The sequence below is a fragment of the Lucilia sericata genome, unplaced genomic scaffold (assembly GCF_015586225.1).
Source record: "Lucilia sericata isolate MDLA Ls3-8-SP2 unplaced genomic scaffold, ASM1558622v1 Contig000745F_arrow, whole genome shotgun sequence".
Lineage (NCBI taxonomy): Eukaryota > Metazoa > Arthropoda > Insecta > Diptera > Calliphoridae > Lucilia > Lucilia sericata.
The window spans coordinates 8,802-80,890 of NW_023994742.1; the positions used below are offsets into that span (position 1 = coordinate 8,802).

Sequence of the window (72,089 nt, forward strand, 5' to 3'; positions counted from 1 at the left end):
ATTTCCGCCAAAAACCCCATTTTGTATATTCTGCATTTGTATGTGTATTTGTACAAGTAACATTAAATATTCGGTTAAATTTACATTTAACTATCGATATTATTCATTTAACTGTGCTGCAATGGAATGTGTAATAATAAGGTTATATGCAAATAGTAAATGTATGTAAAACATTTACTCACCTATTCTGTACATTTTCTCCAATTGCTTCCACCCAATAATATTTGTAGTGTCATGCTAACGTTCTGTAAACATTCCGCCAAGTACACGTACGACATTCATCCATTCACTTGTATATCTGCATTCACATGAGCGGCAATATCATTACAACATCCTTTATTCATGAGTTGTACTTTTTTTGTGTTTTTCTTGTTGGAATTCTCAAATTGGTCAAAACTTTATAGCCTGCATATACAAAAGTTTAAAATATAACCTAGCCAACAGCTAAATACAACTGAATAACCAAATAAAACTGTTTTTTTTTTTATACAATTAGTAGTTGCTGTTTATTTTTGCAAAATTGAAAGTAAAATTTTGTAGTTTTTATTGTTTTTTCTTTTTAGTTTGAAAATTTATTTGTGAATGATTACAAATGTTTAGTGCAGGGGTTCCCACTAGACTATAGAATAGACTATACTGTAGAATATACTATAGACTAGACTATAAAATAGACTACATATAGGAATTCTCTACAATTGGTTGATAGAGCTACTCTAATATATTTTTAGTTCTATATAAACAAGCAAAAGTTCCTGCAAAATTTTAGGTATCCTTGGTTACCAAATAAATACAAATGTATTGTTTACTAACGTTTTAAATATAGAATGACCATTTAATTGTTCATGTATAATATCCCAGCAAAACCTTACATTAAAATGCAATGTCTTTAGACATTGACATTTTGATCCATTATTTAAATATGGAGCTGTCATTGTTGGCAAGTATTTACCACGCTCGTATACAAATAGGCTCTTAAATAAGTCATTACTTATAGATAGTTAAGTAAATTGTTTGGCTTTAATAAAAATTAGACGGCAAGGATACGAACTTTGTAAAATCCTAGAAATAAAAATTTATACATATATCTGATTATATTTAAGTAACTACTAGACTATAAATACAAGTCATTAGTAAATTTTTGCTGGGATTTATATAGTTTTTATGTATCATGTACACATGAATACACATGTTCATATTTATCATACAAATAAACAATGTAACTAATTTATGTAAATTTATTAAATTTAAAACTAATAAAAACTTTATTAATTTTTATTCAGAATTGAAAATGCACTCATTTGAATAAAAACACAAAAAAATATATTTTTTGCCAATGTTTTCATGATATTTAGTTGAGGTCTTCAGAAAATTGGTTTCGACGGCCTTCGTAAAAAACATTTGCTAGATAGATAGATAGATAGATAGATAGATAGATAGATAGATAGACAGATAGATAGATAGATAGATAGATAGATAGATAGATAGATAGATAGATAGATAGATAGATAGATAGATAGATAGATAGATAGATAGATAGATAGATAGATAGATAGATAGATAGATAGATAGATAGATAGATAGATAGATAGATAGATAGATAGATAGATAGATAGATAGATAGATAGATAGATAGATAGATAGATAGATAGATAGATAGATAGATAGATAGATAGATAGATAGATAGATAGATAGATAGATAGATAGATAGATAGATAGATAGATAGATAGATAGATAGATAGATAGATAGATAGATAGATAGATAGATAGATAGATAGATAGATAGATAGATAGATAGATAGATAGATAGATAGATAGATAGATTAGATAGATAGATAGATAGATAGATAGATAGATAGATAGATAGATAGATAGATAGATAGATAGATAGATAGATAGATAGATAGATAGATAGATAGATAGATAGATAGATAGATAGATAGATAGATAGATAGATAGATAGATAGATAGATAGATAGATAGATAGATAGATAGATAGATAGATAGATAGATAGATAGATAGATAGATAGATAGATAGATAGATAGATAGATAGATAGATAGATAGATAGATAGATAGATAGATAGATAGATAGATAGATAGATAGATAGATAGATAGATAGATAGATAGATAGATAGATAGATAGATAGATAGATAGATAGATAGATAGATAGATAGATAGATAGATAGATAGATAGATAGATAGATAGATAGATAGATAGATAGATAGATAGATAGATAGATAGATAGATAGATAGATAGATAGATAGATAGATAGATAGATAGATAGATAGATAGATAGATAGATAGATAGATAGATAGATAGATAGATAGATAGATAGATAGATAGATAGATAGATAGATAGATAGATAGATAGATAGATAGATAGATAGATAGATAGATAGATAGATAGATAGATAGATAGATAGATAGATAGATAGATAGATAGATAGATAGATAGATAATAGAGCCCTGCATGAGTGACTTAAATAATAAATTAAAACATTTGATTTTTTTCAAACACTGTGTTTGACTCACTCATTGTTTTATGAATGAAATGAATAGTATATTTGAAAATAAGGAATGTTAGTCAATACTCAATTCAAACGAAACAAGTAATGAGAGTGTTTGTGTGATTCAATTCAAGTAGTATACAGTGAGTGAATCGAGTGAAAGCAAAACAATTTTTAAGTTCGACAAATTAACAGATTTTTTGAATATTACTTCGAATTTTCGAACTTAATTTCGAATAGTCGAAGATAATATAGTAGCGTCATCAACTGTACTTAACACTGCCAAATTTCAGCCAATTTGGTCCACGGAAACTGGTTTTATCAGCTTTAAATTTTTTTCGAACATGAGTTCGAATTTTCGAAAATTTTTTTTTAGTTTTTTGGACTCAAAGAATAATTTAAAAGCATAAAAAATTTTTCGAACATAACTTCGAATTTTCGAACTTAATTTCGAATATTCGAACATAATATTATCTTGTCATCAATTGTACTCAAGACTACCAAATTTCAGCGAATTCGGGCCACAGGAACTAGTTTTAACAGCATTCAAAATTTTCACCATTTATTCAAGAAAAAGTTTGAATCGATTCATTCGATTCAAACAATCTATTTTGTATTGTTTTAACATAAACAAATTGTTTACTCGCTCGATTTGAATGTAGTTGCACATTCACTTGATAGTACTCACAACGTTTGAGTATAACAAAACTTTGTAAATACTATTCTAAACAAACAATGAGTTGAGTGCAAAGCAATGAGTCACTCATTGTGTGTAGCAAATAGAGTTACTCATGCAGGGCTCTAATAGATAAATAAATATTTCTCCATTAATTTTTCTATAACATAATATAAAATATATGTATTAAAATGAAATTAATTAAGAGTATTTAATTCATGTATTTACAATAATTCAAATTCTCTTATAACCCATGTATTTACTATAATTAAATTCTTCTTAATACACAAGTTCTAAGTAAATACATTATCATTTCACACGTTTTACACGATTATAAACTAGAAAAAATTTTGAATTTTTTTTTTCAGTATTATTAACATTGCTAATTAATTTAATTTGTTTCTTTTTCTCTCTTTTTAGGTAAATATACACACATTATTTTTCCACTTCAACTATTTGTGTAAGTTGTTAAATTTTATTATTCTTTTTCTGTGCGAATATTATTTTTTGTAATAAAATATTTAATAATAAATTCATAGTACTTTGTACGTCAAAAAAAGTGTTTATAGAGAGAGAGTAGTAGTATATTAGCTACACTTTTCGCATCATTGCAACTTGCAAACCATTGCAAACTTTTTTATCTATATGCATCTATATCCATGAACAAAACTTTTATTTACGTTAATAGTGTCATAACTGCTAACTTATTTCTGCCAAACTCTGGCTTTGAATAACATAACTTTTGAGTTATGTTGTTATTAAAGTAAATAAGTAATATCTATCTGCATTATACCAAATATATATATTTTGCATTTACTTTTTTTAATAATATTTGCTGGAAATTGTATCATTCGTTTGTATTTTTGTAATTTATGACAATTTGTATACAGTTTTTAATGTTTTTTTTTCTCTCTCCCTCTTTCCCTTTTACATCCTTTACTATGCAACAAATCCAATTACAAGGATACTTTTTTGTTGTTTATACATAGTTGTTATTTTTCTGTTATTTATCTTTATGAACTTTAACATAATGAACTTTTTAGATTTTATAATTTTGATACTGACTTGTCTAGGTACAACATTTATTATTTGGTCCATAGAGTTGTTTTGTACATAATTTCTGTATGTACTTTTATTATGTACTATTACTACTACTTGTACTTGTACTTTTCATTTGTTTTTATGTTGAGCTGAAATCGCATTTAAATTAAATAAAATTTCAAGTCTAGACCGGATCTTTTTGAAAGAACGGAAATGGAAAAATGTGATAATAACTAACTTACTCTGCTAAAGGTACATTCACACATTGAAAAGGCTTTGTTTTAAGTGCAATGATGTGAAATAATATTTATTATTTGAGGAACAAAATATTAAACAAAATATTTCAATTAATTTATTGGCCATAAAATGTTGATTTGATTTACAGTGGATAACACAATGTGTGAATAATTTATTAATTGAAAATTACTTTTACGAAGTTGTGGCGTAAATTTAAATAAGTATATATGGACAATCCTGAAAGAATTTCCTCTACCGATTCTATCGGAATTTAGTACCACGATTTACTAATTTATTAGATATAACTTGGGTAGTATTTTTTCATCAATATTAATGTATAAATATGTTTTAAAGGTTTTTGATTCAAAAGACGTATGTATTTCGGAAAAAATGACTTATATGGGATCTAGATCTTACAATAACAAAATTTGATAAATTAGTTAATGTTGTTATGAAGCTTACTCTATCAAACTTTATCAAAATAATTTTATTAACATCAGTTTTATAAGTATCACACTGTTTTCGGAAACGTCTCATACATGGGGACTTGAAATACATGGGGACTGAAATCTATATGATTTAATGGAATGTTCAATTCATCATTCATATTAATTTTGGTTTTAAAATCTTTATTTCAAACTAGTTACTAAAACTATTTAAACTGATTTTTGAAAAAGAATTTATATAAGTCCAAATTTTACCCTATTTTTTTGAACCGATTGTCTTTAATTCACAGAGAGATTATTGTATGTAGACATTAAACATTTCATTCAACTATGAAAGCCAACAAATATTTCCTTTTAGAGTCATAAAAACTTGAATTAAAAACTATTGACAACCCTGCAGTTTAGACTAATCCGCACACGCGTGTAAATTTCATTCCGCAAAGAACCAGAACTCGGCCAAAACTTATCCGATGTCCAAGGTAATGACCACGTAATCCACAAATGCATTATATCGGACGAATGCCAAAACTACTGCTTTGCTAAAATGATGGGTCCCATGTAATGCAAATTATGGATCATGTTGTTTTAAAAAACAAAAATGGTACGTGGACAGTACGTAGGACTACTAAACGGATCATGTACTCCCATAATGTGGTGTAGTTTTGGGATTACCTTTATGGATTATATAATCCAATAATTTTTGCAGGGAATTATTAACTAAAAACAGAAAAAATTTTAAAATTCGTTAAAAAATTTTATTTATTTTATGAATAAGTGCAACAGAATTACTTTGGATTTTAAAATAAGATCCTTAAGACCCGTGAGGAACAATACATACAAATATTATTATTATGAAATCTGTTATATATATATCGGTAAAAGAATTTCTATTCGGAACGCGTGTATGCAATAAATCCGTAAGTAGGTATATTATGGTATATTATGGATTAGAAAGATACGGATGGACGGTTGGTATTCTGCATTTGCAATATTTCCCATAAATGTCCATCAAAGTTGCTATATAAGATATCGAACATAAAAAAGTATTTTCTAAAATGCCATTTTGGAAATTTAGGATATTTCAGGATCAGGATTTATCCATATCTCCGATATTCCTGGAACGACTTTGAAGGTTTTAAATAGTTAGTTAGTTAGTTAGTTAGTTTGAAAGGGGCGTGTATGTTAGATAGTTTGAAAGGGAAATACACCGAGTCCTCCATCGCACTTGTTGTGCTATCCTTTACCAATGTCTCCGGTGGGAATCGAATCCACGACCTCTGGTCTACCAGCATAGAGCATTAGCCACTAACCCATCGGAAGCACACATCGCATGGATCCTGAATATAACTGGGGTCTTCATAAAATTGTTTTGAACATTCATATGATTTTTATAGGGCTGCTAAATTACATTGCAGTTATTACAAAGAGATTACGTATTCCCTTCTCACGTGGGTGATGATTTTGATGGGTGTGGTACCATTATCTTTATCTATTCTCTTCTTTTCATAAAACTTTTTTTAAACAAATTCTCATACTGATTACATATTTTTTTGATGTATAACACAAATTAAATATAAATAATTAATAAACTGAAAATTCAATTAAGTGGAACTAATACGATCATCTCAAATAAACAAAACAAAGAACTTGATGTATTTCCCTGTCCCATAATGTGGTGGGCAGTAAAAGGCAACATCATTTGCACATTTCTTTATCAATTAATCCTTTATAATGAGCTTTACAAAATGTAATTAAAATTCTATAGAATATAAATTAATTAAAATAATGTAAACAAAAGAAATTAAACAAATAAAATAACATAATTTTATATGCAAACAAAATTATGTATAATTGGTTTAGAATCCAAATGTATTAAGTAGCTTTTTTAAATATTTTAGTTTTCAAATTTATAAGGTTTCAAAAATGTTATGATCCTAATGTTTTTCTTAGTTTTCCTATCAACTACATTTCACCAACTAAATTGTTTATTGGGTTTTAAATGAATGCGTGTTTAGAATCATCACAATCGAATATAATATTTATTTATTATATTACAACAATAATTTTATAACTTGTGCCAAGTGTGACTGATTTTGTTCGTACAATTTTATTGATTAATAAATTTTTATTACAATTTATTGTAAAACATTTTTACAGCTTCATAAGTATTTAAGTTATAAAATGTTCACTTATTCACTGATGTGTATAATATATATTTTTTTACAATAAACTTAAAAGTTTTTGTAGAAAAAATTTTTAAAAAATACAAATTTAAATTTGCCTAGAAAAATATGTGGCAAATAGTTTATTTAATTAAATAAGTTTCATCATTAGATATAAAATGTAGTTTTTTGTTGTTGTAATATTTAATTAAGTGTTAATGTATTTGCTTAGAATGAAATGATGTTAAGTAGCTTATTACGAAACAGAATAGAAACGTTCATTTCTTTTTTAACAAAATTTTAAGATTTATTTAATTATTTCTTATTTTTATCTTATGGACAAAAGTTTTTGCTTTATTTTTGTATATGAAGTTATTATTTAATTTATTATTATACAAACAATTAATTTTATACAACAGCAATAAATGTTTTATAGGATTTTTTTCTATTTCTAAATAAAATTACTTTATTATGTACATATGTATGTATATCATTATAGTTTGCACTTAATTAGTAAATATAATTAGTAATTTATAATCGTATTAAACCCCTTAATTGCGCAAAAACATATTATATTTGTATACATTCACATTATGACAATAGAACAAATTGTTAACAAATTTACTGTATAATTTATGACACATATTTGTCAAACATTTTCAAATAAAAGTGAAATTGACACAATAATAGTTTTAGTACATACATACAAATATACAAACACATTTAAATACCCGTCAGTTCTATATATGACAAATGAAAGCCTTTTGTGACAGTACTTTTAGCATGAGATCGATAACAGACCCGAATCAAATTCATCTATAGTAAAGTCCATTAACAACTTTTCGACCTCATGGATTTAAGAGGATAAATATTTAGGTTAGGTTGAAAGGAGGTTGTATACTAAATCAGATTCTACAAAAATACACCTACATAGGTCGTCTGTTGAGCACTCCCCTTCATGGAAGATATTTGTGATCTATGAAATAAATGATCACCTTTTGTTCAGAAACTCGGTTTCCAGGACATATTTTATGCTCGTATTTCCACAATAAGTGTTCCTAATCGATGTAACATCTGAAATAACATCGCTGTCCAGATATTTGATTCTAATTTCGACGAATACTTGGCAATGACAGAGAAAATGTTCCAGCATTTCACTGTCCTCTTCACATGCTCTAAATTCGTTTGAATCCATTCGTAAAATCTTGTATAATTGTGGCCGTAAACCTGTGTGTCCACTAAGTATACATACTATCATACTAACTACGGTCTTATTCACGGAATTCCACTTGAAGTTGTTATGATAAGGAAAACGATAGTATATCTTGGTTTCTGAGATTTCAATGTAAATCCCCAGACCCGTTTGTCTCCCAGTTTAGAGCCATACTTCTAACAACATATTCCCGCTCTAAATGTTCACTTGTGCACGACCAATGCCTCACAGTTCCCAACAATTTCTGTTTTCGGTATGCGATTGGTCACGTCTGATGTTTGTATAAAAGCGTCCAATATGTCCATTATATAATAATGATGTTTCCAGTAACCGGCCAATTCACCCAGAGACAGCCGCTCGATTGTGGATGCAGTCTCGTAAATTTTCTGCATGTATGTGTGTCTCGCTTGACATTCAGCAATGTCTAATTACACTTAGGATGTCATTCAGATTCTTAGTTGATCCCAGTCAAGAACAGTATTTATAAATAAGTTGGATCTTCGCACTTTAGAAATATTGGGTACAACATCCTTTACATAACAGACAGGTCTAAATCTTTCAAAGGTTAAGGTCTTTTGGAGGCTATTAATCGTTATTATCCAAAGTAATGACAATAACATACCGCCCTTTGGTGTACCGCGTAATACCCTTTTTCTTATATCGTACATCTCGCAGCTAAACCACATATTCCATAGCATATGGTTTACCCAGCCAGAGTCTAGATCCTATTATAATCTGTTTGTTGTGAAACTTATTTATGAGCGCTGCTATATCGCTGATATCAAAATAAATGGGTCTTCAGACTCCCTGTCGAATGTAGTGTCTTCCATGCAGAGATCCTTGCGATCTAAGAAGCGTCGGAATTGATACGGAATCATATCGATCAGGGGTCGGTTGTGACTATTTATGTTGATAGTCAAGATGCTCTCAGAGTATTAGTTTGTCACACGGTGCATTCGCACCTGGTTGCAGATTGTAGGAATGCCCTTAGGGACATTATGAGACTGTTTGTCGTTAAAATGTGTTGGGTGCCAGGGCACTGCCAATGACCTAGGATACAGAATCTCAGGCTAAAATGGCAAGGAATAGATTCCACAGCAAACTGTGGGAAATTTCTGGACTTAACCCTCGCTGTCCACTAGGTTTTTTTCAAGGGAATTAGTCACTTCTTTGACTGGGCCTTATAGGGGGACATGGATTTTCTATCTCCTAGGTTGTGTCCCCTAGGGAATAGATCCGTTTTCCATTTATCTATCCTCTTTACCTATCTTCTTGCTTTCTGTCTTGTTGTAGTTTTCTTTGCTTCTCTGTTGGACCTTATGGTCTCCGTGTGGATATATACCGTTATTTTTATGGTGTATAAACCTTCTTAACCTAAACCTAAACCTATTTATGAGCGTTATACAGATTTTGTGAAAAAAAAAACCTATATGGGATCTTAGGTCTAATATGGAAACTATCATCTATCAAGAAACTATGCAAAATCTTAGGTCAAGTCGTTAAGTCAATTCTCACTACTCGTTCCACAAACTACAGGGTACATTTACTTATCCATATTCAAACAATACCAACTCAATTTTAATAGGAAATCTTAATTTCTAGTTCTCTGAGAACAATAATGAAATATTGTTGGGAGAAAATTGTTAAAGAAATGATTTATGGATAATATTGTATGTATATTAGAGTGCTCCAAGCTTGTATGAAGGAAAAAAAATTTTAACCGACAGGCCGTCCCCCCCTCTGGAATTGTTCTATGGGTTGTAAAACTATGTCATGCAAAAAATTAGGCTGATAGGATAACGTTAACAGGTGCCGCAACGGCTCAGAAGTTTCCAAGTGCATTTACAAGGGGAAAAAATCGATTTTTTTCAGTTTTTGCTCAAATTTTGCAACTTAATAATAAACTTTGCACTTTATTGTAAAGGAATCGTAATGTGCACAGAATAAGCATTTCAGAAAGATATAAAACACAAAAATTGGTTGAAAATTTTTAAAGTTATTGCAAATTCCCCAGGCCATTAACGTGTCTCACAGCACATGAATTCGAAATGTGACAAAAAAATTAAAATTTTTTAGGACATATTGTAAAAAACCATTTTGTTACTTAAAATATACTAAAAATTACTTGAATACTAGCTTTTGTCCTTATACGATAACGCAAACTTGTTCTCAGCTATGGTCAAAAAAGTTTGATTTTTTCAACGGCCGTTTCAAATCTCCAATTTCAGTTTTTTTGAAACTTTGTTAAACAAATTTTAAAATTTTTAGAAGATCTCATGGGAATTAATGGACAATAGATAAGGGAATAAAACGGTAAAAAATTAGATCAATAATTCTTACAGTTTAGCTGTACCTGCGATTTGAACTCGGCGGATTTCGGGAAAATCGCATTTTTTTGTAATATATTAGAGAATACGTATTAATTTTTTACTGTTGTACATTTTAAACAAAGTATTTTCAGAGTATTATAGACCAGATAATATAAAATATATATTCCAAGTTTTATTCAAATCGGACATTCTTAACCCATAAAATGTGGAGTTCAAAGGTTAAATTTTGCTATATTTGGGAATTCTCAGTGCACCATATTAAAATATTATTTATTTGTTGGCCATATTTACCAAAAATTACTGGAATTTATCGTATAAAGTCCGATATTTAAAATAGAGTGAAAAAAAGGTAAATTAACACTTTAAGGCACTTGGGAACAATTTAACACCAAAGTTCAAAAATTTGAAAAAGCACTATCCATTTGAATAAAGCTCTATATAATTAGAGAAATAGCAGAAATATAACAAAAACGTATATATTAAGTATAAAAAATTATACTTTAACCCTTTTCGACTATGGAGTAAACTATAGGTGTACATTTTTAAAAGAAAAATTTTGTTTTTAAAACTGATAATTTATGTAGTCCATTTTTTCGGACCATTTTCGACATAATATGTCTAAAAATACAAACTTTATAGGTTCAAAAAGGGTTAATTCATAAGTTTTTATACCTAATATATATTTTTTTGTTTTATTTATGTTATTCCTCTAATTATATAGAGCATTATTCAAATGGATAGTGTTTTTACGATTTTTTGATCTTCGGGGTTAAATTTTTCCCATGTGTTTTAAAGGGTTAATTTTACTTTTTTTCGCTGCTATTTTAAACATAAGACTTTATACTAAAAATTCAAGTCATCTTTATTAAATATGACCGACAAATACATAATATTTCGATATGGTACACTGAGAATTCCCAAATATAGCAAAATTTGACCTTTGAACTCCACATTTTATGGGTTAAGAATGTCCGAATTGAATAAAACTTGGAATATATATTTTATATTATCTGGTCTATAATACTCTGAAAATACTTTGTTTAAAATGTACAACAGTAAAAAATTAATACGTATTCTCTAATATATTACAAAAAAATGCGATTTTCCCGAAATCCGCCGAGTTCAAATCGCAGGTACAGCTAAACTGTAAGAATTATTGATCTAATTTTTTTACCGTTTTATTCCCTTATCTATTGTCCATAAATCCCCATGAGATCTTCTAAAAATTTTAAAATTTGTTTAACAAAGTTTCAAAAAAACTGAAATTGGAGATTTGAAACGGCCGTTGAAAAATTCAAACTTTTTTAACCATAGCTGAGAACAAGTTTGCGTTATCGTATAAAGACAAAAGCTAACATTCTAGTTATTATAGATATATTTTAAGTAACAAAATGTTTTTTTACAATATGTCCTAAAAAATGTTAATTTTTTTTTGTCACATTTCGAATTCATGTGCTGTGAGACACGTTAATGGTCTGGGGAATTTGCAATAACTCTGAAAGTTTTCAACCAATATTTATGTTTTATATCTTTCCGAAAAGCTTATTATGTGTACATTGCGATTCCATCACAATACATTGTAAAGTTTATTATTAAGTGGCAAAATTTTAGCAAAAACTGAAAAAAATCGATTTTTTCCCCTTGTAAATGCACTTGGAAACTTTAGTGCCGTTGCGGCACCTGTTAACGTTATCCTATCAGCCTAATTTTTTGTATGACATAGTTTTACAACCCATAGAACAATTCTAGAGGGGGGGACGGGCAAAATTCGCAACTTCGTTTTTTTGGAGCACTCTAATGTATATATATATATATATATATATATATATGCATATCTATATACATATATACATATACATATGTATGTATATACATATGTATACAAAAAGGGTTTTCAATACATTACAAAATGTATGGAAAATGTAAAAATACATATGTTCTAACTTAACCCAATATGAAACAAGTAGGAAAGCATAGTTGGGCATGGCCGACCATATGATACCCTACACCACTGAGTATGTTAAAAATGTGGATTATTTTTAATAACAAAGTATGTAAGTTCTTTACCTTAATTCCGAAATATTTTAACAATTTTTTGAAAAAAGTGTTTTTCTAAAAGAGGGGTTATATGGGGGCAAGGGTAAATATGGGCCTATCCTTATAAATTTTGGTACATGACTTTACGTTTGCATTAGAGTTATGCATGCTGGATTTCATCGTGATACTAGTGTTTATTTGTGAATTAGTGACCTTCAAGTAATTTTCTGAAGGGGACTTTGTATGGGGGCTAGGGTCAAATAAAGTCCGATAATTACGAAAATCGGTAGTATTATTAAGAGGTATATAGAACTAAGTTTTGCCGATTTTTGTAGAGATATTACAATATTTAACATAATTATAAACCCAAAAGCCCTTTTCGGGGGGTAGTGTTGTATCATCATGCATCAGCACAAACGTATAATACCCTCTCCACTATGGTGGTGTAGGGCATAAAAAAGTTAGCGATATATCGGTTGTAACACATCCAAATATTGGGCGTAGACTCTCATTATTGGCAATTTAGCTAGACTTGGTGAATTTCTATTCAGAGTTTAAAAAAGAAGGCAGTTTTTGTATTAAAATTTCTTCGAAATTGTTGACACATTCTTCCCCGGATTTCGTGGAAAATTAACCCGTTATAGTAACCCTAATATGTATACATTTTCTTGTACGAGTGTAAGTAGTCGTAATTGTGTGAAAACTATTTTTTCAGTAAACAATTTTGTTTGTATGATAAATGTGTACTAATATTTTAAGTAAATAAAAATATTAATGGTTGATTAGTGAACGATGAAGAGAAATATACGAGTTTTTAAGAACCAACAAAGTTCTTTAAAAAAAGTTTATCAACTGTAAAATGTTACGTCTACTTTTTAGTTGATGTATTAAATTACTCAGAATATAAGTTTTATAATGGAACCAAGGGTAGTGACATATTTTAAAATTTTATAATTGTACTCATTTATTAATAAAAACTATTATTTGTGCATGGGAAAGATTTCGTTAACCCTTTCACCCTCAGAATTGAAAGTAATATGTATGTAATTTCCAAGGTTGGCTACCGTTACTGCTAAAATAGCGTTTCCGTTATCTGTAGATAAGAATATGGACTAGCTTTTTGATATGTCTATGAACTAGCATATTAACTAGATTTGTTGGTAACTAGTCATTTGACTAGTCGTGTGTTTAGTCTGTGGACTAAACTGCGGAGAAGACTCTGAAATATCCACTATGAAATAGCATATGTACTCGTGTATTGACTATTTTATGGACTAGGCTATGAAATAGTCTATTAAAGTATATGGACTAATGTATTAACTAATCTATAAACTAGCCTTTTGACTTATTTTGAATTAGTGTTTTGACTAGTATTTGGATTAGTCTATAAACTAGACTTTGAACTAGCCTATTGAAAAGGCTATGGATTAGTCTAAGTATCGACTAGACTTTAAACTAGCCTATTGACTAGACTATGGGCTTGCATATTGACTAATCTAATCTCTGACCATTGCTGCCCCGTTGCTTAACTTTCGAGATACAAAAACATCACTTCCTTGTTAAGTCGGCAACGGCACCTAGAGACGTATGTGGTAGACTGAAGTACGAATCCATCAAATAAGCTGAGACTTTGTTCTTACTGACAGTGATACACTGTAGTAAATCTGGTATGAACAAAATTTACTCTGAACATACCTGGACAAGGAAGGAAAATTCAATGGCATCACTTATATAAGATACCTTTCATCCATCATCATTCAACCCTGCAGACTTCTCATTTATCCGACACACTCATAAGTGAACAACATACGACAGACAGACTCACTCTATGTATACGGGCGGATGAGTTCCGTATACCACCCCAACATTCATCCTGTATCATATACAATTAACACCAACTCATTTCCAACGGTTAGTCCCACAGTCACTCCTCTGTGGGGTATCTGTTGTCATTTGGCAACAGCACCAAACTTATCCCGAAATATAGATTTCACCGTGCATCAGTCTTTTAACCGCAACTTACTATTCCCCCGAATTTGGGTTTAAACCACAGCCACTACGTGGATCCCGAAGGAACCTTAAACAACTGACCAGCCAGGGCAAGTCCTGCGGGCAACTGGCCACATGTAGTACCAGATTATGCGGTTATCTGATTAGACCCCATGTCAAATCATTCCTAGGACTAGCCAAGGGATGAAGTGACATCACCAGTTTATAGTTCCGGCAGAGTAGAGGTACTCATACTACCTCTTTACCCCGGGATTGCAATACACCAAGATGAGGGTATATTATCAAGGAAACATGCCCCGGGGGGAACTACATACATATATATATGTGGGTACTGCGGTATAACACGATATCAAATGTGCAATAGTACTGAACACTTCATTCCAGAATAACTAAGATCACGTTAGACGTTTCTGAAAGATTGATCCGTGCAGAATCCGAATATGATTTTCAAATGTTCTCCATTACATCTGGGAGAATCCGTGCAGAATCCGAATATGATATTCAAATATTCTCCATTACATCTGGGATTTGAGATATTGTGTCCTGAAATTTGAAAAAATACGTATTTTTTACCCTTTTTGAGACGTTATAACAGCGTAAGACAACTTAACATCTGACATATCTTCTTTATTCTTCAAGATATCTTCATCTAAATCATGGTACTTATAACCTATACTACTATAGTGCGGAGATTATTATGTTTTGAAAATATTGTTTATAAATATTCTATCTAAGGATGTTCCAATCGACTCCAAATCACTTTCTGATTCGATTTAACGATGTCAGTCCGTTAGTCAACTTCAACATATTGTTGAGTTTAAATTTGATGTTTGTTCCTTAAAACCTATTGAGGTCCAGGTGCCTCTTAAGAAAGGCACTTAGGGTCAATCAACCCAGAAAATTTTTCTACAATTAAAAAAAAAAAATAATAATTTTATTCGAATTATTAAATTTACATAAAATTTTTAATGAATATGTATTCATTTTGTAAATATATTCATTTCATTTCATTTAATATTTTAATTAAAAATGATTTCATTACAAAAATACATTAAATTTCAATTATTGTTGTTAATTAAAAATTCCTTATATAATTATTGAAAACCAAAAGCTTTTAAAAAAATATTTTTTAAATTTATATTTTAATGAAAAATTACGTTGGTATGTCAGTGGTTACAATAATAGACGAATGAAATTTTCATTTAATAAAAATAATAGTTATTATTATTTTATTTACATAAATTTGCAAATAATTAAGTAAATTAATGCACTACACCATTACGAGAAATCATAATTTATATTCTATTTAAATCAATTTTTAATTTCTTCACATTAATTTGATATTCTCAATATTCATTTCATATTCTCAATAAAATTTAGTATTTTCAAAATTACAACTTCAAATTGTACAGAAGTTTTGTATAATACTATGTGTTTATTTACGGAATAATCAAATTATGAATGCATAATTTACATGATGTACATACATAGTTACATACATAAATGCATATTTAGAAAACATAATTAGAATTCATCTAATATTAGTATCAATTACATAAAAACAAATACATATGTATTTAATATTCATTCGTGGTAGTTTATGGGCAAATTATTTTATATTAAGTAAAAACGGAATTCTGTGGCTACAAGTGGAAGTAGCATAACTTGTTTTTTTTTTACATTTAAAAAGTTTGAGTTTCAGTATAAAACTATTGCAAACTTTTTTAAAAATGTCATTCGTTTTTATCCATTTTCTTTAATAAAATAGACATTATAATAGAATGAAGTATAAATATTTGAAAAATCCAATTAAACTTGATTAACGCATAACTTGAGCTATAGACATTTATTTTTTAATCGCAGAATTTTAGCTTTTTATACATACATATAATTTTCCATTGAAAATATTTGTAACATTTTGAGAGAAATGTTTAACATTACAATAAAAAAAGTTGAATTTTGTAATAATTTTTCTAGAAAGTAATTTGTAAAAATATAAATTTATCTTTTATAATACATATTCTATGTAAAAGTTAATATAATGTCAGTTGAAAATATTTTTAATAAATTTAAACCACATTTATTTGTTTACTCATTATTAGAAAAACATAACATTTAATTAAAATTAAATATACATACAGTGCCGAACTAAATTATTGGCACAGTAAACTCTATAAACTTCATTATTGACTTCATTTTTATATTGAACAGATATGTATGTAATAAAGAAATCTATTTACTGTGTAGTTCTCCCTAAAAATTCACTTTCTTACATTTTAGAATTTTCCGTACATTTTTAATTATTACATCAAATCCGAAGAAATACACCTAGGCCACTATCGGGCCTATTGTGCGCTCCTTTTCATGGAAGAAAAATTTTTATTGGTATAAAAATAAAAGGTTGTGTTAACAGAATCTTCCAATGTTCAGAAACTCAGTTTCCTGGACGTAATTCCTAACAATTTTCCAATCAGCGTTCGCGAGGAGTGTTATATTGGGATCTAACTTATACAAATGTCTGACTGTGCCAATAAAAGTGCTCCAGAGTTTCTCTGTCCTCACCACATGATCTACATTCGTCTGAACCGCACCTCCAAATTTGTATAGCTGCGCCCGTAATCCTGTGGATCCACTCAATACAGGTCATACTAACCTCAAACTTGCTAATTTTGATGAGGTCACCCCATAGGATCTTTGTGGTTCTACCCACCGTTTCATTGTTCAGCCTTCGTTGCGTCAAATGGTAGATAGATAGATAGATAGATAGATAGATAGATAGATAGATAGATAGATAGATAGATAGATAGATAGATAGATAGATAGATAGATAGATAGATAGATAGATAGATAGATAGATAGATAGATAGATAGATAGATAGATAGATAGATAGATAGATAGATAGATAGATAGATAGATAGATAGATAGATAGATAGATAGATAGATAGATAGATAGATAGATAGATAGATAGATAGATAGATAGATAGATAGATAGATAGATAGATAGATAGATAGATAGATAGATAGATAGATAGATAGATAGATAGATAGATAGATAGATAGATAGATAGATAGATAGATAGATAGATAGATAGATAGATAGATAGATAGATAGATAGATAGATAGATAGATAGATAGATAGATAGATAGATAGATAGATAGATAGATAGATAGATAGATAGATAGATAGATAGATAGATAGATAGATAGATAGATAGATAGATAGATAGATAGATAGATAGATAGATAGATAGATAGATAGATAGATAGATAGATAGATAGATAGATAGATAGATAGATAGATAGATAGATAGATAGATAGATAGATAGATAGATAGATAGATAGATAGATAGATAGATAGATAGATAGATAGATAGATAGATAGATAGATAGATAGATAGATAGATAGATAGATAGATAGATAGATAGATAGATAGATAGATAGATAGATAGATAGATAGATAGATAGATAGATAGATAGATAGATAGATAGATAGATAGATAGATAGATAGATAGATAGATAGATAGATAGATAGATAGATAGATAGATAGATAGATAGATAGATAGATAGATAGATAGATAGATAGATAGATAGATAGATAGATAGATAGATAGATAGATAGATAGATAGATAGATAGATAGATAGATAGATAGATAGATAGATAGATAGATAGATAGATAGATAGATAGATAGATAGATAGATAGATAGATAGATAGATAGATAGATAGATAGATAGATAGATAGATAGATAGATAGAATAAATAGTGAGCGACCCATTTATCAAAGTATTATATTTAAAATAGCAAGGTCTCTGTATAACTTCAATATTAACAAGCCTATTTATGGAAAAAACAACCAGGCTTTAATGATCATTAGCAGCAATATTGCAATTAATTGCCTTCGTTATGAATTGGGTTTGCAAATAAATAATTATATATAAAATATTTATATGAATTAATTAATATAAACATTTGCATCGTTCTGTATGTGCACCACATGCCAGTATTCAGGAAATGTGTTCTAATTTTATATAAATATATGTACATATAGTAATTTATGTAAGTAGCATTCATTAATTTATTAAATACTCGAACAAATTACATCCTTAACAATTTAAATCTATTTCTAAACTAACATTCAATTGAAATACCAGTGAAAGGAGAAAATTTATATGAAACTGCAATGAATCACATGCATAACTACATACCTATATATGTATATAGGTATGTGCATATGTACAAATATACGCATATTCATAAACTTTAATAAGGATCTTCATTATATAATGAAGTAAAGCTTTAAGATTTTCGGTGCAAGTATGTACCTAAGTATAAATCTACAAAAAGAAAAGTCAAATTGTCAAATGATCTTAAGTCAAAAAGTAACTTTTTTTCTTGATACAATTCAAGTTTTTTAAAAAGAAAATTCACAACCTAATTAATTAGCTCCTTATCCAAATGTTACATTGTTCACCAAAATAATTCATTTTCAATTTTATTTTCATCTGCTTCTTCTCAATCTTCTCAAATCTTATCTATGTACCTATAACATTTTAAATAAATGCCTTTAACTTTTTAGAAGACTGTTTTAAAATTTTGTAATTTTGTAACGCCCCAAATTCAATTCCAAAAATCCATTAACCACAAAAGTCGTTTTCCATATCCAAACCATACAGATAAAAAATCGCAGCTTTTGTGCAATACATAACAAATGATTAAATTTATATTAACGTATTATTCAACAACACAACAACAATGACAACACTAATATCATAAATTGGCAAAGAAAGCAGTTAAATAAATTCGAGACACGTGATAATCGAAAAAATACGTTGATGTTTACTAACATCAAGGTTAGCAACGCTTTAAAACAGCACTATATATACTGCTCTCTCCCTTTCACTCCCTTAGCAACCCACCCACATGACCTCACCCATAACTCCCACAATTAAGAACATCAATTTTATTTACATTACCTAGGTTAATGTATACGATGTTTTTTTAAATATTTTTTATTAATTTTTTGTGTAATAATACATAATTATATATAGAAGTTTTAAAACATTTTTTCTACATTATTTATACATAAGATTTAATTTTGCACAAAAGAAATAAAACACTTTGTTTTGTTTACAACTTAATAATCGAAAAGAAAAAAACAAAATAAGAATACAATAAGAAAAGAAAGGAAAAACATTAAGTGGAATAATTGGCATCTACTCCTTAAGAGAAAAAATCAGAAGGAATTGTAACAATGACTACGATGCCTGGACGATATTTATCTCGCGTTTTTTATTTAAATTAACAACTTTTAATTTAATATTAAGTAAACAATAAAGGGAAGGTGGTCTTTTTTCTTTGTAACAAAGTTTAACAGTGACTGTTGTTGCATTTTAATGTTAAAATAATTTTGAAATACTGAGGATGAAGTGTTTCAAACAAACAAACGAACGAAATAATTAAAAACAAATTAAAACAATAAATCTAATCTTCCAAATTTCTGAAAGCCTGTTGTAAATCTTCGTGTAATTGTTCAAAGTCAGCCTTGATCTTGGCTTCACCGTCCTTAACGGGATCCTAAAAACAAACAAAAAAGAAATGAAGTCAGACAAATACTCGCAAAAAAACACAAGACACAGTAAAGTGAAACTTACCTTGAATTTCATGGAAGACAATTGGTACATAATGTTGCCCATAGCTTCACGGATGACATTCCAGGTGATTTTGTTTTCAGATTGAGCGGTGGATTCGACGGAGTGACGAGCCAAGTCGTAGAAGGCAATGATGTTCTTCAACATACCCACACTCTTGTAGAAGGGGCAGAATCTGTCGTATGATGAGTAGGAGTTCTGTTGCAAGAAATCGTCCTTAAGCAATTTGGCGACTTCCAAGGTGATCTTGTCAGTTTCGGCCAAAGAAGCCTTACCGACCAATTGTACAATTTCGGACAAATCTTCTTCTTCTTGCAAGATTTCCTTGACCTTGGTACGCAATGGCACGAATTCGGGGAAGTTCTTGTCATAGAAATCATCCAAAGCACGCATGTATTTGGAGTAGGAAATCAACCAATTGATGGAGGGGAAATGTTTGCGTTGGGCCAATTTCTTGTCCAAACCCCAGAACACTTGTACGATACCCAAAGTGGCAGAAGTAACGGGATCAGAGAAATCACCACCAGGAGGAGATACAGCACCGACAATGGAAACGGAACCTTCACGTTCGGGGTTACCCAAACACTTGACACGACCAGCACGTTCGTAGAAGGAGGCCAAACGGGCACCCAAGTAGGCTGGGTAACCGGAATCGGCAGGCATTTCAGCCAAACGACCAGAAATTTCACGAAGAGCTTCGGCCCAACGGGAGGTAGAATCAGCCATCATAGATACGTTGTAACCCATATCACGGAAGTATTCAGACAAGGTAATACCGGTATAAATGGAAGCTTCACGAGCAGCGACAGGCATGTTAGAGGTATTGGCAACCAAGGCGGTACGTTTCATGATGGATTCAGTGACACCATCGATTTCAACAGACAATTCGGGGAAATCTCTCAATACTTCAGACATTTCGTTACCACGTTCACCGCAACCGACGTAGATAATGACATCAGAGTTGGAGTATTTGGACAAGGCCTAAAAACACATAAAATAGAAACACATTGTAGATACAAAAACGAGTTGGTGAAAGTGTTTAGAAACTCACTTGTGAGATGACAGTTTTGCCACAACCGAAAGCACCAGGCACAGCAGTGGTACCACCTTGTACACAGGGGAATAAAGAATCCAATACACGTTGACCAGTCAACAAGGGGTGATTGGCGGGTAATTTTTCAGTTACAGGACGGGGTTGACGTACGGGCCACACTTGCAACATAGTGTGTTTGGTGATTTCACCATCGAATTCAGTTTCCAAGACAACGTCTTCGACATTGTAGTTGCCAGCGGGGGCAATGTAACGGACGGTACCCTTGGCACGGGGACCAACAATCATTTTGTGCTTAACCAAGGTGTTTTCATGGACCAAACCGTACAAGTCACCTCCGGTGATGTGGGAGCCGACTTTAACGTTCAAGGGGTTGAATTCCCAAGAGGTGGTGCGAGACAGACAGGGTACATTGACACCCTTAGGAATGTAAATGGAGTTGGTTAATTCGTTGATGTCTTTCAAGGGACGTTGGATACCGTCAAAGATGCTGCCCATAATACCGGGACCCAATTCGACGGATAAGGGCTTGCCAGTACGCAAGACGGGATCGCCAACGGTTACGCCAGAGGTTTCTTCGTATACTTGAATGGTGGCCATATCACCTTCCAAACGGATAATTTCACCCACCAATTCATAGTAGCCTACACGTACCAACTCGTACATAGCCGAGCCAGCCATGCACTCGGCAGTGACGACTAATTTTTTTCATCGAAACAATGTCATTGTCATAAATGTAAAAGTGTAGGGAGGAACAATGGAAAATGCAAGGAATTGCGCCATAAATATGGGATTCAACATGAACAGTCTTAAATCATACTCACCAGGACCTGATACAGCAAATACGCGACCATATTTGGATTCTTCCTCAACGTCGTCGAATCTCTTCAAGTTGGACATTTTGTTTCTTTTACTTCTAACTCTTTAGTTATTAATGGAATGCTTAAACTGAAAATTTCGAAAATTTATTAATTTAATTTCTATTATTTGCTTAATAAAAGCAACAAAAACGCCAAAAGATATGGAAAAATACAAAATTATCTTTAATTTCGTTTCCAATTTTTTCACCGACTTGTGTTGTGTCAGCTGACTTCGTTTTAGTTGGGTCACTTGATATATCACACACACACATACTTTTCGTTTCTTTTTTTTTTTAATTCCAACTTTCCAGTTTACTTAATTATTTTTTTTACAAATCATTTTGCACATTTCCATTTTAATTTTTGAATTTTCCATATCTTTTTACGTTTGTTTTTTCGGTTTTAATTTCCCCCCACTGCAGTATTTACTTAAAAATTAATTAATTTGTAACAATCCGTTTATCTAGTGTAATTGTTTTAATTATTTTTTTCCTTCCAAATGGGAAAAAATTTTGAAATTTGTAAATTATTACCAACAGGTTTCTTCTCTGCCACACCGAACTACGACGATCAACGAAATAATGACATTACTACGTACTTACTTGACTGCAATAACTTGAAAAAAGCTTTTACTTCACGTGACATTTGGAAATTCTCCCGAACTTCCAATATTCGCTGGAAGTGTGTTGTGGTTACTTTTGTTTTTACAATAGCGCTGCCATTTAATATGTTGCCAGATCTTGCTATATACGAATTAATGATCTGGTATATTTTTTTTTTATATTTGTTCAAGTGTTAATTGAATAAAATAGAAAGTCCGTGAATATTTTTTGTATTTTGGAAACAGAACGAAAAAATATTATACACAAGGCCGTAATAAATTTTCGAAAATAATATTTATGGGTCAAAAAGCTAATTTTATTTAAAAATAATTGTTGCTGTACTTGATTTTTTTTTTTCATTTTTAACTTTTTTTTAATCACTATAAATTTTAATAATAAAAAGTTTTATAATTTTTAATAATAAATAAGTTCGGCTTAGCCGAACTAGTTTCTTTATTTACACATCAAATATTTATAGAAATTTCCATTTTATAAATTTTGAAAATTTAAATAGTAAACAAATAATGAACCGATCCATAAAAAGAGTCGCAGAACATTTTCTTGTAGAATTCAATATTAATTCATTAGTTATTTACTATTAAGTAATTTTCAGAAATGGGTTTTATATTGGAAATTTAGTCAATTATGGACCGATCGAGGTTTTAGTGGTAACACAATTTCTATTGATATTATATTTACATATATGTGCAAAGTTTTGATGTAATACCGATATTTTAGAGGGAGTTAATTGTTAATATATACATTTTCTTGATGTATGTAAATTTGTATGGGAGTTATATGAAATTTTTAAACGATTCTAATCATTTTCATCTGTATTAATCCATTGAAGAAAAGACTTGTGTGAATAATTTTTTTGAAATAGCTGCTATAGTTAAAAAACTAATAAAGAATGAGAAGGGTAGCAAATTTGTCTTACCTAAACCTTAACAAATATGGCAACATTTCAATCTTTTAATTAAAGCTTCCATGAGCTTCCATAACAAACAAATAAAATAAAACAAACAAACAATTTAATATGAAATCATAGAAAGCTTTCAACTAGAGTTGTGTGCGTGTCATAATTTTCTACTGTCACGTGTGAATCACTCATGATCGTGATTGTATTAAATACGAAATAGGCGTGAATAGAAAAGATCCTTATTTAAAACTGCACACAAAAACAAAACGAAGAAATTCTTAATGTAATAAAAATAAATTAATTTTTCAAAACCCTTTTGGGCATGTCTTTAAGACATCCTCAACGATAGATACACGACAATGTAAAGTCCTGAATTATATAACGACATTGAAGACATTGTCGTTTGCCTTGCCTGCATGTAAAATTAAAATTAACGTTTAAGAATCTGTCGTTCATATATTCAACAACCTATTTAGATATATGACAACATTCAAGACATAGTCGCTCATCTTGTCATCATATGTGTTTGCTAGAAGACATTTTTGAAGACAATATCTTACATTTTGTCTTTAAACTTATCAATAGAGGACAATATTTAAGATGTTGTCGCTAATCTTGTCGTTAACGAAAAATTCGTACACATTGTCGTTTAGCCAACTTCAGCGATTGGGGAAAAATTCAAAAATGTCTCACGAATCGTCAACGACAATACCGTCTACGATCATTTTGTTACCTTTTTAACCTTTGACCCAGCACTCCAAATATTGACCTCAGAACAAAAAAATTGAGAAATTATAATTTAGAATAAACTGCATTTTATTTTCAGTGGAAATATCAGCAACTTCTATTTTGGGGCCACCCTAATGTTCATACGTATATACATACATACATATATTTTTATCAAAATTTTAAAACATTTGTTAAAGTTTCCCACATATTTAATTGGGAAAAATTAGTTAGTATGTAGAAGTTTTGTTTTCTTGTTGATGTTCTCCCAAATGTCAGTTGCAAAAAAACTTGGTATATTAATGAAAATATTAATACTTGATTTTTATTTATAGTTAGAAAATAATAACTTTTTCTAAATTTGTTGTTTGTGCGATCAAAGTTTTCATTTGCAACAATAATAAAACAAATAAACATACATACATATGTACATACCAATACATTAGAATATTTTCGTATTCAAGAAAAATTTAATTTGCCACCATTTCAGGATTATTTTATGATTATTATTTGAATTATTTAGTTATGAAATTGAAATTTTGAATTATTTAGTTATTACTACTACCCGTCAAAAATTTAGACTACTCCGTACACCCTTGTAATGAGTACTCCTCAAAGGACTAGGACTGGTCAAAAACTAATCCAAATATGTATATGGGTAAAACATACTCCATTTAACGTTATGACGTCCTAGGTGAGGACTACGTAAACCAACCATGCATTACATTGGAGTAATCCCAAAACTACTCTCTTGGGATTACATGATCCGCAACATGGTCCCATGTAATGCAGGCTATGGACCATGTTGTTTTCAAAAAAGGAAACATGATCCAAGCCTGCATTACATAGGACTTCAAACGGATCATTTACTCCCATAATATATACAGAGGACTAGTTTTTGGATTACTTAAATGGATCATTTACTCCAATAATTTTTGCAGTGTAATCAATTTTTTTTAATTTATGTTGGAAAATACTAAGTTTTCATATTATATACCAACCTCATTGTATACCTTTGTACATCTGATGGAATTTTTTGCAACAATTTTATTATTTCATGTTTTTCTTAAGCCAGTTGTAAATTTCAAGTTTCAATGTTTTTTTAGGTTAGGTCAAGAAAAATAAAAATGTAGTATGTTTTATATGAGAATGTTGAAAAACTTTGTATTAACAGGAAACAAATGCTGCAAGTAGAGCAACATTTTTATCCGGAAGTTGAGTTTAATGTAAAAAAAAACTTCAATTGCTTTTTCCATCCTTTTTATGATTTTGTACAATCTGTTGATATGTTTCCGGGTTTATATACTTACATGGTCACAAATATGGACAAACACAGAAAAGATGAAAAAACGTTTTATATTTGGGGACTAACATACATACATATGTACGTACATACGAATATTAAACCAAAATTAGTTTAAAGAACATATAACAATTACAAAATTTTGAATAGAATTTATAATTATTAGATCCAGTTCTAATTGGTTTAAGTTTGCTATTTTCGTCTGATTTTATATTCATAATTTCTATCCGCTTTAATATTCTTAACCGAATACTAATATTTTATTATTATTTTTTTTTAATTGCAGTGCATGAAAGCCTATGTAGAATTTGAGATCTCGGAAGGTGCCTATGAGATTTCATGTCCTGATGCCCAATGCCCGGAACAAGGCGCTATGACATTGCCCGAAATAGCAAGTCTAACAACAAACAATTTAATGAAAAAACATCACAGATATCGATTAAATAGAGGTAAGAGAGATTTTTTTAAAAAGTAAAAAATAACGCCTAAACAAAGATATCCATGCATCTGAAATTTTACAGAAATTGTATGTTAAGACTGTATGTTAAATAATAATTAAACTTTCTTTATAAATTTCGCAATCTTAAAACTTTTATCGGTAGAATTCCCTCCCACAGCTTCAACAGTAAAAATGGCCATTCATTGTAAAATAACATTTGATTTGTTTTTCTTTTTTTTTATACTCTCTAATAGAAATCGAGTTGGATAAAACACGTACCTGGTGTCCTCGTGCTGGTTGCGAAACTGTTTGTCTTATTGGTTCATCAACTTCTCAATCTGATGCTGCTCCCTCAACATCGGCATCCTCGACCACGTCGGCGACTGCGACATCAGCCATAAATCCAACAACAACAATAACAACAACTCCCAACGGTACAAATGCCGTGACAACACTGTGTGCCGTACAATGTCCATCCTGTAAGGATGAATTTTGTTCGGCATGTAAAAAGACGGTGAGTAGCAGTTGTAGTTGTTAAGACAGAAAAAATAAAAAGGATGTTAGGGAAAAGAAAATAAAATTAAGTAGAGATTACATTAAACTTTTAAATAAACATTATGGTGGATACCAATTTCCATTGTACTGTTTGTTGTGCTGTTGTATGGAAGAAGAAAATAAGACAAAAAAAAAAGAACTTAAATAAATATAATGTGTATCTTTCTTTAGTGGCATCCAAATATTACTTGCGAAGAGCATAGCCGTCGTTTGGCAGCAGATGGTCAAGATGATATTGGTATACCCTTCGATAACGACCTCATCAAATGTTGCCCCATGTGTGCGGTACCCATTGAAAAGGATGAGGGCTGTGCACAAATGATGTGTAAACGTTGCAAGCACGTTTTTTGCTGGTATTGTCTGGCCAGTTTGGATGTGAGTATTACTATTTGTATAGTATAAAAATAAGTTCACATGCTCCTGTCCACCTCCCAAATAAATAACACTATTGTTTGTAATAAATTGTTTTCTTCTTTTTTTTTATCTCACAGGATGACTTTTTGCTGCGTCATTATGATAAGGGACCATGTAAAAATAAACTTGGACATTCCCGTGCTTCGGTGGTATGGCATCGAGCTCAAGTGATAGGCATTTTTGCTGGTTTTGGTATTTTATTATTGGTGGCTTCGCCTTTACTTCTGCTAGCAGCTCCCTGTATTATATGCTGTAAATGCCGCAGTTGCAGTGGTTCAAAAATTGATGAAGTCGATGGTGAACTGGATGAAGCCACTGCATTGCAAAGGTAATTTCTTGTGGTTTTTAAATTAATTTAAATTAATATTAGATTATTGACCACAAATTAGATTAAACAATTGATAAGTATAGAATTATTAAGCATGTTCTTTACAATAGAATAGAACATGTTGTGGGAATAGTACTCAAACGGAATGACATTTTTACGTGCTATTGAATGCAACAAATCGGGGGAGAATATAATCATAACTTATCTTCCTAAACATAGTGTTAATTTCGAAAAAAGTGGAAATTATTATGTAGTTTCATTTAGTCTAATTCATAATTTATGAAAAAGTTTTGAATCCATTTGTGGATAGCGGTAATCTTCCGATTTTTGGGCTTTGGGTTTCCTTGCTTTGGCTTGGAGCTGGAATAATTAATGTTGGTCGGTAAATCTCCCAAACTATTGAGTATGGTCGCCAAGCGCATCTGATTTTGAATTAAACAAATTAAAGATTTCAACATAGAAAATATCGATTCGAATCGAAATGGGTAATAAGCACTGTTGCCAATTTAGCTATTTTCTCGTCAAATCTAGCGATTTTTAATCCCATTTTGCGGGGAAAATATGATTTAGCTATTAGCGGGAAATCTAGCGATTTTTCTTTAGATTTCAAGGCATTTTTTATTTTGATAATATCGCTTAAAAGTTGCTACGAATGACGATATTTACATATATGTATGTATATAAAAATATTCATTCAATGTAAATTATTTGAGTTTTAGCTGTGTGTATTATACTTATTTTGAATGTTCTGAAGAACATAATTAGGTGCAAATATTTGTGCGTACAGGTAAAGTTATACGAAAAACTTTAAAAGGGGTATATTTTGTTGTACTCAATTAAAAAACGAATATTTAATTATTCTAGTCTTTTAGTAAGTGAGTGAGTGATAATAAAATTTACCATAACTCTAAAAAATAGTGAACATTGGAAATAAGTGACGAAAGGATCGATCCATGAAGTCCTAAAAATTTACATCATTTCTAAGGCGTATAGGGCCGCATATCGATATTGCAGATAAACTTCCCACAAAAGGAGTGTATAATAATAATCTTGGGTGCCCCGGTAGGCTAGTTGGTAGTGTGCTAGCCTGTCAGTCTGGGGGTTGTGGGTTCGATTCCCAGCAGAGATCCTGGTCTGCTACACTACAACGGTCGTATGGTTATCGTCACCCTGCTCGGTAAATTAGGTTAGAATATAATTTGTAATTGTATTGTAATGGAAAAATATATAATACTCTTATACCGAAAATAAAGGATCGATCCATAAAGGCCAGCATTTCGAAATACAATTTATCTTTACAACATTTCTAAAGCAATCGCATATCGAAATTAACCTCAACTTGACATTTTTCCTAACCCAAAGTGAAAATATTTAACATAAAAAAAGATTCTCTTATGTGTTTGTTATAAGATGTGTTTGTATCACTATCCCATTCCTACGTACGTATATAGATTTTAGCGATAAATCGCTGACTTTTTAGAATAATATAAAAAATCTGAAAAATTTAGCTAGTTTTTTTAGCTATTTCTTATCAGAATCATATAATAAATATTATTTTGACGATTTATAGCTAAATTTTTCAAAATGTCTTGAATTTAGCTATTTTCTAGCTATTTTTCAGTCGACTTTAGCGATATTTTTGGGAAAAAAGTTGGCAACAGTGGTAATAAGGGTGAATACAGAGAAGGAAATACATATAAGATTCATTATATCCAAATTCATTACTGTTACTTGTATTATATTCAGATTTATCTTAATTTTTATTATTATTTGTGTAATAATGTATATTTTTGTTTTCATTTACAGCCTCAACTAATTACGACTGCAGTTAAAATATAAAATTTTTTCTAATACATTATAAGTATTTAAATATTTGTGTACGTAACTAAAGAAAAAACACGTATTTTCGTTACATTAAATTTGCAAATAAATATTGTATGTAAATATATATTTAGATAAAATATGTAACTTATAAAATAAGAACAATAATATTGAATTTTATGTAAAAAAAAAAAGAATAACTAAAACAACTGAACAAATTAATTAGAAATTTACTATATGTACATACATTGTGTGCGTTTAAATCTTCTAATATTATAATATTTAATGATTTATTGTAAACATATAACTTTAATGAACTTTAAAAAAAAAAACTATATACAATTTATATTTCTGCTAATAAATCTATCAGTCTGTATATTATTATTATTAATATAAATTAGTTAGTTATCATACAGTTATTTAGTTAGTCTGTTAGTTATTAAAAAAAACCTTAAGCAAATATGTAATATTGTTTTATTAACTGTTTTCTATTAATAAATAAATTAAACAAGTAATTAATTAAATAAATAAATAATTTATCATAATAAGTGCACGTATAATGTTAACTAAAACAAAAAAAAATGTGATATTTACAGTGATTCGTTTTAAATAATTGTTGAATTATTTAAATCGATAGCTTTACACAAATAAATAAACAAAATGTTTTATTGCTTTTGACTTAAATCTACAATACATTACAAAAAAAGAACAAAAACACATAAATTTTAATTATTAAAAATGTTTTATTTTTTATTACATAGTAAACATTAAATGTAATTTAATTAAATTGTTTTATTTTTCTGTTTTAACTTAAGCATTATTTACCATTAAAAAAAAACAGTAAAATTAAAGTTAATATATTAAAAAAACAATATAAATAAAAAATGCTTTTGAATTTATATAATTCATAATATTTAACGCAAACAAAATTAAAAAAAAAAACAACAACAACAAATATGTATTAAACAATGCACTTAAAAGTGTTTATTTTTTATTAAATTTTATTTTTATTCTTTTTTGTTTTCTTTAAACTACATTTATAAACAATTTAATATACATATTAAATTAAGTAAATTATAAAAAATAAAATAACTAAATTATACTATACAATTATTATTATTATTATTAGTTTAAAATAAAAGTAGCTAGAACTATACATATTTTTCTTCTATGTAAATAACAAAATGTCTGTAAAATGCTGTTTTATTTTCTGTTTAAATCTATAAAAATAATAATAATATTAAATTGTTGATATTTGTTTGGTATTTACCATGAAATCAAGTCATATGTTGAAAAAACAAAATGAAAATAGTATTTATTAAAAATTATTTTATTGGTTTTTACACAATTACATTATTTATACATAATATACAGTAATGGACAAAACAATAGTAGCTTTTAAACAGTTTTTCAGAAAATACTTTAAACTTATTTTGAAAACCAGAAAACTCTGATAAAAATGTGAGAATTTGTTCTAAATTAACTAGTACAGCATCCTTTGAATGGATGTATAAAGCATCCATTACTTCTGGCAATCATTTAGTAGAATTTTAAATCTTTAAAATTTTCAGAATTGGTTTAAATTAATCTAAAACGGAAACCACTTAGAAGAGCAAAATAAGAGATGTCGCCCTTTCTGTTCCCTGGAACATTGTTGTGATTTCAACTTACATACTTCTAAGTAGAACATTGGCACTAGTTATATATTCATTCCCATTCTGCATTCCAAATCGTTTCGAAATTTTTGCCGAACGGAGAATTTCGTTTTAATGATCCGCTACTAATAAAACAACTTACAAAACCGTAGCTATGATCATAATGCAGAATACATACAGTCGAAAACCTTGAACCGAAATGGAAAACTTCTTTTCGATTAGTACTGCTCAATTTTAATGAAGAACGTTCTATTTCCTAAACCACTTCTAAGAATATATTTTCTTAGAAATAGGAAATGCATTTAAACATTCATATTAATATAGGGGAATTGAACAACTAATGTATCGCGACTATTATAAAATATTGAGTTCTGCTGCTAGATTCTTGTACTAACGACTGAATGTTTTCAAGATATCGTGAATATTTTTAATGTTTATTCTGAATTTCGATTACGTTTCCGCTTTCAGTTATGCAACGATCGAAAAATAGTATTCCAACAAAGAAGAAGAAGAAGCAGTTCCATTTCGTTTCAATGCTTTATGATTGTGCGCATTTTGCATTGCAAGCGTAATGGAAGTTGTTATTTTAGTGACGGACGAAATGCAGAATATCAAAGTTGCCAAACGGAGAAAATTGAATGAATGATTCGAATTGAAATGCTGAATACGGGTGAATACCTTTCAAAGTTAGTTGTCTAATTATATGTAATTGGGTCACTGATAATTCATCGCCATCTTAACAATATCAAACAAAATCGCTAAAAAAAATAGAACTAGTTCTAGAAGTATTCTAAAGAAGGTGAGGAGAGGATGAAAAATTCTAACAAAATTCATTGGGAATTGGTTACAGATACGTTCCCAAACACCAGTGGCGACTCCATAACACTGCCATAGAATCAGTTCCGAATGTGACAATTTCAAACTAAAACAAGTAGGAAAGTATAGTCGTATATAGTCGTATAGTGTATGGCCGACCATATAATACCCTACACCATGAGTATATTTTAAAAATTTTAATTTTTCATAAAGAAACTTTTGTGTTGAATTTTACCTTAATTCGAAAGTATTTAAGCAATTTATTGATAAAAAACTAATTTTCTAAATGAGGCTTTATATAGGAGTATAGGTCAAACATGGGCCGATCCTCATTAAATTTGAGAAAAGGATATATTTTTAAATAACAGTTAGTTATGTTGAGTTTCAGTGCGATACAAATGGTTACAAGTCAATTTTAGACGTTTAAGACATTTTTTGAACGGGGGTTTGTATGGGGGCTAGGGTCAAATAAGGGCCGATCATTACGAAAATCTGCATCGTCATTTATACTTATTTAAAACTTATTTGTGTCAATTTTTATAGAGATAATAGTATATTTGACGTAATTATGGCATAAAAAGCCCAAATCGGGAGGTGCAGTTGTATGGGGGCTAGGTGACCGATTGGATCGATTTCAACCATTTTCAATAGGCTTCGTCAAAAAACATGCTTGGTCCAAATTTCATCAAATTATGTTGAAAATTACGGCCTGTTCCTTGCGCACCAAGTTTTCATAGACAGCCAGCCGGAAAAATGATTCTGAATCGATCGGTATACTTTAAGGTGGGTATAGGTCCAATATTTTGGTGTGTTACAAACATCAGCACAAACGTATAATACCCTCCCCACTATAGTGATGTAGGGTATAAACATCAAAATATAACTAGACAGACTTTAATCATGCGTTCTAGATGTCGTTGTGCAACATTTTTTCTGTTAGTCTGCCTCATAATTTTTTAACACATGAAGTTTTCGAGATATCATGTACTTGAAATCCTATAATCCACTTATTTGGCTATTTTTGAGACGTTGAAACAGCGCGAAGACATCATTATTTGTACAATTTGTTGTGTCGTCTGAAAGACAAATTTTGTCAAAAACCCCGTTTTGAGACGTGTGATGTTATTCAGAAATAGTGATTTTGTTGTCCTTAAGGATTTTCAAGTTCGAAATTCAGAAATTATAAGACAAGGGTCTAAAATAAAATTAATCCTCATGATTTAGAGATTATTAGAACACATCGAATTCCCAAATAATAAAACTTGTTCGAACTTAACTTCGAATTTGCGAACTAATAACATTCCAACCAATTTGTAAATGTTCAAACATTTGTAAGTATTTCTCAAATACTCTAATTTGTAATTATGTATCTTCAAAAAACTCTTTTACTCAATTCAAAAAAGAAAATTTGTTAAATATGTACAATGTATGTATTTCGAAAGTAACCCTCTAGTATCTCGCATGAATACTTTATCGAAACATTTATATGAAAAACACAAAAAAATATTTAAAAGAAAAAAATTGTTCTAAAAAAAATCTTGTACGAGAAAATAAATTCGTCTTTTAAAATTTCAAAATCTTTTTAGTTATTAATAGTTTCTATTGTTTTGTTCATAATTGTTATGAAAGAAATACAAAAATACATCTATTAACTTAAACACTCTTAAAACATGCATATAAATAGCAGGAACACAATTTCTAACTATCAATAAACATAAAAAAATAAGACAGTATATATAAAATTAAATATATATATATGGAAATGCTTATAAAATACATAAAATAGCTAATAATTATGAAATTAAAAAAAAATTGTAAAAGCAAATGTAATATGCATAATAAAAACTGAATGAATGAATAAATAAATTAAAAAAAATGTACATGTAGTTAAACATCAAATATAAGAAACTGTATTTAACAAAAAAAAAACAAATTATTAACCCTTAATGTATAAAATTCAATAAATTCTAAAAATGTTTAAAAAAAAATTGGTTTTATTTTGAAATTAAATGTGAAGTAGAAAAGAAAAGGTAGGAATAATTTCAAAGATTTTATGTTTAATTCACAAAATTTAGAGATTTTTATTAGATCCGTGAATCATTCTGATAAACGGTTAGACAAGACAAAAATGAAAACAATTTAGTATTAACGAGTGCTTTAGTTATTTTTATTTTTACAAAGCTAAATTTAATATAAAACTAGTCTACTGTAATAGTTCAATTTCATAATTTATTGTTTCATTTGCAATGTAATTCGCTAAAATATCTCTTAAATTCTTAGCCTCATAGGAAGATCTGCTGCGCGTACTTGCTACCATAGATCGTAATGGTTTATCGCCATTATGTTTCAATTCGTTGCGCCATTCGCCCGGTATAACGGTACCATCATCCTCTTTTCGATCTACAAAGTTCGCTGGACAATACAGTTGATCCTCGTCATTAGTCATTATATAATTATGCAGTACAATGCATGCCAATATAATGGTTTTACAATTTTCTTGTAAAAATTCAATTGTAGTTGAAAGTACACGCCAACGGGCGGTTAATACTCCAAAGGTATTTTCAATAGCCGAACAAGCAGTTGTAATTTTATAGTTGAAAATATGTTTTTCCGCTTCTAAGTAGGTTTCTTCATAGGGACGCATTATATTTTTTCTTAGCGATAATGATGTATTGGCAATAAAGTAATGGGGGAAGGAGGCAGATGTGGGAAATAATGGTTTACTTGCCGGTAAAGGCAAATTTTCAGATAATAGTGCACTGCCAAAGGGTGATAATTTTAATAGTTCTGTAAATATAAAATATAAATAATTAAATTTATATATGTGGTGGACTATTGGCTGATTTATGAATTAATATAGTCACTATCCTTTAGACTATTCCAGTAACCAACATATGGACTAGTATATAAACTGTACTGAGGATTAGTCAATTGCCTAACTGGTGCATTATACAGATAATAATAAATTATTCAACTGACTAGGCCATAGATAAGTACCAGGACTAGTCCATTGACTTGACTATGGACTAGTCTAGTTACTAGTCTATGAGCTAGTATATGTAAAGTAGTAAATTTTCTTTGTCTGGACTAGATCAACGATAAAATACCGTAATTAACTTATTATCACTATTTGAGTAAATAAACGTAAGTCCATCTATCCGTCCATGTAAATCTTAATTATACTAAAATACGTCTATTGATATCTAGTCACATTATGTACACTAGAAATGGGATCTTATTTGCTCCTTACCTTCTTCACTCTGATTATTGAAACTTTCAACACTAACAGCGGTAAATTTATATTTTGCATCACATGCTCCCATTATCAGCATGTCTATATTATTTTTATCTTTATTCATTATACGATGTCGATGGGACACATGCTTGCCATCGATAGCACCCACACAGTTAGGAACATTCCATTTGCTTTTAAATTCATCAGCAATGTCAGCGTACTGAGAAGTTGTAGGTTCACAGAGATAAATCGGCGATAGTAAGTTCCACAAAACAGTGCATGTACTTAAAACAACTTCTCGTATAGTTGATTTACCTAATTTATGTTTATAAGCAAGCGATTGTAAGGGAGTTCCATAAGCTAAATAACTGGAAAGAATTAGGAGTAATTATTACATTGTAGATGATTAGTAATTAGTACTTACTTTAAGGTAATTGCCAGTCTTTCTTGTGCAAACACTCTTTGGGCTTTCTTAATCAAAGAACTTTTCGCTATTGATAGCAACCAATCGAACATGGTTTTGGTCATTCTAGTATGCACAAAAAATTGTTCTTGACTCATTAACTTGATATTTCCAAAAACTTTACGATGATAGTTATCTATAACACGATAACGGTTTGTTGGACGTATGGCCCATCTTCTGACGCGTGGTTTTTTCTCCGTATTATCATTATCCTTGCTTTTCTTGGTTCTTCTTCTTGCTCTAACAGGTCTTGCGTTGTTAAGAGTTCTTTTTAGATTTGGTTTATTGGCTTGTACCTGAGTAAGTTGTTCCTGTTGATTTTGTACTTGTGTTATGTCTGTTGGAGTTGATGAAATGGTGCTAGTTTTTTGTTTATGTTTAGTCTGTTCTATTTCAGCTCGGATTCGTCTTGTTAGGTTGCTTCTAATCCTGGGTACAACTTTCCCATTTTTTACCTCTTGATAAGTTAAATATAAATTTAAAAGACTTAACATCATAAATTTTGTATTCGAGGCCATTTTTTGTAAAATTATTATTGCAAAATCACAAAGTATACAGAGGTGTCACTTTTGACATTTAAAAAAGTCTAAAATCAGCTTTTGTTTAATTTTGAAATTGTTTGGTGAGAAGAGGTATATAAAATACAGCTAAAAAAATCATTGAAATCGTTTTGTGCGAAAGAGATGGAAATAGTTTTTTGCTCGTGACGCCTCTGTATACCCTGTGGCAAAATGCTCTGCAAAATGTAAAAATGAATGTTTTTTCTTGTTTTTGTTTATGTTTTGTGTTTCTTTTTACATTTTTTTGCTTTTTCTTCAGTGATGGTAATTATGCATTTTGTATATCATTTTTGGCGATTTTTTTTAATCATTTAAACGGTCAATACTTTTAACTCTAGCGATTTTATACATGAAATAAAAAAAATTTTTTTAGTATCGTCCGTTATAAAATTTGGGGAAATCAATATCAATAGCAAAAATTTTAATTTAAAATTTATTAATATTGTATTTTCTGTACAGACACTTTCTCCTCTAGAGTGTATCCACTACCAGCTTCTCTAAAAATGTCCCATATCCTATAACATGGGTATTTATACTCAATCAACTAGAATGGTGACCTTTATTTAAAGGGGTTGTCACTGGAGACACTCTTGGGTTCATTTCGTTGATCCGTTTGTGATAAATGATAGAATAATCCAATTCATTTTCCATACCTGTTGTAGTTGTTAACATTACAAATTATAGTTAACACCCTGTGCCATAACGATAGCTTTGGATGTATCGAAACGAACAACAAACAGCTGTTTTGTTCCATCATTATTTTGTCATCTCTAATTGTAATTAAAAATAAACATTTCATTTTCCACTCAGACCGCCGGTAAACATTGTTTTACTTATTGTATATTTCTTACAAAGTAATTGGATATACTTAATCTTAGAACATGGATGATCAGGCCTGTCCACGTTGTAAAACAACAAAGTATCGCAATCCATCCTTAAAGTTGATGGTAAATGTATGCGGGCATACATTATGTGAATCATGTGTAGATCTTCTGTTCTTAAAAGGTTCCGGCTCATGTCCAGAATGTATGGTACCGCTAAGGCGTAATAATTTTCGCATACAACTCTTTGAGGATCCCATGGTGGAAAAAGAGGTGGACATACGAAAACGCATTCTAAGAGACTACAATAAAAAGGAGGAAGACTTTAATTCGCTACAAGAATACAATGATTATTTAGAGGAAATTGAGTCCATCATATACAATCTATGCAACAACATTGATATAATTGGCACAAACAAACGCATAGAACAATACAAAAAAGAAAATCGTGAGATAATACAACGTAATAAGACACGAATGGGACGTGAAGAATATGAATTGGAAGAAATGCTGGAATTAGAGAAAGCTCAAGAAGAAGCCAGACGACAAGAACTGCTAGACCTGGAAGCAGAACAGAAGAAAAAGAAGGCACGTGAGAAGGAGGCTTTAATCGATGAACTAATGTGTAGTGGAAAGAATGCATCAGCTATTGTTAGTGAATTTGCAGAGAAAGTAGAAAAATTACGTGAAGAAGAAAAACAGTTGCCACCACCAAAGCCAGCTTCACAATTTTCATCTGGTATTAAATTTGGCCGTTCTGCTGATCATCAATTTCTGCCGGTTCCCAAAGTTGAAGAAGGCCCCTTATATGTACATGAAACTCCACTACTCTATATGGAAGGTCCGCCTTGTCCAGCTGTATATGAAATTGAAAATAAAGGCTATATGTCGCATGTAAGAGCAGAAAATTCCGTTGAACGAGCAGGTGGCTATAGAGCGACATATGCTTGTCAGCGAGCATTGCTTGAAGCAATGCAGGGATTGTTTCATGGTTCCATTACATACTAGAGTTTAAGTTTTCTAAAAACCTGGCATATTTCGGTTTTAAAATATGAAATTTTGTTTTTTTCCTCTTCTGAATAAAAGATGTTTTTTCTTTAAATTGAAATTACCAATTTAAAATATTATTAGATATTTATATAATTAATAGAATGCATACACTTTTATTAAGAAAATACCAATGAATAGTTTATAAAATACATGAATTAACAATAACTCATTCTAATCCTAACAACAATCTTAGCACTCAATAGCTGTTAAATCTAAATCATCATCCCAATCAATTTGTGTATTTGTTGTTGCTGACTGCTGTGTGCTACTTGCTGTATCTTTGGGTATTTCAATTAAATTCCACAATTCATCATCATCGTCGTTATTCATAAACATGGTGGTTTCATTCATGGACTGACTACTTTTAATGGTTTTACGTTGTACGTTGCCCGGTTTCTTTTCTACTGTACGATTTCCCTGCACAATTTGACTCTGTTCGAAATATTGATTGGGATGTGTAATGGCAACTTCTTCTGACGATTCATGGGTGATTTGGAAAAATTTACCACAGGCCAATTGATAGTGTCCTTTGGCTACAAAGCTCATTACTTCTTGAACATGACCCGATGACAAACCTGCAGCTGCCATTTTGTTCTTTAAGGTGGTTTGATCATAAATTTTATAGGGACAGCCGTGTACACTGCCCGGCACTGCATTTTCCTGTATAATTTTCAGGCACGAATAGGGGGTATAGTTGACCATAGAACCCTTTTTACCATAGTTATGCTCAATATTATATTGATAACTTTTCGAAAACTTTTCCGGATCCATTTTTCTGCAGAATTCTTCACGCCAAAAGCGTATAGAATCTTCCAATGTAACCCCAATACCTTTAAGAAATAAACCATACTGCATGCGGCCATCATGTTTGATATGATGGGTAGCGCGTATATGTTCATGACAGGCACGCATGCATAAGGGAAATGATTTTTTAGCCAGTTGATCCAATGATTCAATGGGTACACTGGCATTTTTACTAACGGTATAATCTTTGCCCGTATACGAGGTGTGCAATGATTTAAGCAAATGAAACAAGCGCTCATCTGTCTCTACATCTCTAATCGAACGTTGGGCAGCTTGCAGACCATGTTCGATTTCCTCCATTTGTTTGACGGCCACAATCGATATAAAATCATTTGTGTTAACATAAGCTTGACCATCTTTCAAATAGCAACGACGTGATCTAACCAAATCGAGCACTTGGGTAAAGGGAACCTTATAAAAATCCAACATTTCTATCTTGGCCACACTCTGTCCCATAGTACTTTCGAAAAGACCATCTTTGACAGCATTCTTTTGTTCTTGTGACAAGGGGGCATAGTTTAATTTGTGCAGCTCTAGGAAATGTTTAATTTCCGCCGGCGTCATGGTGGAAAATTTATATTTGAAAAGTTCCATTTCACGTGCCAAAAACCAACTGCGAAATTTGTGAAGAAATTACTTAAGTCACCCACAAGATTTAACACACAAACTTACCGTTTCAACTCCATGGTACGACAATAAACTAATCTCAATATAAAATGTGATATGTAATCTCGTCGTCTGGCCTGCAGTTCGAACTCATGTTTACTGGCATTATTGGTGGCTGTTGCACCGCCATTAGTGCACAAACGCAAATAACCTTTTAAACCTTCTCGTGAGAGTTCTGCATGAACATACTCCTTCCAATCGTCGGACAATAAACGTAAACTTTTTGTGTGCGCCTGCTCCAATATTCGCAAAACTTTCAAACGTTCCAGCGATAATTCTTCGAATTCTTGGATTTGTATGTCTTCGATTGGCGGCAGCCGGTAGAGTAGCACATTGTGTGGATATTTCTGTTCCAGATTTTCATACTCTGGCTTGTATTCTATACGAGGCTTAGTTTTTCTTCTAAAATCCATATTTTATTTTCTGTAATTTTTGTGTGTTTTCTTCTCTTTTTTTTTGTAATTTTAGCTTGTTGTCAGAGCCCTGCGCCGACAAATATTAACGGCGGCGGCGACTGACACCAAATATGTTTTCAACTACGTTTAGTTTTTAAATTTTCAACGATTTTAAATAAAAACGGAATCCGAGAGATCAGAAAGTGGGATTTTGGAAGCAAATATATTGTTTATAACAACAAAACAGAGCAAGCTCTAAATTATGCAGGGATGAATAAGAAATTCTTAAAAATTAAAAACAAATCCTTTCTCCAAGTTTTACGAGGATCTGCCGATATTTAACCCTATCCTCCATATAAAACATCTTGCAGAAAATCAGTTTCTAAAAAATTTTGCATTAAGAAAATTATCAATAACGTAAAAACAAATATATTTTATTTGTTTATTTACTAGCTATACCCAGTGTGCTGTGCTACCCTAAAAGCAATATAAATAGCTTAACGATTTTGATGATTCTAACTACAATGGTTTTCGAGATATACAATTTGTTACATATGGGAGATTCCACGCAAATTATTGCAATTTCTCTTAATGTTCTTCAGTAAAATTTGAAGACTCTAGCTCTAATAGTTTCTCAGATATACGAATTTTTCTATTTAATTCATATGGGAGTTCCAAGCCCCCCAGATGAAAGTCCGCCCTTTTTTCTCCAAAATGTTCAGATGAATATTAAAGTCCTTCGTGCAAAATTTGAAGAATTTAGTTCTATTAGTTTCCCAGATAAACGAATTTTTGTATTTAATTCATATGGGAGGTTCCGCTCCCCTCATTGGTAGTCCCCCAATTTATTACCCAAAATGTTTACATGGATGTTAAAGTTCTTCCAGAACAACATCCTTTAAAGGGATTACAAAGAGATTGAAAAATATTCCAAAAGTTTCACTTTGAAAACATTATTAAAGTGTATGAAAACTCGCAACTCTAAAGGCAGACTATTCCTATTTGAGCTGTAATTTCTTTATGATTAAAATAAGTAAGGAGTAAGAGTTATATTCGGCAAATCATTTATCGTAAAAAAGCAAATTTCGGAAGTGGTCATATACATATATATATGGACTTTGATCATTAGATTAATAAGAACGTCACCGTGATTTTCGGATTAGGGACTTAAATGTGGAATTGGGTCAATTATGGACAAAGTTCTCTATAATTTAAAGTACTTTTTTTAATTCTACCATAATTCTATCATAATCATAACTTTTGGAATGATGTATTAGCTATAAACTAATTTTCTGTAAGAGGGTTATAATGGCGGACCGATCCTCATAATTTTATTTTTCATAAATGTAGGTTTCGGTTCCTAAAAATGTTTTTTTCGTCGACATCGACATTTGAAAGCCATTTATGTGCGTTTAAGTCATTTTCTGAAGAAGATTTGATATACATATTTACATTACATATTTTCGTTCCAACAAAAATTGTTTTATTATGATATTATTAAGTACGTAGAAAACGTTAAAATCAATTATTGAAGGGGGCAGGGTCAATTATGGCCTATAGAGATTTCGATTGATATCGAGCCCTTTTTGCAAAATGGACGTAAGCGAGATAAATTTTCGTTCAATTAGGATATTGCGTCTTTAATTTTATGTTTATATATTTAATATTTTAGAAAATTCAAAAAGTACCATTTAAAGAACGAAAAATTACCAGAAATACTCCAGTTTAAATTTTCATTCACTCAAGTCCCTGATTGCTTAGTTTTATGTTTTTAGGTTCATTATAAAAGAAAATTCAAATAGCACCAGTTGAAGAACAAAAAAGTACCAAAAAGTCCCGTTTTATATGTTCTCAATTACTCCATGCCCTACAGGATTAATTTCATGTCTATAGGTTCAATATTATAGAAAATTCAAAAAATACCTTTTGAAGAACGAAAAAGTACCAAAAAGTTCCCTTTTATATGTTATCACTTAATCCGGGCGGTACATTCCTAATTTCATGTTTCTAGGTTCAATATTATAAAAAATTCAAAAAGTACCAGTCGAAGAACGAAAAAGTACCAAAAAGTCCCTTTTTATAGATTATAATTTACTCCAGGCTCTACATATTTATTTTTATGTTTCTAGGTTTAATTTTATGGAAAATTCAAAAAGTTCCGGTCGAAATTTTGTAGCAAGCTCAAAAAGTACCAGTCAAAGAACGAAAAAGTACCAAAAAGAGCCATTTTATAGATTCTCATTTACTCCGGGCTCTACGTGCATAATTTCATGTCTCTATGTTCAATATAATAGAAAACTCAAAAAGTACCTTTTGAAGAACGAAAAAGTACCAAAAAGTCCCCTTTTATAGGACCTCACTTAATCCGGGCTCTACATGCTTAATTTCACGTTTCTAGGTTCATTATTATACAAAAACTTAAAATGTACCTTTTGAAGAACCAAAAAGTCCCCTTTTACAGGTTCTCACTTAATCGGGGCTATACATGCTTTCATGTTTCTAGGTTTAATATTGTAGAAAATTCAAAAAGTTCCTTTTGAAGAAAGAAAAAGAAGAACGAAAAAAAAAAACTCAAAAAGTACCTATCTGAGGCGAAGCATATACATCGAACGTTGAGCAAAGTTCTACACCGGCCAAATTTCAATGAGCGGCTTATTATTAGATAAAAGAAAACTTGCTTAAATGAAAACAAATTAATTTTATATTGTGAAAATTCCATAAATTTAGCGAAAGTGTTCTGTAAATTGTACAAAATATCGCGAAATTTTCAAGCCGTATTAAGCAGAAAAATTTTCGGCGGCGGCGGCTTTGACATTTTGTTCGGCGGCTAGGCTTAGTCGGCTTAGGCCGAATCGGCGCAAGTCTCTCAGCTTGTTGTGCAAATAAAAAGGCGCCAAATTTCTGTGTTGTCAACTTAGTGCTTTTTTAATATATTTCAAAAACAAAAAACAATTCATTTTCTTAGGGTATCCAAATTTTTTAAAAAGTATTTGTAGATAAAGTAATTCTTAAGTAGTTGAAATTTTATTTCTTTATATTTTAAGAAATTCTGATCATGTATAAAACTTGTTAATTACTCTCGTTTAACTTAAAACATGTGTTGGTGTTTTTTGCTAAGAAAACAATTAACAACTCTTCCAATCGATAGCAAAAAATCAACTTTCAAACAGTTGACTTTTTGTAGAAAAAGTAGAGTCGACTTAATTAAATTTTTGTTTCAACGATACAACCCTACATAGTTCTTTGTGGTATTTTTTAAAAACTGTTAATTTTAAAATTATGAATTTATTAATTATCATTTTGTTATTGTTATGAAAAGTTGTTGAAAATTTAATTAAAGATCAAATTAAAAAATTTATTTATGATAGGAAATTACTCTTGCTTTTCAATCAGTTATATTGAATGTTGGACACACATAACACAACGCCCTTAACATTCCTGGCACATACTGGATTTGTTGAGGTCTTCCAGAGAGTTATTTAAATCAATAAGACATGAAATGAAATGGCATATGTCAACCAGAGGGTATTATAATTTCTCAAACACATCAAGTTTTCGAGATATCGATTGCTTAAGTTTGAAATAATACCGTCTTTGACCATATCTGCAGAGTTATACACCTTTATTTATAGTATAAAAGTAATATTTTTTCAATTATAGTAGTTTTAAACTTAAGATTAAGATATATCAAAGAACTAAGAAAATACAAAAAAAAAAAAAAAAAAATCAGATGACATAAAGCATTTTATAAATAACCATTTTATAAATAAAGGTGTCTTCGCGCAGTTATAACGTCTTAAAATTTTATAAAAAACGAGGAATTTACAAAATTTAGGACAAGATATCCCGAAAACCTGAATCCTTTAGTTTACTTCAAAAACTAAATTTTAGTAAATAATAAATCTCATAATTGTCTATCCATCTATCTATCTACTTATCTACCTATCTATATATTTGTCTATCTATCTATCTATCTATCTATCTATCTATCTATCTATCTATCTATCTATCTATCTATCTATCTATCTATCTATCTATCTATCTATCTATCTATCTATCTATCTATCTATCTATCTATCTATCTATCTATCTATCTATCTATCTATCTATCTATCTATCTATCTATCTATCTATCTATCTATCTATCTATCTAATCTATCTATCTATCTATCTATCTATCTATCTATCTATCTATCTATCTATCTATCTATCTATCTATCTATCTATCTATCTATCTATCTATCTATCTATCTATCTATCTATCTATCTATCTATCTATCTATCTATCTATCTATCTATCTATCTATCTATCTATCTATCTATCTATCTATCTATCTATCTATCTATCTATCTATCTATCTATCTATCTATCTATCTATCTATCTATCTATCTATCTATCTATCTATCTATCTATCTATCTATCTATCTATCTATCTATCTATCTATCTATCTATCTATCTATCTATCTATCTATCTATCTATCTATCTATCTATCTATCTATCTATCTATCTATCTATCTATCTATCTATCTATCTATCTATCTAATCTATCTATCTATCTATCTATCTATCTATCTATCTATCTATCTATCTATCTATCTATCTATCTATCTATCTATCTATCTATCTATCTATCTATCTATCTATCTATCTATCTATCTATCTATCTATCTATCTATCTATCTATCTATCTATCTATCTATCTATCTATCTATCTATCTATCTATCTATCTATCTATCTATCTATCTATCTATCTATCTATCTATCTATCTATCTATCTATCTATCTATCTATCTATCTATCTATCTATCTATCTATCTATCTATCTATCTATCTATCTATCTATCTATCTATCTATCTATCTATCTATCTATCTATCTATCTATCTATCTATCTATCTATCTATCTATCTATCTATCTATCTATCTATCTATCTATCTATCTATCTATCTATCTATCTATCTATCTATCTATCTATCTATCTATCTATCTATCTATCTATCTATCTATCTATCTATCTATCTATCTATCTATCTATCTATCTATCTATCTATCTATCTATCTATCTATCTATCTATCTATCTATCTATCTATCTATCTATCTATCTATCTATCTATCTATCTATCTATCTATCTATCTATCTATCTATCTATCTATCTATCGATCTATCTATATACATAATATACTCATGAACTAAGGCACCTGATAGGACAAAATTTCAAATATATGTTCCAAGAATCGTGAGAAGTGTTCCTGTAAAGTTTTAAATTTGTCCGACTGATGGCACCGAAGTTAAAATTTTTAGTCAATTACACCTAAACCGCTAAACCGATTATTTTAAAATTTTGATGAGTATATAGATCTTCACGTGTAAACATGGCTTATCATGGGCTTCTAACGCGAACCGGGCACCACTAGGTATAAATAATTTGTGATTCTTTATTGTTTTTTTTTTAATGTTCACTCCTTTTTTAAATAAACGAATCAGCATTAACTGTACCGTCATTTAAACTTACCACTTCTTTTAGCTTCAATAACTTTTATACACAATTTTCTAGTAATAGAAAATTATCAGTTTGAAGTAAAAATATTGCAATACAATTAAATTAGATTTGTTTCTTTTTATTATTATTTATCATATTGAATTATGTATTTACTTAAACTTTATAAGTCATAACTATAATTTATTAAGGAATAAATGAAATATGGGGTGCATATGAGATACTCGAAAAGAACACGATGAGAAGAAACAATGATATACAATATAATTAAAAAAGGTACATTTTTTTATGATTTTGAAACGTAATTTCGTTTCATTTGTTAATTTGTTTTATAAATACTAAAATGATTTTGTTGCAATATGTATGTACAATAAGAATATTTTTATAATAGATAATTTGGAATGTGGCAGCATTGTTTGTTGTTTTTTTTTTAAATTTGTATTAATTTTAGCCAAATTATAATATTCAATGTATTTCTTCAAAAACAAAGATAAAATTAAAAAGTATACACAACATTCCATAATTTATAGTTTTAATTCTTTTACGTATATGTTTGTATGTAATTGTATGAATAATACTTTTGATTTAAGCAACAAAATCATAGATATAATAAGTTATTAGATATTTTTTATTTAGAAATAATTGCGGTTTTTCATCTTTAAGTTTTAAATAATTTTAAACACTTTTATATTCTATCTGCATTATAATTATTTATAATCGTATGTATGTATGAATAAGTGTCTATATGTATTGATATTTATATATATATAAAATAAAATGATTTTATGTATAAGTATGAACGATTTTTGTTTTTATTATTAGTTGCGGGCTTTTTTCCTATTTTACTTTTTTGCAATTGAAAAAATTTGAAATTTTGAAAAAATGATTGTGTTTAATTTTATGATTTTTTATATAATTAATATAATAGTACATGACCTTAATTAAAAAATAATATTATTATGTAAATATATATTTTTTATTTATGTATTTTAGTTTCACAAACGTTTTTCTATTAATTTTGAAACGTTTTAACAGTAACTTTTTTAAACGCTGGCGAAATTGTTTCACAGACAATTTATGCTTAATAGTGATTTCATTGATTTGTTGTTTTAACTCATGACTCAGCACCTCAAACGGATAACACAGTACAGCCCATACAATGGGCTCTAATTTATCAAATAACTAAACGGAATCATCTGAAAAATTTATAGATAAGAGTTATGAAATAATGATGATAAATTTATTTTTTGTTTAGCTAAAAAAAAAAACACTTACCATGATACCACCATTTAGTCTTTTTGGGATTTTTATTGCATGTCTTGACATAAAGCGTATTGTCTGGTGGACGTTTCTTTTCGCGACAACTGCTCAGCATTGAGGCTATACTTAAACATACCGACTGAACTGATAGGGCCGGTGACCAGTCTTCTGTTAATATTGAAAGGCAGATATGACCATTTGAATAGACATGTGGATGTACGGGTATATTGTTGCCAATAAATGTTACTTCCGGCGAATCAAATGGATATTTGTTATTGAATTTAAATAATAGTTGAAAGTGTTCACCCTCGTATAGAGTTCCTTCGAAACCATCTATGTTTATTTTCCATCTAAAAGTAAAGTAAAAAAAGAAAGAAATACTTTAGATTAATTTTAAAATTCTCAATGTAAATAAAACTCGGTACAGGTTAGGGTTTTCATTCTGAAAGCCCGCGAAATTGTGCGCAAATTCCCGGGATTTTGAAGTAAAAACTAAGTTAAAAAATATTTGTTCTAGGCGACAATTCTCAATATTCGTGGAAATATAAAAGTAGGGAAAAAGGACACTGTTAGGTACAGGCAGTGGACAGGAGGATAAAGCCACTCATTTATCTCTATTATAGGCTGATCTTTGAAAGATTCCGCGACATTATCAATCAGTACTGGAATAGTAAATTGGATATACCTAAATGAACGAGGCAGGAGGGTCGAACCTTTCATTTGTCACTATTATTGATTGATATCTGAAAGATTCCGAGACGTTTTCAATCAGTACTGGTATAGTAAAATAGATTGCATAGTGTCAAAGTTCTGGGATAACTTTCCAAACAGCTATAATGTTCTTCAGACTAATTAGTAATAAGGGCCAAATTATTGTGGCATCCTTTCAGAGAGAAACGCATTATGAAGCTTATAACCCGGAATAGACGGGATACTTCGAAGTGGCTTGCAAAATGGGAAATGCACACACGCATTTTGGCAGGGGATCCTCTTCCACGAATACTGTAGCAAAGACAGGGAAAAGGAAGAAATGGTTTTCCATCTTCACTGCGAATGCCCTACTCTAGCCGCCAAGATAAATAGATTCCTCTGCAATTACTTCATATTCAACCTTGGTGAGTTATCTACGTCTAAAGTTAATGATTTCCTGAGATTTCTTACCGCTAGAGGCCATTGATCTAATACTTTACAATACTTTTTCTGACGTGTGAAGTGGTCCTGTCAAAACGGAATCCTTTCGAATCTACTTGTCCATTTGCAACAGTGAACTACCATGTTTAGCAACCATCAAAGGTCTTATGGGCTAAACTTGATGTGCAAGCATAGGAAACAGTTATTGGACTAGATAGATGTAGACTCTGACAGGGATTTTAACGGGGCATTGTTGTATTAGGTCTTCTGTCTGCTAGTGTGACAATATTATACCGCACATAATGCCACAGTTCTAAAATTCGGGATCCCAGACTGAAAAAGTTGGGTTTCACTATGAACTGGATTATTACCCGAGAAATCTACTAGGTTTTATCAGAGGAATAAGAAGTTTTTTTTTTTTTCGATTGGAGACTATACATTCGGAGACTATGTATTCTGATCATCTATCATTTTTTGTCCCTTCCATCGAGATCTTTACATTCAGAAAACAGATTGTATTCCTTGAGCCTTAATCTTCTCAATGTCCTTTCTTTTTTTCTGTTTCGACGCAACAAAAGCTGAACTAAAAATATGGGTGAGAGAATCCCATAAGGCCTCTTGGAATAATGAAACAGTGGGTAGAACCACGAAGATCCTATGGGGTGATCCTGATGAGAGCAAGACGAAAAATCTCCTCAAAATGAGCAAGTCTGAAGTTAGTATGATGGTACGTATTCTAAGTGGATACACAGGATTACGAGCACATCTATGCAAAATTGGACGTGCGGATTCAGACGAATGTAGAGCATGTGGAGAGGACAGTGAAACTCTGGAGCAATTTCTTTACCACCGCCAGGCAAATAACAGGAAATAACATTCCTGACTAACACTGATTGGAAGATTTTTAGGAATTACGTTCAGGAAACTGAGTTTCTGAACACTGAAAAATAATTCATTCAGTGAATTTTTTTTTTCATGATAAGGAGCGCACCACAGGCCCGATAGTGGCCTAGGTGTATTTCTTCGGATTTGATGTAGTATACATCCTCCTATCAACCTAACCTAACATAATTATTCTCTAATCTAGAATCGAGATTATTTACTTTTTATGAAAAGAATCAGAATGAACCTTAGTTGGACCTTTCTTTACCTAACATAATGTATATCAAAGAACTGGTTATTTAATAACTCCTTAAAAGTTCTTTAGAATCATAACGAGTTCTAGAAGTAACGTCAATATCATTGACTTTAATATTAATCAATTACTTACTCTGATAAGTTAGTGGCTATGCTGTCAGTATCGACTGAAACTCCTGGTGGCGGTTCCTTAATCAATGACATTAATTCCTTTTGTAGTCTTTTCTGTAAATAAAAAACAAAAATAACAATAAATAATCAATCATAATTACAAATTAGTCATAATAATAATAAATTTTCACTTCTAGTCATCATCTAATATTTGACGTCATTGTTAAAAATTTAATTAGTTTTTTTTTTCGTTTTATTTAAGTTTCAAGTGATGACATATAATTGGAAAATTTACAAATACATACAGATACAAAATCATATAAAAATACGGTTAATATAAAGTTTTTTTTGAAATAGAATTAATTAAAGTCTTTTTGCAAAAATATTAAAAAACATTGTTAGATTGAATACGTCAATGGTTTTTGTTTGCTTTTCTTTTTAATTTAATTTGATTAGATAAGATTGTAAAAGTATTTTTGTACTATAAGTACATTTCTTTTTTTTTTAATTACTTTAGCATGATAAAATATAGTAGATACTTAATACAGTCTGTTTCATAATTATGTCAACAAACTGTCACTATACATTATTAACGTAATCTTAATAAAGTCTTGTCATAGCTGTTAATCAAATTATTGAATGATTACTATGTACTAACTGAATAACATAGCATGAGTGAAGTAATGATTGAATTGTAATCTAATGTATAAGTTATTATATGTAAGACATCACGTGTTATAAATCTTATTTAAAATTCTAATAATACGAATATTTTAGACATAAATAAAGACCAGAGAGAGAGCAGATCAATCATTGCATGTCGCCTAGAACGTCGTTATATCATTGCCAATCATGGCAATACAGCTTGGTGATCATGTCAATATATTTACTATATTAGCATTTAATCTATTAATTAATTAAGTGTTAATGAAAGCTTTTAATAACAATTAAACTTTAAGACCCGTTAACTTCACCTTCGATTATCTTTTAACCGGTAGATATTCTGCCGTTTAAAATAATTTCTGTACGAAAACTGTCAATTTAACTTTAATTGAGTTAGTAGGGCTAAATAATATTAGTATAACTATAACACGGAGTATAAATTAAATAGCCCCTTCTTAACCAACTACACTTTCTATATTTTAAATATAAATTTTAATATAAAGCCAATTAATACTCTTTTTTTACTCTTCATTATCAGTTGACAGTATTTATGACATTTTATAAACCCATTGCCTGTTGTTTCGATAAAGTTGTTCTTATAAGACCCATTGTTATGGGAATAACCCGGATTGTAAATATTTATATTTTCTATTATCAAATACTAATAAGTACATAATAATAAGTGCAAACTTAAAGTCTATAAGTCTACGTGTTTTGAAACATGTAAAATGCCCCAAAGGACAGTATGACCTACCTGTTGATTGTAATAAATATTATTTGAAAAATGAAAATATGAAATGTATTATTGATTAAAAGGTTAAATAAAATTGATTATGACCAACAATTAAAATTATTAAATCAATGTAAACAAATCATATTTTATATTTTTTAGTTGTAAATACAGTTTACAATCACTTTAAATCGCATTAACAATAATAAATTAAAAATTAATGATTAGATGTTAATGAATCAGTGCATCATCACTCGAGTGTGCACTTCATTGGCAACAGAGCTTATTTTTAATAATTTTCTATAACTTTCATAGTGATTTCCCATATTTATAAATATAAAAGTGTTAAAAGTTAATATTATTATAATTTGCTAACCATGCGATTTGGTCTCTCATTAGCTGATAATGACAGTATAAGTTTTGGGTTCATAAAACTTATTGTATTCATTACGATCAACATATTTATAAACGAAACTGTACTACGGGAAACCAATATTGCACATTTTCAATATCAAGCAAAATTTATCGATACAGAATACTTGTCGAAACCCTTAAGCTCCTAGTTCTAACGACGACGAGAATAACAGAGAAAAAGAAAATAACAAAATGAATGACAGAAGAATATCTTCTCCAGATATTGTCCGTTATGTGAATTAGCAATCTATTGCCATGATGAAATCTAGAATGTAGCCCAAGTCACACCCAGCTACATCTGCAGTTCATCGTGGAATCTTTACCTAGTCTATAGTCTAGTCTATAGTCTAGTCTATAGTCTAGTCTATAGTCTAGTCTATAGTCTAGTCTATAGTCTAGTCTATAGTCTAGTCTATAGTCTAGTCTAGTCTAGTCTAGTCTAGTCTAGTCTATAGTCTAGTCTATAGTCTAGTCTATAGTCTAGTCTATAGTCTAGTCTATAGTCTAGTCTATAGTCTAGTCTATAGTCTAGTCTATAGTCTAGTCTATAGTCCAGTCTATAGTCTAGTCTATAGTCTAGTCTATAGTCTAGTCTATAGTCTGGTCTATAGTCTGGTCTATAGTCTAGTCTATAGTCTGGTCTATAGTCTAGTCTATAGTCTAGTCTATAGTCTAGTCTATAGTCTAGTCTATAGTCTGGTCTATAGTCTAGTCTATAGTCTAGTCTATAGTCTAGTCTAAAGTCTAGTCTATAGTCTAGTCTATAGTCTAGTCTATAGTATTCTATAGTCTAGTCTAGTCTATAGTCTAGTCTATAGTCTAGTCTATAGTCTAGTCTATAGTCTAGTCTATAGTCTAGTCTATAGTCTAGTCTATAGTCTAGTCTATAGTCTAGTCTATAGTCTAGTCTATAGTCTAGTCTATAGTCTAGTCTATAGTCTAGTCTATAGTCTAGTCTATAGTCTAGTCTATAGTCTAGTCTATAGTCTAGTCTATAGTCTAGTCTATAGTCTAGTCTATAGTCTAGTCTATAGTCTAGTCTATAGTCTAGTCTATAGTCTAGTCTATAGTCTAGTCTATAGTCTAGTCTATAGTCTAGTCTATAGTCTAGTCTATAGTCTAGTCTATAGTCTAGTCTATAGTCTAGTCTATAGTCTAGTCTATAGTCTAGTCTATAGTCTAGTCTATAGTCTAGTCTATAGTCTAGTCTATAGTCTAGTCTATAGTCTAGTCTATAGTCTAGTCTATAGTCTAGTCTATAGTCTAGTCTATAGTCTAGTCTATAGTCTAGTCTATAGTCTAGTCTATAGTCTAGTCTATAGTAGTCTATAGTCTAGTCTATAGTCTAGTCTATAGTCTAGTCTATAGTCTAGTCTATAGTCTAGTCTATAGTCTAGTCTATAGTCTAGTCTATAGTCTAGTCTATAGTCTAGTCTATAGTCTAGTCTATAGTCTAGTCTATAGTCTAGTCTATAGTCTAGTCTATAGTCTAGTCTATAGTCTAGTCTATAGTCTAGTCTATAGTCTAGTCTATAGTCTAGTCTATAGTCTAGTCTATAGTCTAGTCTATAGTCTAGTCTATAGTCTAGTCTATAGTCTAGTCTATAGTCTAGTCTATAGTCTAGTCTAGTCTAGTCTATAGTCTAGTCTATAGTCTAGTCTAGTCTATAATCTATAGTCTAGTCTATAGTCTAGTCTATAGTCTAGTCTATAGTCTAGTCTATAGTCTAGTCTATAGTCTAGTCTATAGTCTAGTCTATAGTCTAGTCTATAGTCTAGTCTAGTCTATAGTCTAGTCTATAGTCTAGTCTATAGTCTGGTCTATAGTCTAGTCTATAGTCTAGTCTATAGTCTGGTCTATAGTCTAGTCTATAGACTAGTCTATAGTCTAGTCTATAGTCTAGTCTATAGTCTAGTCTATAGTCTAGTCTATAGTCTAGTCTAGTCTATAGTCTAGTCTAGTATATAGTCTAGTCTATAGTCATGTTTTCATAGCAAAGATAAATTAAGTGTATCAGTTTTTGGTGCAAAAAATCTTATTTGAAAGGTCTTTGATAAACCTCTTATTTGATATACATAAATATTTCATGAATACGTTACGTATCTGAGATAACTCATTAATCAAGTATTCGTTATCTTTTGATCATATCTCAGCAATTTATGAGCCGATTGAATTAAAAGTGATATTAGTGATGGTAATTAAAAATTTTCGAACTATTACCTACAATATTCGAGCTGGTAGAGTACCAACTATTTATAAAGATGAGTTATTGGAAATAATATTTGTTAAGTTTAATTTTATCCACAAATTGAGTCAATATGGTAATAAAAAGTACACTTTCCGGTATATCTTTTTTCAATATAAATATCTATACAATATTATTTATTTCCGATTCATTGTATAGATTTCTTATAAAAATGAATCAGTGGTTAAATCAGTTCATTCAATCTTTTTCAAATAAAATTAGATTAGAAAAATTCATTCAATAGGTAAAAAAATTTATAAAAAAAGATTTGAACTAATATTAGACATATTTTTTCAATTTTTTTTAAACACTTCAAATTTCTATTAAATCACTAATAATTTAAAATGATTATTTAACAACTTTAACAATCAGAATGTTTAATTTTGAAATTTTTATTTTTTTTTTTTGTTGTTTTCAATACTTGCCTCCCAACGTGTATTATCCAAGATTAAAGGTTTTCCACATTTTGTCAGGGATTGTTCGGGTTCCTTTGGCTCCGTTATAATCTCCGCCTTTGGCGGTTTGTCTTTTTTACTTTTAAATAATTTAACTATTTTGGACATGTTTCAACTTTTACTTATTTAAGTTTATTTTATTTATATTTCTAAATAATTTGCAGCTGTTAAGAATAATTTATTATTTAAATTAAATTAATGAAAGCCATTTTTATTTTCTTAATAAAAACTGTTAATTTTTAAATTGTTAAATTTTTAATATTTTTGTATAAAATTATTTATGAACTGTACTCTTATGTATTGTAATTTTTTCAAAAACTTTTTTATTTTTTTTATTTAATTTTAACTCAAATTAAATAGCACTTGTTTAATTGCACGTTGTTTAATGTTGTACTTGCAATAAGAGAATAAATTCTAAAATCTATTTGTGTGAAAAATAGAAACAAATGCGGTGTTAATTTTTATACTGAATGTTTTATACTCGTGTATACAATTTGTATTTGTTTTATTTTTTTTTTATATTTTTTTCGCTATCAAAAACAAAATATTTACAATAACGAAAAGAAAAAAAAATATAGTGAAAAAAAGGAACACAAAATGCTTATAATACAAAATTTCTTTTTATTTTAATAATATTTTTTTGCCATAATAAAAATATGCTCATATTTCTATGAGTTTGTTATTTAGTTTATTTTTTATTGATTGTTTTTGCAAAAAAACTCCATATTGCGGTATTTTATAGATGGTAAACATGAACGAGGGTTGTTGTAAAAGTTTTAGTTTTCTTTAGTACTAGTAGTCATAAAGATATTGCTTAATTAGAAAACAATTTTATCTAAATTAATTAACTTTACAAATGACCTTAATCATTTAGATATAGTTGATCATTATTTACACAAATTGTTATTTAGATTACACATCTGTTTTGTATTTGAGTAAATAAACAAAATAATGATAAGTTATTTTGTATAAGAATTCCATAGAAGTTTGTAATTGTGTTCTAAGAATGACATTCAGAGAATTAAGTTTTTGTTCAGGAATAATCAAAAGTCAAAGTCAAATTTACTATATGAAAAAATCAAAAAGACGACTTTCTAAAAGCAGTAAAATTTCGACCTTGTAAAATTTATAACCTTGTATAAGATATGTACAATACTTATTTATCCGACACATTCACTCTAGGTATACGGGTGGAAGAGGCCCGCATACCACCCGTATCATAAACATTAACACCAACTAATTTCCAACACTTATCCCGACAGACATTCCTCTGAGGACTATCTGTAGTCTCGGCAACTGTACCGAACATATCTAGAAATATAAATTTCACTGTGTATAAGTCTTTTAACATACATTCTCTTCCTGAAGGGACCTCTTAAACAAAGTCCGAAACTCCCGTGATACCAGATTATATAACTCTCTGATTCGTCCACAGTTCAAATCGTTCCAAGGAAAGGCCTAGAATACATTTTACACCACTGGTAGCACCTTTTCCCCCCTAGAATGCAAACACTCACCAATATAGGGGAAATTCATCTAGGTAACATGCCCCGGGGGAGGTTAACATAGATATTAAGAAAATTCCGAAAAACTCATGATTTTAGCTCTACTAAGAACGAATCAAGTCAATTTCGTATACCCTGTTTTAAAGTCAAGCATATTCCAGAGAGATCGTTCCGCATGGATCAAAACAAATAGTATTCATACGTTAAAGTCTGGACTGTAAATCAGGTGAGACAAAAACTTCCCAACCACTTCTTTTTAAATTGTTTTTAACAGATATAACTAAATATGGTCGAGTATTGCCATAATGGAATATTATGAAGTATGAACACATTCTGGAAGTTTTTACGCCAATACTCGCCTCGATCAAATCAGTTCTTTTCGGTAAAGGCTGTCTGTTGAATATCCTGGTTTGTTTATAAAAGTAATAACAAGGGTTTACAAATTTCTACACAACCTACGTACTTAATAAAACTTTAATTGGAGACAAAGGTAAATATGGTTTGATTATTTGTTATTATATTTTATCTTATCTTTTTTTTTCTATTTTCAAAATGATAGCAATTCGTACAAAACAAAAATCTATAAAAGTTAAGCCTTTTCCAAAAAAGTTTATGCAAAAAATACAAATAAACAATAATCAATTTTTGTTTGTTTTATTTACCTATAATATTAAACAAAAATTTAATATAAATAAATACATAACGTTAAAATGATTTTTTTTAAAAGATAAGTAATTACGCAGAAAAAACTCACACCTCTTTCCTGGATATTATTGTTTATAAAAAAATATAATTTAACAACAGTTTTTGGGATAATGTTGGCTAAATCGGTGGAATAAAAAGTGACTGTGTCTTTTTACATAATTCAAAATATGTACAACAAATTTAATATTCTTATCAATGACACAATTTTTCAATAAAAGGACATTTTTAATTCCTTACGCTGCCAATAGCAAACATCCTGCAAACGGCTGTGAATAATTAATTTTTTACAAATTAAGGTGAATGGTTTTTCACGTTTACTGATGAGTCACTAATATAGTTTTATAGGTACAAAGAATAAATAAATATCAATTAAAAAAACGTTGTACTGTATTGTATACAATTGAAACCTTTGGATTGATTCAATTCAATGCATTAAAATCACTTTCAATTACATTGTTTGTATCTAGGCATATTTTTTGCGATATGCGTCAAAAAGTATAGTCGCTCAAAATGCAGGCAGTATGAACTTGGAGCCTATAGTTTATATTATTTCAAGAGCTTCATTTCATTTATTGCCGCTTCAAATGGGTCATTAAGTAACAAACTAAATAACTAACTAACTAACTAACTAACTAACTAACTAACTAACTAACTAACTAACGAACGAACGAAACGAACGAACGAACGAACGAACGAACGAACGAACGAACGAACGAACGAACGAAAACAACGAACGAACGAACGAACGAACGAACGAAAAAAAACGAACGAACGAACGAACGAAAACGAACGAACGAACGAACAAACGAACGAACAAACGAACGAACGAACGAACGAACGAACGAACGAACGAACGAACGAACAAGAACGAAAGAAAGAACGCGACCGGGGGAGAGAGCGAGCGAGCGAGGGAGCGAGCGAGCGAGCGAGCGAGCAGCGAGCGAGCGAGCGAGCGAGCGAGCGAGCGAGCGAGCGAGCGAGCGAGCGAGGAGCGAGCGAGCGAGCGAGCGAGCGAGAGCGAGCGAGCGAGAGAGCGAGCGAGCGAGCGAGCGAGCGAGCGAGCGAGCGAGCGAGCGAGCGAGCGAGCGAGCGAGCGAGCGAGCGAGCGAGCGAGCGAGCGAGAGCGAGCGAGCGAGCGAGCGAGCGAGCGAGCGAGCGATCTATCTATCTATCTATCTATCTATCTATCTATCTATCTATCTATCTATCTATCTATCTATCTATCTATCTATCTATCTATCTATCTATCTATCTATCTATCTATCTATCTATCTATCTATCTATCTATCTATCTATCTATCTATCTATCTATCTATCTATCTATCTATCTATCTATCTATCTATCTATCTATCTATCTATCTATCTATCTATCTATCTATCTATCTATCTATCTATCTATCTATCTATCTATCTATCTATCTATCTATCTATCTATTTATCTATCTAACTATTTTACTACATAATATCTAATAAGGATGTCAGAACCTATACTGATAGTCAAGCAGTTATTAAACCCCTGATCGGTGTGTATTTTAGCTCAAAACTTCTCCGTGAATGCCACACATTTCGATCAACTATTTGGGTTCCCCATTTAGCCTTAACACTAATGCTCTCGAACTTTGTGACCTTGCATGAATGCATACGAAATGTTTTTTTCTAGGTATTCATAAATTATAAATCATAAAATAATGTGATTGATCATAGTAAATTCAGGGATTTACGGTACCATTAAGAATGCCATCGGACCGTTTGCATTTTAGCCAACGATACAAACAAATGTTAATTCAATTGAACTCATGTAAACAGACTTATTCACATGTAAATTTATAATATTTTGAAAAATGCAAAAAGTATTCAATTTGTGACTAAGTCACACAATGCACGCATGATCGATCGGTATATTGAGACGATCAAGTGGCAAGACAAAGTAAATATAAGCGTTGAATTGCTGACTGTAATTGGACCACTTGTACAATAAATAAAGTCCCATACTTAAAATGAGCTATTGAAAATAAATTTGGTAAAAGGCATAAATAATATAAAAATAAACATTAAAATATTTATAGTTTATATAAATAGTTATAACAGCAATGAAAATAAATTTGTTTAGAAATTTAAAACACTTTTACGATTTACAAAATATGTTTTCACACTTAACCACAAAATTATAATGTAAATGAAAAGAAAAAAATACATATTGTATTTTTTTCCAACAGCATCACTAAATAATTGTTAAAACCGTAAATAAAAAATCACAGTAATTAAATCCATAATGAAACATTTAAAACATTTATAGTAAAAATAAAAGTGTCTTTTTCTCTAACCACGACAGACAGACAGACAACAATTCAAATAAAGCCACAATTACTAACATGAGTTTTCAATAGAAAAATGTTTATATATAAAATAATTTTTATAAAAATACATACATACATACATACATACATACATATATTTTTAAGTTCACTACAAGATTTATATTTTCTTAATTGCATGCACATTTCACGTGCTGTTTTCAAAACAAAAACAAAACAAAAAAAATCACAAACTAAAGTAAAAATAAATTAGTGTCGCGCATTGAAATTGAAATAAAAAAGAAATTTACAAAAAAATAAAAATAAAAAAATTACAATTTCAGACGAGTATATGAACTATATAATGTGTAAGTATTCTATATAAAAGTACATATTGTGCATTTACCACAAAACTGTCATAACTCAAAATTTTTTTCCAAATCCCTTATTATATAAATATATACTAGATTTTTATATATTTCCAGCAGATTTTTAATAAAATATTTACCACTTAACTATAGGGGAATATTTTCTAGTTCCTGTTTAGTCCGAAATATTTTATAATATGACCGTTTTGTTGTAAATAGTGAATATGTTTATTTAGTATTTCATAGAAAATAAAATTCACAATTAAAAAATAAATCACTTTAGAATTAAATTAAAAAATTTAATTATATTTATAAGAGGTATCAAATTACTATTTGTTTTCTATGATTAATTATCATCATCCACTCAATATAGACTAAAGACTCCTATACAGAAAATGTAATACAGTTGTGGGCATTCTAGAAAAACCATTAACGAGAATAAGTTATTAGTATTAGTTCTGCAACTACCCAGGATTTTGGCGGGACAGTTCCAAACTAATTCTTTAACCTACCACTTAGAGTTAACCCTAGCCATCAGCTACCCAGATGACTAGTTATGTGCTTGTCCTATAAGAAATTCTAACGTCATTCCGTAGATTACAAACAGATAGTCAGAATGCGTATCTAAAGGAGTCTATGCATGACAAGATGGATACTTGCTTTGACGGCTTTATTTCACGGTAGTCTTTTCATCCACTGGGTAGACTTGAGACGGTCTGCCACGCGCCTCTGAATCCTTCTGTGAAGAACTCAGGTGGCATAGTCATGTACAAGCTGTTTGCTGAAGTACGCGAGCTATCTAATCTCTTGCCATAGCAGTCCCGTTGCGGAATGACAGGCAGCTAAGCAAATGCCGAGAAGAAAAGAGCAATCACTGGTCTAAAGTCAATAGAAGGGTAGACTACCTCAACATCACATAAAATCAATCTTCCGGTAAACCGAAAGGTGACCACCCTTTTGCATTATTTAAAATGCAATTCCCATCAATGACCCATTCCAGTGCATTCCTTAACCTTTTAAAGCCCGTGCAACCACACTACTGAGAAGGCTCTGTTGATTCGCCAACAGCACCAAGAGACGTATTTGGTAGTCCGAAATATCCAGTCAATAAATCAGAATAAATGTATGTCAGATAATGTGACAAAGGATTTAGGAATTTCTAAAGTCAATTCGAACCCAATAATTACCCCGACAAATTGAGTGGTAGGCCTCAACCATAAGTCGCGTAGCATGAAACAATATACATCCTGTTGAGATGGCAATAGCACTAAGAACTTCCCTGAATCAGTATTATTCTTCTGTCGGGTTGAGGAATCTTTCTCCAACTACGTGAATAGTAAGAGATACTCTACGGGTTCAGGAATCCAGCAAAAGTTGCTCTGTCACATCACCCAGTAACATCTGTTGAGATGGCAACAGCACCGGAGAGAGAATTCAGACATATATGGCATAGGATATATCAGTCCTTAAACCAACATTCTCTCCCCGCGAATTTGGGTTTAAACCACAGCCACTACGTGGATCCCGAAGGAACCTCAACCAACTGACCAGTCAGGACACGTCTTGCTGACAACTGGCCACCAATAGTGCCAGATTGTATGGTGCTCTGATTGAACCCCATGTCAAATCATTCTAAGGAAATGTCGAGGATATATTTTATCATCACCAGTTTATGGTCCCCGCAGACTAGAGGTATTGGTAGCACGTCTTTTCCCCGGGATATCGCAATAACACCAAGATGGAGATATCACCAAGGTAACATGCCCCCGGGGGAATTCAATGCATGACAATAAACTTTTTTTAAGTGTCCACTTTTTGGATTACTTGGGGATTGCAAAGTGACGACTGCCCCCGCTCTCGTTTACAAAGGGGACACATAAGAGACGACGTTTACAAATAATACATTCGAAAACCTTCAAGTTGACCTATTTCTTTATAAAGGAAGCTGGGAAGCCAGGCTATAAACTGTTGAGTTTTAATGGTCAACACTAGCTTATAAACGGTTTGAGAATTCTATGACCATAACCAATCAAAATATAACCTTACTTCGAGGTAAAACGACACCACGAGATCAATAAAAACAATGTAAAACTGTACAGTTATACAATGTCTGTATCACACAAGTCCGAGAGAGAAGCAATTCTGTTTAAAGTCAGACAACAAATACAAAACTAAAAAAATTCTTAAAAAATAATGGCGATGACGAGAAAGTTGTTCTCAAACTGAGACTCGAATTATGACTGACAAAAGACAAATTAGAGTCAGCCAGGTGGTTAGACGTTAGTTGAAATTACTGTTTTTTCGGATGCATTGACTCCTTGTCGAATTTTTCCTAGTTTGGAATTGAAATCATTGAACTATGTTCGAAATTTTCAGCTTCAGAATTGGTTTTGTGGAAAAATTATAGAGTCGAAGAAGATATTTAGCAACTAATGCAGAAGTAATGTGTAATTAGTGCCGAAGAACTGGTTCCTAAAAACTCTTTAGATGTACTTAGGATCTCAAAATTATTCCGCATAATGTGAAAGGATGATTCAATGCATCGACGTTTAAGGGAATACAAATACACCATATTCGCGCTTTTCTATATTCGGTAGAAAAGTTAAAAAATATCATTAAAATAAATAAACCAACAGAATCTGATTTAAAATATTGAGCCATATATGAAAGCGTTTAAAGCAATCATGATTAAGAGATCGACTCTACTTAAGATAAAAATTGAATATTGAAAAATAGGCTCTCCCGGGGCATGTTACATTGATGAATTTCACCCATCTTGGTATGATTGCGGATGAAGAATGATGCTTGTAGTACCTCTAGTCTGTCGGGACAATAAACTGGTGATGTCAAATGTTACCTTGGCATTTCCCTGGAATTATTTAACTTGGGGCCGAACCAGAGAGCCATATAATCTGGTACTTTGGGCAAATATTTAATTACATTGATGGACAGACAAAGCTTAGTCGTCTCACAAACAGGTTCTGTGCCAATACCATAATGTGGTTCAGGTGTTATAAAAGTCAGCACAAACACATAGAAACTATTATAATCCTGTGAAGCAAACAACAAAATATTGACGTTCGAAAAGAACTAATGTATTTCTTTTCGAACTTAATAGTTCGATATATATAGTGATAAATGAAAGTATTATCGTCCGATATTTAGAATCTCAATGTCCTGGACGTAGAAATCCGATATCGACAAATTACTTGATTTTAGTGCGATTTAGAATCAAAGTGATCACAGCACGTATTTGTTTTTAGCATTTTTTCCAATCAGTGTTCCAGAGGGATGTAATATCTGGAATATCGTACCGAAGGTATTTGAATCTAATTTCGAAAAAAACAATGATATAAAAAGTGTTCCAGCGTTAAAAAATATAAAATATGTATCAGTAATCTGACCCATTTTAGAATCATTGCTCAACATGAAAACCCTACGAAAAATAACTAAATGCAAAAAAAGACGCACTCATTAATGTGCCAAAATCTAAAAGCTGACCGACAAAAGTTCATTCACAGCATTATTTTCAATTTACTTCAAAATAAATATACTATTTTACTTTTCAATTGCATTTAATGTATTTTTTCACACTTGTATTGCAAAAATTCATTAAAGAAATTGCCTTATATTGGTGATAATGACATTAATATTGATATATTTAAATAGAATAAAAATTGTTCGAAGAAAAACATGTAATTAGTTGTACAAAGTTTATAATGAAAATTTTCTAAATCGTATAATAATGAAAAACAACTAGAGATTAGTATTATTATAATATTTACTACACGTTTTAAGATTTTAGATTAAATATTTAAGTTATATAACGCTCATGTTTATTCAAAGAGTAAGTAATAATTCCTATTTAATATATTCTACCGGATTTTCTTATTATTTAACACAATAAATTGTTTATTTAAAAATTTTGCTGTATAAACTGTATATCACAGCTGTCACATTAATTACTTAATATTATGTAATTGGTTTCTAAAACAGTTACTAAATATTATATTGTTACGTTCAAAAAATAAAAACTATTATTTAACTTTCATTTAATGACTCAATATTTATATTCCTTTTAATAAAACTATTATTTTATCGCCATTTATTTATAGTCTGTTTTTTTATTAAATGTTGTTGACTGCATGTAATTTATGTTCTTGTTTTAACATAAAATTTTCTATTATTTTAATAAAAATCGAAACTTTTTAGTAAATTAAAAACAAAGCAAATTTCATTAATCAAATATGTATTTATGCGATTGCATTTTAAATAAAACAATACAGCTGTCATTACACTCAGAGGAATTTAATTAGAGGCACTACACTTAAGATTTGTTGGTTACCGTTTATATTTGTGTTGAAGTCTTTACACAAACATCGGACATGCCAGAGCGCATAACTGAGACAGAATTTGTGAGAAACTTTAACGCACTGATCCCAGTTAGAATATCATGGTCAAGCGGAATTTTAGAGCAAATCACAACACTAGTGCCCAGGCAAAGTCCGTGCAATAGAGGAATGTATAAATAGATTTGGCACTAACAGATGTTAACATATTCACCGACAGCCAAAAGACAATTATAGCGATATGAGGTGATAAGGTTAAATCTGAGACCGTATTGGTCTGTAAGAAAGGCTTAACCATATACTCTTCCAAAGCTAAGTTTTGTATAAATGAGTACCAGTCCACTCGGAAATAATCGGCAAAAAAGTGTGAATATACTTGATATAACGAATGCAATATGACGAGGGAGAAGAGTTTGAGAAGCCACCTCAGAGAACAGTGAAACTGTCATGGTAATGACAAAAAAATGTCATTACCATGACAAAAGTCTGAATGATATTGTAAATTTTCGTATTGATCGGCCTTCATTAGATCCAAGTCCCCTTCAGATTTATTAAACGTCCATAATTCACTTACAAACATTAGGATCACGATGAAAATCGGCATAAATCTCTTCACCAATATGTATGACGATTGGCCCAGATTTGACCCCCATATAAAGCCTTTTTCAAAAAATCACTTTTGTTCATAATTCATTAGGGAAAATACATATGTATAAAAATACCCGTAATTCATATAAAAACTATTATATTTCGGAATACAAAAATATTGACATCTTTCAATAAATTGACTTCAATTTGAGAAATATTGAATGTGTATTTACGTACTTGTTGAAATTTGTGGTGATTTTTTATTAAAAATCTATTATTAAAATAATTAATATGCATAGCGCAAATTTTCCATTAAAAAAGAGAAGTCTCGTGAAACAAAGTGACGCTATAACATTAGGGGATGCTTGTTGGCGGGACTAATTAAAAATTCTCAACACAAACTAAAATCTAATAATTATTGAGCGAATACAAAACAAATCACACGCGATATTTATTTCCTTAAAGAATATTTTAAAATATATCTGTATATCGAGAAACCAAAAAGTAGTAGGTGTATTTACTATGTCGGTATGTATGTAACATATTGTAAAAATGGTTGTAACAGCAGAAAAGTGTGTTTCTGTACATGAGAAATGTAATAACGTTGTCTATTCTATAGTCTAGTCTATAGTCTAGTCTATAATCTAGTCTATAGTCTAGTCTATAGTCTAGTCTATAGTCTATAGTCTAGTCTATAGTCTAGTCTATAGTCTAGTCTATAGTCTAGTCTATAGTCTAGTCTAGTCTAGTCTATAGTCTAGTCTATAGTCTAGTCTATAGTCTAGTCTATAGTCTAGTCTATAGTCTAGTCTATAGTCTAGTCTATAGTCTAGTCTATAGTCTAGTCTATAGTCTAGTCTATAGTCTAGTCTATAGTCTAGTCTATAGTCTAGTCTATAGTCTAGTCTATAGTCTAGTCTATAGTCTAGTCTATAGTCTAGTCTATAGTCTAGTCTATAGTCTAGTCTATAGTCTAGTCTATAGTCTAGTCTATAGTCTAGTCTATAGTCTAGTCTATAGTCTAGTCTATAGTCTAGTCTATAGTCTAGTCTATAGTCTAGTCTATAGTCTAGTCTATAGTCTAGTCTATAGTCTAGTCTATAGTCTAGTCTATAGTCTAGTCTATAGTCTAGTCTATAGTCTAGTCTATAGTCTAGTCTATAGTCTAGTCTAGTCTAGTCTATAGTCTAGTCTATAGTCTATAGTCTAGTCTAGTCTAGTCTATTAGTCTATTAGTCTATAGTCTATAGTCTATAGTCTATAGTCTATAGTCTATAGTCTATAGTCTATAGTCTATAGTCTATAGTCTATAGTCTATAGTCTATAGTCTATAGTCCTAGTCTAGTCTAGTCTAGTCTAGTCTAGTCTAGTCTAGTCTAGTCTAGTCTAGTCTAGTCTAGTCTAGTCTAGTCTAGTCTAGTCTATAGTCTATAGTCTATAGTCTATAGTCTATAGTCTATAGTCTATAGTCTAGTCTAGTCTAGTCTAGTCTAGTCTAGTCTAGTCTAGTCTAGTCTAGTCTAGTCTAGTCTAGTCTAGTCTAGTCTAGTCTAGTAGTCTAGTCTAGTCTAGTCTAGTCTATAGTCTAGTCTAGTCTAGTCTATAGTCTAGTCTATAGTCTAGTCTAGTCTATAGTCTATAGTCTAGTCTATAGTCTAGTCTATAGTCCAGTCTATAGTCTAGTCTATAGTCTAGTCTATAGTCTAGTCTATAGTCTAGTCTATAGTCTAGTCTATAGTTTAGTCGATAGTCTAGTCTAGTCTATAGTCTAGTCTAGTCTATAGTCTATAGTCTATAGTCTAGTCTAGTCTAGTCTAGTCTAGTCTAGTCTAGTCTAGTCTATAGTCTAGTCTAGTCTATAGTCTAGTCTAGTCTAGTCTAGTCTATAGTCTAGTCTAGTCTAGTCTAGTCTAGTCTAGTCTATAGTCTAGTCTAGTCTAGTCTAGTCTATAGTCTAGTCTATAGTCTAGTCTATAGTTTAGTCTATAGCTAGTCTATAGTATAGTCTATAGTCTAGTCTATAGTCTAGTCTATAGTCTAGTCTATAGTCTAGTCTATAGTCTAGTCTATAGTCTAGTCTATAGTCTAGTCTATAGTCTAGTCTATAGTCTAGTCTATAGTCTAGTCTATAGTCTAGTCTATAGTCTAGTCTATAGTCTAGTCTATAGTCTAGTCTATAGTCTAGTCTATAGTCTAGTCTATAGTCTAGTCTATAGTCTAGTCTATAGTCTAGTCTATAGTCTAGTCTAGTCTATAGTCTAGTCTAGTCTATAGTCTAGTCTATAGTCTAGTCTATAGTCTAGTCTATAGTCTAGTCTATAGTCTAGTCTATAGTCTAGTCTATAGTCTAGTCTATAGTCTAGTCTATAGTCTAGTCTATAGTCTAGTCTATAGTCTAGTCTATAGTCTAGTCTATAGTCTAGTCTATAGTCTAGTCTATAGTCTAGTCTATAGTCTAGTCTATAGTCTAGTCTATAGTCTAGTCTATAGTCTAGTCTATAGTCTAGTCTATAGTCTAGTCTATAGTCTAGTCTATAGTCTAGTCTATAGTCTAGTCTATAGTCTAGTCTATAGTCTAGTCTATAGTCTAGTCTAGTCTATAGTCTAGTCTATAGTCTAGTCTATAGTCTAGTCTATAGTCTAGACTATAGTCTAGTCTATAGTCTAGTCTATAGTCTAGTCTATAGTCTAGTCTAGTCTAGACTATAGACTAGACTATAGACTAGACTATAGACTAGTCTATAGTCTAGTCTATAGTCTAGTCTATAGTCTAGTCTTTAGTCTAGTCTATAGTCTAGTCTATAGTCTAGTCTATAGTCTAGCCTAGACTATAGTCATCGCATATTATAATGATGGGTGAATAATATTCGGCACAGACGAATGTATGATTCTTTTTTGTTTTATCCTAAATTCATTTTCAAAACGATTTAAAACAAATAGTTTTTAGTTTTAAATGTTTATGGTTTTTGCTAATAAATTTGTTTAAAATAATAAAAACAAAAATCAATTATTTATAAACAATGTTTGAAATATGAAATGTACTATATAAACAGACATATCGCTCACTCGTTTGGCTTTGAGTGATTTCAATTATTGAATTATTTTTGTTTTTTTTTAATTTTTGCAAGTCAGCTATTTTGAACATAACGTTCAGTTAGGGTTTCTAATAAAATAAAAAAATTAGTACAGCGAAAACTGTTTGAAATATTAAATTTCTTATAAAAATTTTCTAAATTATTCAATATATGTACATATTTATGCCAATTGATTTACTCAAACTAAAGAAAATTAAACGTGTTCAAATGATTGAAAATTGACGGATATGTTCTGTGCAAAGCATTATATTTTTTTCTTGTAATGAAAATAAAAAATCAAATACTATCTGTCACTCAGTCAGTCAGCCCTGTAAAAAAAGCAAAGTAATTACATTATTTCATTTAACACAGACGGAACGGAACTCACAAAGACAAGGGATCGAACAAAGAAATATTGTGTATTTTACCACTTAATTCTTTTATAATCATTGTTGTAGTAATTGTTAATATTATAATGCTTGTTGTTGTTCTTTTTCTGTTAACTTTATAAAATAATAATTTATTAAACAAAGCAAATATTTATTTATGTTTACGGTTCATGTAACGAATGGAAAGTTCATAACAGCCCATAAAAAATACTGGAAATAAAAGCAGATTTATTTGTATATATATTTTGCCAGAACAATAATTAATCTTATATTTTTATTAAATATTTGTATTTTATTGAATTGTTATTTATATGAATGTTTATTAATATTGCAAACATAAATATTTATATTTGTTGCAAATAAAAAAAAAATCCTTAACTCGTTTAAGTCTAAAATTAAAACATTGCAATTTTTTACTAAACAGAACTTAGGTATTCCATACGTTTTGATTTATTTAAATTGGAATTGGAATGTTATCAATTCTATGAAATTTGGCACATATGATTTTCGGCCCAAACACAAATCGAGATCAAAATGTTTGAAAGGGGTCCATAATTTTTCTAGTTCTGATACGAATGTCACCCGGAATGCATTACAACAGAGATACTTATGGCTGTTTGTGCAGTAATCTCTATAAAAGTTGGAACAAGTTAGTTTTAAGTTCCATGGGGAAATAAAGATGTAATGCTGAGAGTCGAAGGAGTAAAGCATAATGTGCCTTCTAACTAACTAACTACTAACTAACTAACTAACTAACTAACTAACTACTAACTAACTAACTAACTAACTAACTACTAACTAACTAACTAACTAACTAACTAACAACTAACTAACTAACTACTACTAACTAACTAACTAACAACTAACTAACTAACTAACTACTAACTAACTAACTACTAACTAACTAACTACTAACTAACTAACTAACTAACTAACTAACTAACTAACTACTAACTACTACTACTAACACTAACTAACTAACTACTAACTAACTAACTAACTAACTAACTAACACTAACTAACTAACTAACTACTAACTAACTAACTAACTAACTACTACTAACTAACTAACTAACTAACTAACTAACTAACTAACTACTAACTAACTAACTACTACTAACTACTAACTAACTACTAACTAACTAACTACTCTAACTAACTAACTAACTAACTAACTACTAACTAACTAACTAACTAACTAACTAACTAACTAACTACTACTAACTAACTAACTAACTAACTACTAACTAACTAACTACTAACTAACTAACTACTAACTAACTAACTAACTAACTAACTAACTAACTACTAACTAACTACTAACTACTAACTAACTAACTAACTAACTACTAACTACGACTAACTAACTAACTAACTAACTAACTAACTAACTAACTACTAACTAACTACAACTCACTAACTAACTAACTAACTCACTAACTAACTAACTAACTACTAACTAACTAACTACTAACTAACTAACTAACTAACTAACTAACTAACTAACTAACTAACTAACTAACTAACTACTAACTAACTAACTACTAACTAACTAAACTAACTAACTACTACTAACTAACTAACTAAATAACTAACTAAATACTACTAACTAACTAACTAACTAACTAAGTTAAGCTAAGCTAAGCTAAGCTATCTATCTATCTATCTATCTATCTATCTATCTATCTATCTATCTATCTATCTATCTATCTATCTATCTATCTATCTATCTATCTATCTATCTATCTATCTATCTATCTATCTATCTATCTATCTATCTATCTATCTATCTATCTATCTATCTATCTATCTATCTATCTATCTATCTATCTATCTATCTATCTATCTATCTATCTATCTATCAATCTATCTATCTATCTATCTATCTATCTATCTATCTATCTATCTATCTATCTATCTATCTATCTATCTATCTATCTATCTATCTATCTATCTATCTATCTATCTATCTATCTATCGTTCGATGAATGAGTACCGTGCGCCTCACTTGCACAGGAAATCATGGCGTAAAGTCAACTTCCAACCAAATTTCATGAAATAGTAAGGCCTTAATTGACGCTTGACTATCCGACATCACGAATACTTTTAATCCCCTTAACATTCTTCCCAAACACTCCCTACAGCATATGATAATGGCGTAAATGTCCACTTGGAAATGGGATGCCTTTTTGGAAATTTGGACCACAGATTCTATATATATTCTATACTCTGTAAAGCTGTGTAAGATAAATAGATGTAAAAATACATAAATTTTTAGTTATAAAAAATACTATTATTGATCTTGGCTGGAAATCGCTATACTGTTTATGCAATTCGAATGAGTATCGGTATTAAGATTAGACCTACATAAATAAGTTTCATAATAACATAATTTTGGGAGAGTCGTTCTATTATAGGATCGAGCACCCATACTAGGTCTTGGTGCAATCACTGATGTAGGGTATAATATGTCTACTTTGCTCGATCATAACTTCTTAACTGTTTAATGGAATGTCTGACAGTTATAGCATTTGAAATGTTTATTACCATTTAAACTATTTCAACTGATAACTATAAGATAAACTTTCTAACAAAATAATATAACCCTAGTATCTGAACGATTAATATTTAGTCATGTCTGAATAATGCATTATTATGAAATATTTGTATATTTAAATGTTTGTATTTAAATGGAATTTTTTGTTTATTTCTCTAATTGTTTTTTTTAAATACATTTTTAAATAAATTAATTTATGCATATTCTTTACGTCAAGTCCATTTTACAATATCTTAACAACTTATTTAATTTACAGCTACATGCAGTTAATTAGTCACAGATGTTGCTAGTACAAACAATAAAATTTTGAAATACATAAACAAAGTTTAGAAATAAGATTTCAAAAGCCCTGTGATGTCATACGGAACTGCTTGTTTTACCAGAATTATATTTAGTATTGATGTTGTGATTCAACAAATAGATCTTATCAGATTTTGTAAAATTAGTTTTTGAATATGAATAAAATGGAAATTATATTACATCAGATCGGAAGAAATACATCTAGGCCACTATGGGGACTGTTTTGCGTTTCTTTCCGGTGTATTCCCACGACCACCGTACTAACATTCTACAACTCTACCAACTTCCTATTGTGCTCTTTTCGTTTAATTATATTCTTTATTAATTTATTATGGATTATGTGTAAAAATTTTGGAATTTTGAATTATTGCCCTTAATTAGTTACCCACAAGTGTATAGATATATATGCCTGCGAAAAAGTAATTAAATCTTAATACTTTGAAATTAAAATGTAACACCTGAACAACTTGCTTTCACAATGATGACTTCAGATATTTTTTCAATAAAATCGCAGTTAATTGCATATTTAAAATTAATAAATTTTAATATAACGATGCCGAAAAGATCAAGGATTTAAAGATAATATGGATATGGAATTATAGTTATTGTATTAAGACTGGTTTTGTAAAAACCAAAAAACCGGTAAATTGTACCAAAAACAACTAATTTTTGTAATTTTCAAAATAATTTAATTTTAAAAAATAATTGTTTTATCGGGTCTATGATATATTATCCAAATGGATTGAATCCAGAGTTATTCGCTCCAGAGCACTTCAAAACCCCTTATACAATAATTACCCTGCTTATTACTAACCATAGTTGCAGTAAAAGTATTTATTAAAAACTTTAATAAATAAAGGTATTTAACACAGTATTACAAATTTGCAACTTGTTTTCCAATATGGAGTTCATTGAGTTTTATTTACCACTAAAGTGTGGCAAAACCAAAAACGATTTGTTTAATTTAATAAAGCATTTTGTGTTTCGTATTATTTTTTTTCACTATATTTTTTCTTGGTAATTTGTTTTTTTATTTAAATGTATATATACCGTTATAAATTACACGAAAAGTTTTAATATTTCTCGAAATTATGTTTATTTCTTTTATTTTATTTGGTATTTAAAATAAACCATAAAAACAACACCAGACGAACTCGCGTGCCAAAGCTAACTGATGCCAAAGTGGTCACAGACCAGCTTGTAAACTCCCGCTAAATAAAAATAATAATAAAAACCGCTAGGCAGCACAGACCCACTCATACACATGATCATCAAAAGGCAAAAGAGAAAACAGAAAACAAAATTTAAATTAAATAAAACAATACAAGACCAAGAATAAAAATTGCAATAAAAAAATAATGTGTTTATTTTTCTCCAACATTGAGGATTATTTTTTTTAAATAGTTGTTTGCTTGTAGGTACTTAATTTAATTGTTTTGGTTATTTGGGGGAAAAATGGGTAAACAAAATGAATTTTGCATTTTCCGTTTTAGGTAAAAAATAGAGCCTTTTATGTAATTCTTATTTAATTAGTCATATAAGTGATGGACGATAAGTTTTGACACTCTTGAAAGCTTAAAGAGAAAGAGAGTAAGTGAGAGTCTCCTATAGACTTTAAATGCTAAGCGAAAAAGTAGAACCAATAGCGGGTCGTGATATATAAAGAAACCCGCACGTCGATATGCGTATTCTTGTAATAAATATTCTTTGGTAGAACACAAGTTTATGAGATTTAAGTTATAATCTTAAATTGATTTCGGAAATAACGCCTAATGTAGGTCGAAGTCCTACAACGCCATTTTATCCCAAAATTTATAATAAAATAAGATTAATGATCATTACAGTGCCTTAAGGAAGTGGCCTACTATGGGACTTGAATCAATTATGAACTCAACTCTAAAGAATTTAATAGAATGTCCTTCGAAAGATGGCCTTCAATTCTGACTACCTTCAATTATGGACCAACATTTACATAAATCGAGAAATAACGCCTAATGTATGTGCGGTCAAGGTCCTACAACACCATTTTAGCCCATAATTTATAATAATATGAGATTAATAATCCCCCCTTTAGAAAGAGGGGACTTGAATCGATTATGAACTCAACTCTACAGAATTTGATAGAATGCGTTTCTGACTAACAACAATTTTGGAACAACATTTACAGAAATCGATAAAATTAAGAAAATTTGATTTTAATACAATTTTATTAAACGATCTATTGAAAATAAACTAATTTCTCTCAAATAGAAGTTATATATAGTAGTCTAAGAAGTTTACCTTAAATTCATTTTCCGAAAGGAACCTTATATGTATGTGGTGGGTAGAGAGATCCTATGGGAGACGAAGGGAGGAGGATGAATATCCTCCTCAGAATGAGCCGATGTTAGTATAATGTTACTTTTTCTAAGTGACTAAAACAATTGTACGAACGGTTTCGGACGATTGTAGAGTATTATATTAGATTGAAGGGGCACAAAGCACTGCGACCTATGTGTGGAT

General features: G+C 30.2%; 6 protein-coding genes across 9 annotated transcripts in view; 2 read left to right on the forward strand and 4 right to left on the reverse strand.

Annotated features, from left to right (window-relative positions):
• Window positions 1–19,868: 19,868 nt before the first annotated feature.
• Window positions 19,869–22,885, reverse strand: LOC119607751 (V-type proton ATPase catalytic subunit A). 2 transcript variants are annotated; one of them, XM_037961851.1, is made up of 5 exons: window positions 22,768–22,885; window positions 22,199–22,322; window positions 21,375–22,072; window positions 20,327–21,304; window positions 19,869–20,249 (listed from the first exon to the last, which is right to left on the reverse strand). In XM_037961851.1, the coding sequence occupies exons 2-5, from the start codon at window positions 22,272–22,274 to the stop codon at window positions 20,157–20,159; spliced, it is 1,845 nt and encodes a 614-aa protein (XP_037817779.1). In that variant the 5' UTR covers window positions 22,275–22,322; window positions 22,768–22,885; the 3' UTR covers window positions 19,869–20,156. The 2 variants fall into 2 exon arrangements, with proteins under 2 accessions (XP_037817779.1, XP_037817780.1); XM_037961852.1 differs by having other exon boundaries at window positions 22,664–22,812.
• Window positions 22,886–26,070: 3,185 nt separating this feature from the next.
• Window positions 26,071–29,798, forward strand: LOC119607752 (probable E3 ubiquitin-protein ligase RNF144A). Its single transcript, XM_037961854.1, has 5 exons — window positions 26,071–26,233; window positions 26,478–26,737; window positions 26,950–27,153; window positions 27,270–27,520; window positions 29,327–29,798. The coding sequence occupies exons 1-5, from the start codon at window positions 26,074–26,076 to the stop codon at window positions 29,334–29,336; spliced, it is 885 nt and encodes a 294-aa protein (XP_037817782.1). The 5' UTR covers window positions 26,071–26,073; the 3' UTR covers window positions 29,337–29,798.
• A 3,932-nt stretch (window positions 29,799–33,730) lies between these two features.
• LOC119607766 (protein ANTAGONIST OF LIKE HETEROCHROMATIN PROTEIN 1-like) lies at window positions 33,731–36,100 on the reverse strand. The gene is made up of 3 exons (XM_037961869.1): window positions 35,472–36,100; window positions 35,063–35,415; window positions 33,731–34,599 (listed from the first exon to the last, which is right to left on the reverse strand). Exons 1-3 carry the CDS (start codon window positions 36,026–36,028, stop codon window positions 34,016–34,018), a joined length of 1,494 nt encoding a protein of 497 aa, XP_037817797.1. The 5' UTR covers window positions 36,029–36,100; the 3' UTR covers window positions 33,731–34,015.
• Window positions 36,101–36,844: 744 nt separating this feature from the next.
• On the forward strand, window positions 36,845–37,999 carry LOC119607758 (CDK-activating kinase assembly factor MAT1). The gene has a single exon (XM_037961860.1). The coding sequence runs from the start codon at window positions 36,952–36,954 to the stop codon at window positions 37,897–37,899; it is 948 nt and encodes a 315-aa protein (XP_037817788.1). The 5' UTR covers window positions 36,845–36,951; the 3' UTR covers window positions 37,900–37,999.
• Window positions 38,000–38,033: 34 nt separating this feature from the next.
• On the reverse strand, window positions 38,034–39,911 carry LOC119607757 (DNA primase large subunit). Its single transcript, XM_037961859.1, has 2 exons — window positions 39,418–39,911; window positions 38,034–39,358 (listed from the first exon to the last, which is right to left on the reverse strand). Exons 1-2 carry the CDS (start codon window positions 39,822–39,824, stop codon window positions 38,131–38,133), a joined length of 1,635 nt encoding a protein of 544 aa, XP_037817787.1. The 5' UTR covers window positions 39,825–39,911; the 3' UTR covers window positions 38,034–38,130.
• Window positions 39,912–46,261: 6,350 nt separating this feature from the next.
• The window catches only part of LOC119607760 (ubiquitin-conjugating enzyme E2 W), a 41,043-nt gene continuing 15,215 nt past the window's right edge, over window positions 46,262–72,089 (reverse strand). The window contains exons 1-5 of one of the 3 annotated variants that reach the window (XM_037961861.1): window positions 70,638–70,802; window positions 53,428–53,621; window positions 48,972–49,063; window positions 46,586–46,920; window positions 46,262–46,506 (exon numbers count right to left, since the gene is read on the reverse strand). In XM_037961861.1, the coding sequence (XP_037817789.1) occupies window positions 46,493–46,506; window positions 46,586–46,920; window positions 48,972–49,063; window positions 53,428–53,565 (579 nt within the window). In that variant the 5' untranslated portion in view covers window positions 53,566–53,621; window positions 70,638–70,802 and the 3' untranslated portion in view covers window positions 46,262–46,492. Of the gene's footprint in view, window positions 46,507–46,585; window positions 46,921–48,971; window positions 49,064–53,427; window positions 53,622–70,401; window positions 70,421–70,637; window positions 70,803–72,089 lie in introns of those variants that run through there. The other 2 variants (XM_037961863.1, XM_037961862.1) reach the window with 2 other exon arrangements.

Coding starts and splice junctions, on each gene's coding strand:
- LOC119607751 (XM_037961851.1), bottom strand. CDS start 22,274: ATGTCCAACTTGAAGAGATTCGACGACGTTGAGGAAGAATCCAAATAT. Junction 22,073..22,198: donor ATTTGCTGTATCAGGTCCTG/GTGAGTATGATT, acceptor GAAAAAAATTAG/TCGTCACTGCCGAGTGCATG. Junction 20,250..20,326: donor TGTCTTCCATGAAATTCAAG/GTAAGTTTCACT, acceptor GTTTGTTTTTAG/GATCCCGTTAAGGACGGTGA.
- LOC119607752 (XM_037961854.1), top strand. CDS start 26,074: ATGAAAGCCTATGTAGAATTTGAGATCTCGGAAGGTGCCTATGAGATT. Junction 26,234..26,477: donor CAGATATCGATTAAATAGAG/GTAAGAGAGATT, acceptor ACTCTCTAATAG/AAATCGAGTTGGATAAAACA. Junction 27,154..27,269: donor ATTGTCTGGCCAGTTTGGAT/GTGAGTATTACT, acceptor TTTATCTCACAG/GATGACTTTTTGCTGCGTCA.
- LOC119607766 (XM_037961869.1), bottom strand. CDS start 36,028: ATGGCCTCGAATACAAAATTTATGATGTTAAGTCTTTTAAATTTATAT. Junction 35,416..35,471: donor AGACTGGCAATTACCTTAAA/GTAAGTACTAAT, acceptor AATTCTTTCCAG/TTATTTAGCTTATGGAACTC. Junction 34,600..35,062: donor CAATAATCAGAGTGAAGAAG/GTAAGGAGCAAA, acceptor TTATATTTACAG/AACTATTAAAATTATCACCC.
- LOC119607758 (XM_037961860.1), top strand. CDS start 36,952: ATGGATGATCAGGCCTGTCCACGTTGTAAAACAACAAAGTATCGCAAT.
- LOC119607757 (XM_037961859.1), bottom strand. CDS start 39,824: ATGGATTTTAGAAGAAAAACTAAGCCTCGTATAGAATACAAGCCAGAG. Junction 39,359..39,417: donor CGTACCATGGAGTTGAAACG/GTAAGTTTGTGT, acceptor CAAATTTCGCAG/TTGGTTTTTGGCACGTGAAA.